The following is a 70,925-nucleotide window of genomic DNA, read 5'->3' as shown; positions in this document are numbered from 1 at the left end:
CTGCTTCAAGGGACAGTCACCCACCCACCTCAGTTTGCTAGTAACCTTCAAGAGATGTTGTGCTCCATCAGACCCACTTTCCACAGTCATCCCAGACTGCTGGATTGGGCATCTCACAATTTTGCATGCACTTGCATACATACAAGGCAGTGGTGAGGACACCAGCCTGGGAGGTTGGATGTTTCTTCCAGCGTTTCACCATTTACCAGATTTGGAATATGTTTCTAAAACCCTTTCCAGTTTTCCAGGAGAGTAGTTTCAGACTTGCAAATGTTTGGTGTTGTGAGTTGGATTTTCTCCAGCTTATTCTCTAGGATCTATTCTGCTGTAAAATGCCCTCTCCCAAGAGACAGAAAGAAAACAATCTGATGACTGAAGGAGCTCAGGGATGAGCTTTCAAACCCGTCACTGTGGCTGAGCCACCTTTCAGGACATGGGCAGTCTGTCCCTCTGGAGGCAAACACAGGACACTCCTGCAGGCTGCAGCTGGCCATCTGTATTTCTCAGGGAGGTTGTCAGCAGGGTGACAAGGAGGAGATCTGGATTCACCTTGATTTGCTGCCTGAGAAATACCAACCTGTGTTCCCTGGAGAGCTACAAAAATCTTCCAGGGTGCAAGATACCCAGGGAAGATGGGGAGAGCAGACGAGAGCACTGTATGCCCTTATGCTGAACCTGTTCTTCTTTGCATAAGAAGAATTAAAGATTCATTGAGTTATAAGAGGAAGATCAAAGTTTAGTATAATTTTTAGTTTAGTGGTGAGACCATCTACCTGATCTGGAGTTTCAGTCTTCCTCCAGAAGCTGATTGTGAATTCCAGCCAGGAGGACACAATTCCTGTTCCTGAAAGACCAATTCCAACTGCTGAACTAAAGACTCCTCTGCACTTGCTCTCTTTTCTCTCAGAAGGTTTACTCTTTTTTTTTCACCTTCTCAGCTGCACATCCTTAGCACAAACTGAGCTCATGAACTCAAGCATGTGGTTGTTCCAAGTCCAACAAGAGCTGAACCATCTGTAAGCCTGGCAGGATACAGCAAGATTCAGACCCACTGAGGAGGTGGAAGTTCCAAGCACAGGTGCAAGGTGTTGTACATTTGAAGTTCTTGCAGACTGAAGGTAGGTACTTCCTGAGTTAGGTGCTTCCATGATTGGACTGGTAAAATACTTTTAAGAAGCTGAAATCAAGATTACTTTGAGTAAAGGCACTGTACCCTTAGATCCAGTACCCTCATCCATCCCAGTGTGTTGCTTTGTTTTGCTGTCTTTTGTCCTAATTGATGGAAGTTATGGATAACATTACATTCTGATCCTCTGAAGTACTTCATTCACTGCCTTTATCACATCATGAGATATTTCTCATTTCCAAAATTAGCTATCTGGAACTTTGTGTATTCAACAGCTAGTAAAACATAATACATATAGTTTTTATATTAAAATGTTCACATTTCTTGTTAAAAGCACATTCAAATCTGTTAATGCATATAATATTATTTTCATTCATAAAATATAAAATGTAATGACACTGATTATTTTTGCTTAATGGAGGGGAAAATTTAGAAATGGTTAGGTTTATTGTATTAGCAGCCATCATTCCCCACAAATATTGTGCACTTCTTTATTACCTATGCCAGGGTTTCCAACAGGACTTGTTTTAAGAGCACAAAGCTCCATTTACTCACATTTGATGGACCCCATGGGTGCATGAGGTCCTGCACAGCAGCAAAAGCATTTTATTACATAGAACAAGGAGAGGAGCTGGCTCTTTTCTGACTGTCTGTAAGGCAGAGTTGCAATAGGCCACAGGCACTTGAGCTGCTGTAGCAATGCATAAATTTCTGTCCATACAGTCAGAATCATCCCCTTGTTCCAGCACAGTGTCCATTAGACATCCTGCTGAAGGAGAAGCTTGCACACCATCCAGACAGACACTGCAGCTGCCTGGGATTTGTTGGGTGTATCGATCCCTGTGAACTGCTGCTATTTGCATTTTGCCACATCCACTTGCTGCACAGGGAAGCTGGCTCTCCCTCTGTTGGACAAGTACCTTTGAGTGTTTACAAGAGAGCAGCTTACAAACCCCAGAGCTGCCTTCAGGGCACTGCTTGGAGAAATACCAAAAGGTGTGGAGAGGATCAGTGAGAACCCAATGCCTTCATATTCCCAAAATAGGTACTGTTCACCAAACTCAGAATAAATCAGCCTGTATTTTCTGAGAAAAAAAAAAAAAATTATAGCAACTGAACCTTGCTTCCCACTTTTGCCCTGCTGGGACTTTTGCCCTTGCCTTCTCCCACAGCAGGGTCACACCCTGAAGTTAATGCATCAAAGATTAGATAAATTCTGTGAGAACAGAACAACCTCAGACAAAGACTAAAGCTGGTGCTGAAGATGCCTGGTCCAAGCATCCATGGCTGCTCCTGTTCCCAGGAAACTGTTCTGAACTCTATTGGGAGCAGCAGCTGATACCTGGCCCCGGCAGCCAAAGTGGTAGAAGAAACACCAAAGGAGCTCCAAGCTGTTTGGGAGCTCCCTGCTCCCAGAGCAGGTCTTCAGCTGGATGTAGAGTAGGTTTAGAGAGAAACAAAACCGTCCTGAAGAAACGGCAGGATATGAGCATCACCACCTGTCAAACATCAGCTTTGAAGGATGTCTTGCTTAGAAACAGTAAATTAAAATGAAGCTTGCCCTTAACCAGCTGCATTTGGGTCACAGCAAGAGCAAGTTCAGTTCCCCTTTCCTAATTCTCTGCTTCTCAGTATGTGTTTACAAATGGCTTGAGGAGAAACAGGTTGGCCCTAGATTTGTCTTGTTCAATTTGTCTCCTTAGATAACTAATGCTTTTCCAGTGTGACTGCTGCAATAACTCTGCACTATCTATACAAATAAGCATCTGCTTTTTAAATTGAGCTAGGGCCTTCCACACAAGATACAAATAGTTAAGTAATAGTTAAGCGTGGATATTCTCAGTTCAGTCAGAAAGAAAAAGAGAAGGACTTCTACCAAGCTAAGCCTGGGAAAAAGTCCGGGAGGGATGTAAACCATCTATTATCTTGTTTTGCATTCATATTGTTTATAGATATGTTCTACCACACTGACCTAAGTCCAGTGTACCAATCAGCTGATATGTTTTTACTCTAAGACCAATGGAATTAATGTTCATGATGTTCTCTATAAAAGAGAGAGTTCCTTTTGAATAAACACTCATTCTTTGCCTTCTGAAGACAGAGCCTCTTCATTCCCATCCCTGCCTCAACAGCAACAGTTAAGTATTATTTTTTTAACATGTATTGGGGGTGTATTAAAAGAAAGAGATCCCTTGCCTTCTGAGTACAAGGTGTACACTTCACCAAGCTGCTCAGCAAAATGTGTGTGCATAAAACCAAACCCATGGCAGGTTCTCCAGCTGAAAATCACCCATCTCTGTCCCAAGCTCTCAGAAATTCCCAGCAGGACTCAGCTCTCAAGCCTTCATGACTTCCTTCAGAAGAGTTAAGAGGGAGGCTGGAAAGTCAGAGTATTAAATTCAGTCCGTTTAAGCAGACCCCTTGTCTCAAATCAGCAAAATTTCCATACCCAACCACGAGGCTGAATCTTTCCATTCCATGAAAGGAAAAATTGCTGCAGGGAATTGATGTGCATGGACAGCTGGTTTCACCAGGATGAAAGACACACATTAAAAATGCTTTTGAAATGCATTTGGGCTTCCCTCCGGGAGTTTGCTAAACCTGCAGTCAGGTACCAAAAAGAATTTGTCCCCTTAAGGCAAAAACAAGATTAAAATTAGTAAGAAATAATAGCCAAAGCCACAGGTGGGACAGATGGCGTTGAATGGACATCTGTTGGAATAACATTGAGTTTCCATGATAGATTTTTACCCTGCATCCCCCAAAATTAAATGTGCTCCTCTGCTAATCAAGTAGCTTGAAGAGGAAGATGTGTGGATTGGAAACCCAAAGCTAAGGATGGCAGGAATTGGCTTTACACCTCCATCAGCAATAGGAAACACAGAGTGAGTGGGGTGTAAAAGCTGGAGAGGGCATATGGAGGTGGGGCAGATGGTTTGGCTCTGTGATGCTCTGCTCTGGTTTATTGGTGCCCAGGAGAGGAGTCACTGCTGCTCTGAGGAGCTGTAAGATCTGTGCAGAGGGAAGGTGCTTTGTTACTCTCAGGCAAACAGATGAAGAGGTTTGACTGCCACCTCTGGAGTAAGGGCAGTTTGGGGTGTTGCACAGAGGAGACAGAGAGCTGGAGACAAAAGGTCAAGGAGAAGCAGTCCAGTGGCATGGATCAGTCAGAAAACCTCCTGTACCTCTGAGACACCCAGGGAATTAATAACCAGACTAACTGTGACAACTGTTTTTGCAAAAGCCCTGCAAAGCTGAAAGAGTAACTGAAAGAAAAACATACATTTCTATAAAAATGAAGCTTTAAATAAGCACCAAACCAAAGCAGGCAAGATGACTTTCTGAGATTAAAAATGTTTGATTAAAACACAGTGAAATTGTCTCAAAAATATGTAGCCATGTATGATGTCTTCAATATAAACCCAATTAAAAGCATGACAATAGGTTTTATTTAGAAACGTCCTGACCTTTCTCGTATGACTCTTGTCCTGCCTTCTCGTTACTTGTCATTCTCAGTCACTGTATCTTGCTTAAATGAAAAGTGTAAGCTCTTGAGGGCACAGGGCTGCATATCTGGGTTTTCTCATCCACTGTGTACAACAATGCATGCAGCAGAGATGTCCTTAAAACTGTTAAACAGAACACGAAACATTTCATCTCCAATTTTGCAACTTTACTGAATTTCCTCACAAGAAAACAAAAATACTCTCTAATGTGGATATCAGTAAGAAGCTATTTGGTCACATTAGGAACACTTAGGGTAAATAATGATCACAGAAAAGCAGTGCTCTCCTTGGTAATGATGTTTAGTGAATCGCAGAGCAGCTCCTGGGGAAGGGCAGTGGAATCCCATTGCTTGGGATTTTGAGAGCAAGGTTGGGCAAAGCCAGAGACTGCACTGCAGGGCTCGGTGCCCCGCTGGCAGGAAGATGAATGAGAAGCCCTAAGAGTCTTCTCTATTTGTTCTTCTATGATCCTTATAAGAGAGATTGATGCTGACAGCATCCAGGTGGTGTGTCCGTGACTCAGCTGTCACGTCACTGCTTACGGCTTAAAGCCAGTGAGTCAAGGAATGAAAAACAGGTGGAAGGAGGAGGAGAGCCCTCCCGAAGTGCTCACCTCCAGCCATCTCTTCCTGAGTAAGCAGGGCCAATTGCAGACCACAGGGACACAGGAGAAGGAGAGGCAATGACAGAAGGAGCGGCTGGCCACCTTCCTCCAAGGGCAGCAGGGTTGTAAGCCCTTCTCCACACCTCATGTGGTGTGGAATAAAAGCCTGGTGTGAGTTAATGGACTTCTGCAAGCCAGAAGTGTCCATCCTGTGTGGTAGGTCTGAAGCCTACTGACTCTTGTAACTGTGCTCTGCAGACAAAGCTGTAGATGCAGTGAATATTAAATCCATCTGGTTTAGTTCCCGCTAGACAGAAAAGGTAACATCACCGATGTCTGGCCACGTATTGTCATCAATACGAAGTTTACTGTTATGGATCTGATCCCACATGACTCCCAAAATTCTGTTCTGAGAATGAATTCCTCACCATTGAGGTCCTCAATGGTGACCTCAAATAGTGACAACAGACACTGATTTCTCTGCAAATCCAAGAATTCCTAGAATACAGAAACAGGCTACCTTGAAAGCCGGCTCCTAGGTTCAGGTAGCTTCTGAGACACTACTGTCTCTCTGGGTAGGTTCACAAAAGCAGTCTGCCACATCTGAGATCTAAACCTGATTTTTAATTTTTTTCCCCACTGTCTTGATTGCAAGGTCAGCTTCTTGTAATTCCAAGTAGCAGAAGGTCAATGGCATCTCCAGAAGGTGGGTACTCAACCACTTTCTCTGCCTTTGGGTATGATCAATGTTTAACTCATGGAAATCTCTCCAGGGATAGAAACATCGAAACCTCCTCAAGAAATCTGTTGTAATTCTTCATAATCTCTACCATAAACAAACAAACAAAAAAAAAAAATCATAAGGGACTGGCCTTAATTTCTCTGCTGCAGTTTAAGCCTCCAATTCCTTGTCTTATCCACCATGGGCAGAGAAAGCAGGTGATTCCTTCCCTTTCTGTGACAGCCTTTCACACACTTGACACAGTTGCCACTCTGCTTCCCTGGTCAGTCCACACTCCAGATGCTCAATCTATTCCACATTTCTTCATCACTTATTTTTCCCTAGAGTTCTGTTCATTCCCACTGCTCCCCCTGGACTTTCTCTGATGGTTCACATATTTTCTGATCTAAATGGCATTCTGGTCTAATCATGCAATTCATGATTTGCCACTATTTGGACTTCTCAGCCTCTCCTGCCAGCCTGCCAGCTGTCACCGTGTGCTTGTAAGTTTAATGAGTGTTCCCTATCCCATCATCAGTGCCTTTACTAGTGATCTAAGTAGTACCAGACCCAGATGCATGTGCTGGCTGTCACTTATCCCTATATCATGTGAGTGTGGCATAGTTTGGTAGCTGCCAGGAAGCTTGTAATGCATTGGCACCCTTTTGTGCAGAGTGCTAGGCAAAATCAGAAATGAAAGATGGATCCTGTCCCAAGAAATTAACAATCTAATTTTTTTTTTTTTACCCCAAAAGGATATGCCAACTCCTTCCTTATCACACTTTGCATATAGGGAAATGAGACCATTCATTCTGCACACCTGTTTCATCACAAAAATGAGATGACCACTTCTTTCTGTAAGTCCCAAAAAGGTAGTTATTACCAGCATTATCAAGAGCCACATCTAAGGCTTGGTTTTAACTGCATTAAGCCTTGCTTAAGTCTAAAAGACTTCGTCTGCATCCCTCTTGCTGTCTGCTCACTCACTGCCTGCTCCACCTCAGATGCGAGTCAGGCAGCTCTTGGGTTTTCAAACCTGACTGCTCCCAGTCTGAGTGACACATCTTATGGTGACACAACTGCTGCAGGGTCTGCAGGAATTGTCTGAAAGCCAAGAGCTCTGTCCAAAGGAAGGAAAAATGGCAAGGACATAGTTATGTGAAATGAATGAGTAAAATGCATCAACTCCAAGGCTGCAAGGCAAAGTAACTGAGAACGTGGCATTTTGCACCGCTTCTGTTGTGCAGAGTAGACCAACTTTTAGAAGTGCTAAATCATGGCACTGGTTGTGGCAAGCAATGGGACTTCGTCTTATTTGATGGAGTTTTGATCTGCACAGGCCATTACCAAGGTAAAGTATTCCAGCCAGAAAGTCTGACCGTGTGTTTGCAAAGCACCTGTGACAGCAATAGGGGGCTCTGCTGTTGCTTGTGGAGCTGAAGAGTTAGTAACAACTCCTGTTGTTTATACGTGCAAAACATTTGGAATTAAGCACAGATCTGTGCTCTATTTAAGTGTACTTTTAATTACTTTTGATTAGGATAAAGAGGGCAATTTTCTTTTACAAATTCTCAGGATATTCAGAACATCTAGAAATTAAAGCAATTCTTTGCATCCCAGGTTATTTAGTGTCAACTTCAACATTTCTGAAAAGAAGAGAGAGAGAAAAGGAAAAGAGAAAAGAGAAAAGAGAAAAGAGAAAAGAGAAAAGAGAAAAAAGAGAAAAGAGAAAGAGGAAGAGGAAGAGGAAGAGGAAGAGGAAGAGGAAGAGAAGAGAAGAGAAGAGAAGAGAAGAGAAGAGAAGAGAAGAGAAGAGAAGAGAAGAGAAGAGAAGAGAAGAGAAGAGATGGGTTTATCCTCTTTATCATGGGATCACAGCAAGGATATCATCTTTTATCATGGAAGAGCCTCACTACAGCCAGGGATGTAGCCCAGACAGGCTGGTTTTGCAGCCCTGAGGCTCCATACAGGATCTTTCACCACCACACTGCCAAGCAGATCCATGCTGATGGAATTGGGAAGCAGGCATGGATGCTAGTGATTTACTGGGAGTGTAGGAGGCTGCTTGTTTTAATATATGGCACATATGGCATGAATGTGTTAATGGAATTTATACTGTAAAAAAATTATGTCCACACAAAGTATGGAATTACTTGGGTAGGATTTATGCAACAGGCATAAAATCCAATGGAAACATTCTAACCTTTCTGAGGCTTATTAAGTTTCCTTTTTATTTATGGAAATGTCTTAATATATGCAAGGTGAATGCCAGAAAAAAATACTATAGATTTAGTCAAAACCCAGCTCTTGTTATTTATAAACTTTCACAGCTCTATTCTGCTCTTGTTTACATCAGGAGTAAAATTATTTTAAGTCACTAGGCCCAATCCCAAATCATCTGCATGACTCTCTTGAATGGGCACCAGCACTGTGGTGGTATCAGTTGACCCCAAAGTGATGCTAAGAATGAGCAAGAGAATGTGAAGCTAAAAATGTAATTAAGGACATTAAAAAATCTGCAATTTTCCTGCTTACCCTTGTTGTATATGTTACATTAAATATACATCAAAGTAACACTCTTCCATCCTTGCCTGCCTGCAAGGAGGAAGATGCAGAGCTCCCTGAGGCCTCCCTGAGCCCCCAAGGTCAAGGATGGTTTTTACTCCTTGGTGGTGAGGAGGATATTTATCCAGGTTACTAAAAAAGAGATGACATTGTCTCTCCATCAGGGGGTAAGGCCCATATCACAGCTTCAACCAAAACTGTGACAATGCCTTTCGAAAATTACCTTCCCACAAGTGTCATGAAAATCAGAGAGGCACAAATCAGTGCTCTGGTGAGAGGAGACAGAACGTCCCCTAGGGTGACACCATCTCTGGCAGGACAGGCCAACCAAGGAAGCCACTTTCAGCCACCAGGAGTGTCACACACAGGGTGGTGTTTGCAGTGCAGAGGGAGGAGGTGGATGGAGGGAGAAAAACGTACAAATACACTGGAAAACAGGCTTCTGTTCTTCATCAGTCTCCACATCTTACTCAATGCGTCTAAATCCCACACAGATTTCATCCTGTACTTTTCCACAGCTGTAGCACTGAAGCCTCTTCATTTCTTACAGACACTAATGAATGCAACCTCAAAACACCCCCTGAGGTCAGCTGGGGTGACTAACTGGAGGTGACAATAAATGAGCTCCAGCAAACCTTGCTCTGGTGGTTTCCAGCACCACCTCAATCTGCTTCAACTTCTCCCCAGAGTCACTGCTGCATGGCTGGCAGAGAAGAGCTGGGGCTGGCTGAACTGCCCCTGGCTTCCCAGCCTGCATCCCAAAACCAGGCAAAACAGCACCAACCAAGGCTTGGAAAAGAGCTTGTACATCATCCCAAATCCCAGTGTGTAATGCTAATGCAGGAAGAAATCAAATGGCACCAGGCAGAGAGTCTCTGGCCTTTGGAGACCTTGCCCCTGGAAATGAGTTTGAAGTGAAGCACTGTGTCTTTTCCTCTGATTTTTAAAAGCCAAGGATTTTTAAATCTTCCTGATGAGGAATTGTCCTAGTTCCATGAGTCAGGGAGAGTTCAGGATGGGGACAGACAGCAAGCAGGGGAATTGGAGTTCTAGAGCCCAGATTTTGCCACTCTGGATGATGATGAGCTAAATGCTGTGCATCCTGCTGGAGAACCAGCCCTGGAGAAGGCTGGTTCAGGCTTTGTCAGCGGTTCTGCCTCACACTGAGGTCTGTCACCTACACCAAATCTAACCCCTGTCTCTCATTTAACACTTTAAACACTGCACTCCACACAGCTCCCTACAAGAGCAACCCAGCAAGGTCCATCCCTCACCCTGGGAACATGAAGTGCCCCAGGACACACTCCCCAGGCTGTGCCCAGCATCCCAGTGGCATGGGCAGGAACAGGGAAAACCTGGTCAGTAAAGGTGTCTCCCATCACCCTCAGCACTCAGAGGCTCTGCTGGGTGCTGGCAGAAGCCCTCAGGAAGGGAGCCACTGTCTGTCTCTCTGTGATGTTCATGTGACTGAGGTTTTTCAGGCTTATCACTTCACCCAGTCTGGGCCTGTAAATGAGGGTGATACCACCTGGAGAGCATCCCTGCTGTCAAACTTGGAGCTTCCACTCCAAAGCATGGAGTTTCTTCTAGGCAAAACATCCATAGCAACTTCTATAATGTGGATTAATTATCTGCATTTCTCTAAATTTATTCCCAAGAATACCTATATTCTCTGAGCTGAAAATTTGCATTGATACCTGTAAGCGAGATAAGGCAGAAGCATATATTTATGACGCATAAATATAAACATATAATTATCATGTTTGTACCAACTCCAGGCTGAAAAACTTCCTTCAAAAGAGCTAATGTTTAGTAAAATTATAATCCAGTGAAAACCTTAATCTTATCATGTTCAGACATCTTAACTAAACATCACAGTCTGTATTACTTAGAACAGGGTAAGGTTAATTTCTATATCACTCTGTATCTCAGAGAAATCTGAAAACAATGTTCATATTTCATTTATTCTTCACTCCACTGAAACTCCCTTTCAAATCAAATCAACGTTAGCTGAAAATAGTGCTTTGCCACAAAAAAAGCACATTCAGATTTGTTCTGCTTCCACCATTTCAGTTATACTTTTCACAATTATTTTGAATGACGCCCTGCAAATCCTACCTTGTCCTACAAAACCGCATCAGCGTCTCCCATCTCTCTGAACTTATCTGTTCTCCCTTTGCCATTATCCCATCAAACTCTGCAACATGGTCATCTCTGCCTCTTCTATAATGCACACTGACCCAGAATAAACAGAGGGAAAATATCAGCAAATGTGATTCTTTTAACCGGGATCTTACATGAACTCTCTAAATGGTGTCTGATGCAGTGCATATGCAGGTCTGACTTTGAAAGTGTCATTTACGGGAAATCCCTGGAGAATTCTCATCCTCTGAATCTGCCAGCACTGGCAGAATCTCACTACAAACACATTTAAACAAATGGGGGGGCATGATGGCTTTTAAAATTCCCTTTCAGGACTTCTGCAAAAGCTGTGTTTGCCTGCTCAACAGATATAAAAATGGAAAAGGAGAGGGGGGAAATGTAATATGTGATTTGTCTGCTTTACCAAGCAGTTTTAATTGTTTGTGGGTTGCAGCTGACATGGTGGTACAGCCCCACATGGGGATGGAAGGGGCTTTTTGCTGCAGATGCAGCATTGCTGAGCCTGCAGAGCCACCACGAAATCCCACCTCAATTCCTCTCCCCATTAACAGCAAAATATGTAGAACAAATGTTCTGGAAGGATATAGTGGGCTTTTTTTGTTGATCTGACAGAGCAGTTGTGGATAATACGATGTAAAATTGAAGTTCAGCTGTTACAAGGGTGTGAGATCAGGTCCTCACATCAAGTCCATCTTGTCCCCACTGCTCTGCTCCCAGACCCATTTGATGTCTTGCTCGCTTGCTGACACCCAGGTGGAGTGTGGAGACCTCTTGGCTGGTTTCAATACCATCCTTGTTATTCATCACACAGACTTTGAGACTTTAGGCAGTGTTTGACAGGACACAAAGCCAAGGCAGGCACTGCCTCAGTTAAGACAGGGACCATGACACTTCATTGGCCACTTTAGTTCTACAAGGTTAGGCTCAGCCCCACAGACAGGCAGACACAAGACAGAGCTGGGACAAAACTGACAGGAGGATCCTGAGGAGGAAAGGTCCAAAAGTTTTATGGTCCAAATCCCCCCATGTTTTTGCCTCCTGGTTGTCAGTGAGGGGACTGAGGGGCAAGGAGCACACAAAACACTGCTGCAGGTGAGAGGGAGCTGGGCACAGGTAAACACAATCCACCAGCAGTGCTTGCAAGATGCCACAGAGAGACAGAATCCTGCTGTGGAGCCAGCACTGGAGAAGCTCTCCTGGACTCGAACACTGTTTTAAGCAAGTAAAATCCCTGTTTGGCTGCTCAGGAGAGCGTGACGTGTCCGAAGGCTGGCAGCAGCACCGGCCGCACGTCACAGCCCCTGCACGGAGCCGCTCCAGGCTCCCTTTGAGCGACAGCTCTGCAGTGAGAGCTGAGCTGCACAACCCGTCCTCAACACAGATACAAAAACAGAAACAAAGCACTTCAAATTTGTCATTGTCTTTTCTTCATCTCTGCCTTGCACTTTGCTTTAGCACAGCAATATCTCCAGGGTCTCCTGATAAACCTCCCTGGGAAGCTGAGCCTCCTGTACCATGGCCGTTCCCACCCCATGTCCCCACTGCAGGGATCCTGGCCCCAAATCCTCCTCTCTTCTCCATAGTGCCTGTAAGAGTTGTGAGCCTTAAATGAATGCTGATTTAAATGTTTTAATTACCCTTAGGGATTTCCTGCTTCTAGTTTTATTAATTCATAACAATTTGGGTCTCTTTGCATATTAGCATCAGCGCTGCCTTACACAGTGGCCATCGGAGGTTGAACTTGTCACAGATGCATCCCAGTGGCATACCAGTAATCCTTTTCCAAGTTAATTGGCCCGGGCGTGCTGCACACACCATTGCATAAAGCTCTGGGTTTACCTCTCTGGCAGGGTCAGCCAGAAGCTGGCTTTGCTCCCGGGCTGACGTCCCCACTCATGGGCCCCCCCGAGCCCATGTCAGACACCCCATCACACTGTCACCAAGCCAGCCAGCACAGCAGGCAGCCTGCAGGGCTGGGTATCAGCATGAGTGCACACAACTAAAAATAGTCCAGAAACAGTGAAACCAGGGTGTCCACCTGGATACCAAGGAAGCGACCTTCCTCCTTCCAGGGATCACATGCAACCAGTGTCTCTGCAGAGTGACAGAGAAAAGGAGGATAATTCAGAGCACCCACAACACTGCTGTGCTCTGGGGGAACATCTTTCTCAGTCACTTGTAGAGAGACTCTGACACCAAGCCTTTAAATCAGGTGCTTAGCATCACACAGCATGAATATTCTGTATGGTTTTATTTCCTGTATCCACCACTTTGTTATGCAGTAAATAATTTTACTATGTAGTTCATACTAAAGAAAAAACGTTTTATACAAAAATAGAGCCAGAACACATCTTTACACATCTCAGTCTATTCTGCATGAGAAATTTGGCTGGCTGAACCTCCACTTCCAGCTGCAGAGACCCCAGCCTTGCTGCTGGGTCTCCTGGGGTTTAACCAGAGGAATTGCATCCCAGCTGGGGTGGGCTGACAGGGTTGTCACTCCCCAGTGAGACTCCCCTGGTGTTACACATGCTGAATACTGTACTTTGACATCACACCTCCACTTCCTCAGCATCTCCAAACCCATATAGTGCCAGGCAAGCTGATTTAAGCTTTTAAGTGTCTGACTGAAATGGTTTTCTCCTCCCTCTCTGGAGGAGGCAGCTTTGCTCTCCATATAAAGGCACAAAGTGGTATATTTGAAACACACTAAAGCACATCTAGAGGTGAACTGCATATTATCCTATAAATTGGGAATTAAAGATTCTTAAATTCTAACCCAATAGCAAAAAGACAGCAAATCCATGAAGAGATGCATCCTCTTTTCTGTTTCTGAATACATTATGCTTGCTTAAACCCCAGGCAGTGCCTGGTAATCACCCCAGTTGTGTTTCCAGTGGTATCAGCATGTCAGTGCTCATGCAAACACACAGAGCTGGGCTCCCCAAAGCTCCAGGTGTCTGCACAAGGACTGACCAACTCCCCTGCCACTTGGCCAAGCAGCAGCATGGCCTGATGAGTTTGCCACAGCCAAGAAGGGAAGGAAAGAGCTGCACTACAGCCCTGGATAGGGCTGCACTGCATCCCTTCCATTCCAAACCCACGAGACCTCGGGTGAATCCCCTGGTCCCCGTCCATGCCGTGAGACCCAGCGCAGGAGCCGAGAGCTGTAAGGGCTGTTTCAGTCACTCCGTGCTCGTGATGCTCAGCCATGGGGATCCTGAGTGGCACAGGTTAATGGGCTGCCCACATTTCCCAATCCTCATGAGCAAACACTGCCAGGAATGATTACTAGCCCCTGACAAAGGTCGTGCTCTATCAGGTCTCTACGCTCATTGCATCAGGATGTGTTTTCCTTACACTTGCATGTAGCTGCTGAAGCTCCATTATTTTCATGCATTTTATTTCTGACACAGCTTTTTTGCTGGTAACACCCAGGGGCTGGTGAGGAGAGGGAGAGGGAGAGGGAGAGGGAGAGGGAGAGGGAGAGGGAGAGGGAGAGGGAGAGGGAGAGGGAGAGGGAGAGGGAGAGGGAGAGGAGAGGAGAGGAGAGGAGAGGAGAGGAGAGGAGAGGAGAGGAGCACTGGGAATGGGAATTAATGAGTGTACTGAGTGGTTTCAGTTCACAACAGGCAATTAATACAATCAGGAGGAAAAACAATCCTTCAAAATGGAAAGCAAAGTTGAAGGAATGAGTGCTTTTAAGTTACAGCCTGTAAAGCCCAGTGCTGGGGTGCCAGCATATCCCAGGGACCAGGACAGCTCCTCTCATACTCATGCAGCCCCATCTAACCTGCTGCTGACCTCACCCTTCCCATGATCATTTTTCTAAGGATCTCAATTTTGTCCCTTATCACTTTCCTCTCAAGTTTCTTCCCTGTCCTTTCATGCTATTCTCCCCTCCCCTGGCTGCAGGATGTGATGTTTTCCCTCTCTGCCTGCTCTCCAGCAGCAGCAGAGCTGTTTGTGTGGAGTGCTGGTGACATATTGTGGCTGGGCTGGTTAATCACACATATTCCCAAAAGCTATCAAAGCTGGTTGGATTGGAGCTCTGAGCTAACACAAAATACTCATACTGCCCCCCAAAATCTACACAAGCCAGGGGGGTGCTCTGGGCTCAGCCCTTCTGCCTGCTGTGGTTTAGGGTTGAACTCTGAAGGGTTTTACACCACTAATCTATAATTACATACATGCATGGAGTGTTATTTAACATACAATCTTGACTTCAAAAATATTGTGATTTAAGCTTGAACTTGATGATATTTGCATATAAATATAGACCCTGGCTTTGTGTTTAAACTGTGTATCAGTGAACAGAGTGGTGGGGCCAGCCTCTTAGTGCTCTCTTAGGCACTACAAGTAAGATAATTGTTTAACTGGCATCATTACACTGATTTAAGGCAAGAGGAATTCCTGCATGCTAAAGCATATGCAGAAATTGCAAGCTACTTATTCATTAATTGTTATAAATTGTTCAAGTCTGCATTTATAAATTTTACAAACCCAGAGCCTAAATATACCTCACATCAGCAGGTGGAGGGCGGTGACAGCACCTGCAAGTGCTTCCAGCAGATCATATTCAGGCTACAGAATAGCTGCACAGTGGTATCCAGAAAATATTCAAGTCCTTCCTTGTGCCCCCATGCCAAACGACGTTTCAGAACTGAGACACCAAGTAATTTAAATACTGTCAGTTTATGCAGCATCTCAGTTATCCTTTAGTAGTATAGTTACTCTTTTCTCAGAAGAGAGTGGTGTCTAATCACGTCAGGATTTTCTTAAGTAATTCTGCCTCTGGGTATAGAATATTTTTTTATACAGCAGCAGTGGATCTATATGGCTTTAAGAGGCAGATTCTTCTAACACTCAGGGCCTGGCTTAGAGGAGGCTCCTGAACTGATTCTGTCAAGAAGTGTTTGCATTTTCTTCAGGGCAAGTTAGAAAAGGGAAAAAACCTAAATGCGTTTTGACATTTGTATTTGGAGTGTTATCTGTCAAATATGCCAGGACCAGATCACAAATTTCCTCAAGATTGTCGTGGCTCTCCCACCTATCAATAACAATCTGGAGCTCACACAGGATGCAGGCAGAAAGGCACCCTGATAGAGTGCATTGACAGATTTCACATTAGGATGGAGGAGGAACAGGGAGCAGCCAACAGCATCTTAACAACTGCACATGGGTCCTCTCAGTAAGTGAGGTCTGACAGGGCAGCTTGCAAAAACCAGAGAGGAAACAGAAACCAGAAAGCTGCCCAGGGCCAGGGCTGCACTACCTGGAGCTGATCAGTGGCTGATCACCACATGAGTCCCCATCCCTTCTCATCCCTTATGTTTTCTGATGCTCTGGGCAAAATTACTCTGTCGGAAGGCTTGACCTTTCACTTCCTATTTATATGTTATTTTGGAGCAACTCTGCCAGTCCCCTCTACTCTGAAAGCAGCTAGGGGCATAGGGACTATGCAGAGAAAGTCAAGCAATGCCACCAGGGCTGAGGGATGCTGAGGAGCAGAGAGGCCCCAGGATGGGCATCCCCACCTCCTTCAGAGCCACAGTTCTGGGAAGGGCTGCAGCATTGGCCTGGGTACCTGCTCCAGCAGGACAAACAGCACTTATTCAGGACATCCAAGAACAGCCTTGCATGTGCCTGTTCAACACCAGTGGCAGCAGAGGACAGAGGCTGCTTAGATTTTACACTACTTCACCTCTTTAGTCCTGCAGGTTGGTTATTGCTTTTGCTTCTACAGCTGACATTACACAAAAGCCCCAATGGCCATGGGGACATGACCATTTAGGACAATTTTTGGTACTCCAGCACATCAAGTCAGACCTTTTCAAGGTGATCTGCCAGCTCTGCCCCTCCATCACACAGCACATGGCTGTTTCCAAAGCACCCTGTTCTAATATTCTGGTTTAATACCATACAGAGAAGAGATCAGCAGGTCCCATTATCATATGAAATTATAATTCACTCTGTGCTGGTTGCACTCCTAGGTTTAATGTATTGGCACTGCTTGCTAAACTGAAGCACCACATGTTGTATTAGCTGCCCTGATTGGTGGATGAGGAATGCACAAACTGGTGGCACATCGTCCTCCAACATGAGAGCAAAAATGCCAGTGAAATGTAGTGCTGTGTAGAGAGATGTGAGCTGTTCCCAGGTGTATTAATAGTCAGGCTGAACTGGGGGGGAAAGGTACTGGTCTGTTTGCTGCTTAATATTCTTGAAATCCTGTGTGGTAAAGTGGTGCTGGTCTGTTTGACCACAGGTGATGTTATCCTTAGCAAGGGCATGCTTGTCCCAAAGTTTTTCAAGGATCATCAATACCCTGAGTCCTGCTACAGGTGCTGTCAACTATTTTATTATGGATGTTTAATCACTGGTGGTGAATTACCCCTGGTCTTCTCCAAACACCAGCACGTACCTGTAGCAGAATCTGATTTTCATCCCAGACAGTGAGCTCCCAGGTAGCTTTGATTTCCATAAGGTTGTCCCTGCATCAAGAACACCTTTCAGTCACATCCAGACAGACAGGCACAGGCTTCAGCAGGAGTTTCCTTCTCTCATAGTGAATTCTTCTCCAGAGCCAGGGCAGAGCCCACAGGATATATTTGGCAGTGGGCTGCATTTTTCCAGGGTTTGAGATGTTGCTTGCAATGCAACATTGCAGGAGGCACCACAACCCCCTGTGCCATGTGACATGGAGCCTTTTGCATCTTCCTTCTCTCAAGGTTTCTGGGGAAGAAGCTCTACAAAGCACAATTCTTAAAAGTAATTGATGCTGAGCACCAGCTTTTCCTTTCCTCCCGTTTTCATTCCAACCTGGTCCCGGTTGCTCCTGTCCCCACAGCTTCTAACTGCACACAAACACTAAGTTTTGTAATTCCTCCTCTCCAGTGGGCAGATATATTAATCACTGACACTGTGAACAGGAATCACTGGCCATCACAAGACTGATGGAGTCCACAGAGGCCAGGTGGGACAGCGGGTGGCATGCAGAATGACTCTTAATATAGCTGCCATCTATTTCACAGCATTTGTAGATTAGAATATGCTACATACCTGAATAATTTACTAAATTTAAGGGAGTTTCAATACCCATGTTTTAGCTTTAATTCCGCTATCCTATCAAAACCTAATGTCTTCTGAATCCTGTATCGCTGCTGACATAAACAGTTCCCATTTCTCCATTCAAAAGAGGAAAAAATAATACATCAGTAATAGGGAATATAAAAGGTAGATTTATTTTTTAGCATGATCAGGATTTCAGAGCCAGGATTTAGAAATGGATGCAAGTTCTCTGGCATGGCCCTATCACCTGTGCTGCTGGGGAAACATCATTGCACAGCAGAATAGAAACATAGAAACACTTCCTTATTTTATTTATTTTGGAATCAAAGGGGTTTACAGCACATTAACCCCTGGGAATAAAATGTACATGGCAGAAAGGGCAGTTTAGCAGGAGCAGCTCTGGAGAGGAGCAGGGACACTCACTGAAGCAATAAAGCCAGACTGCCTTGGGCAGGAGCAGCCCAAGCTCTGGAACTCAGCCCTAGAATTAAACTCAGTGCTCCTGCTCCACAAAGCTCTCAGCTCATCCCCCAGCCAGCCCTGCACCTCCCAGGACTGCCCCAACATCAGCCCAGCACTGGCCTCCCAGCTCACCCAAACACACCTGGGAGATGTGTGCTGGCCTCCAGAGAGATGTGTCAGGGATGGGGAGTGCACAACAGCCTAAAAGAAAAATCAGGGCCAGGGCTGCACGTTTTAGGACTCCTCACTGTCACTGAACCCAAATACCATCTTCTCCCAGCTGCAGCAGTGGCTCCATGCCCAAGATCCCAGGAGCACGACTGATCCTATAACTTCAGGAACTTCTTTCCACAGATCATCAGCCAGGCTGAAAACAGTGCTGACCACCATGAATGCTCCACATGTCCTTCTGTCCACCTGCAAATAAAGACAGTGCAAGTTCCATTTCAATATGAAATAATGCAAATAAGACAACTCCAGAAGACCTCAGCAAGATCAGCCCAGGACATGCCATAACTACCTCTAGTGCCTTACTAATGGGTCAGAAAAATATTTAAATCATGTGTTAGATTTCTCACTACCTACTTGCAAAGCAGATCAGTGGGAAACCTGGGGTCTGCAGCCCATCAGGGAGATACCAAAAAGCCAAAAAGCACAGAGCTTTTTCCTGATAATGAAGAGCAGGAAGAGACACCATAGGGGATGTCACCACTGAGCTGAGCTGGGGACTCACAGAGCTACTTCAGCATCTGCTTGAAAATACATTAAAGCCCTTCCTCTTGATGGACACATTTGCAGTATAAATAGTTGTGTCCTCTTTATTTCACTCTGAGGTTTAATTAATATATAAATCAAACACTTATAAAATTCACAAATGCTTGGGAAGATGTAAAATTTAATTAGTTTGCCCACACAACTCCATATGTCAACTGTTAGCTCAATTACTCTTTGCCATGAAATACTGACTGCACTTTCCCATATTACTAATTTCCCTCTATCTCAAGTCATGCTTAATCAACACCCTGAACTCAACACACACACATTTGTGCTAAATTAAATATTCAGCACAAGGAGCAAGAGCCTCTTTAATGAAACCACAGCTGGATTTTGCTCAGAAATGAGATCCTTGTGCAATATTAGGGCAGAGGATATCTGGGGTAATCCCTGGGGTGTGGGGCAGGTTATCACCTGCTCTGGGATGTGCTACCAGACGAGCTTGCAGGACATGCACTACCCTGCTCATGTTCTTCCATGGAGCACTGGAGGAAACACATCCCTGTCTGTGTTTCCTTGGGATGGAGCAGATGCTGGTGGGGCAGGGCCTGGAGGAGGTGAGGGAGGCTGGGAATGAAGCCCACGGCAGGGATGGGCAAGGAGGGGCTGGCAGTGGGTGCACTGTGATCAGCTCAGGTGTGTGGTGTCACAGTGCAGGTGTACAGCAGCTAAAGATGGGGCCAAACCACCACTGTACCCATTAAATATGCATTAAAAGCACACTCAGGTCAGCCCCCAGTCTGGCAGTGACAGCCAGTGCAAATGAGCACTGACGCTGCATTTATTCCTATTTCAATATCCTCAAGAGACAACAAAATGTCAAAATTATCATCTGGAAAGAGTCCAACAAATTCTCCATCCTCCTGAAGCCCCTCCCTCTCCCCCTCCCCATGCCCAGGATGAGGGCTCTGATAGCCCCTTGGCTATCTGTGCCACGCCGTGCCAGTGTGCCCGCAGCTCTCTCCTGGCCAGCCATGCCACAGGGTGACGTGGGAGTGACCTTGGCTGGCTCATCCACAGCGCCCAGCACACCCAGCTGCTCCCAGCACACAGCCAGGCAGTGGCCTCCCACGGGCTCCCAGATGACCCATCCCACAGAGGACGGATCCTGCCTGCCTGTGGGGAGCAGGGGGACACGGCCATAACGGTGTCACCGTGGCCAGTGGGACTGTTCAGTGAGGAGGAGGATGCTGGTGGCTGGAAATGCTGTGGCAGAGGGTGCAGCAGCCAAGTGGAAATTAAAAAAGCTGCAGGGGGATGCACTAAACCATTTTGCTGCTTTGAGGAGAACTCCCTTGGAATAAAGATGCTTATAACTCCACAAAATTACTGTAAATTAAGCTCTTATTTTTCCCATTTGTGCTACTTGCTGGTATATAATTTTCCCATTTGTGCTGTGAATACAGATCATTCATTTTCCCTAAAACTATTTTCTTGCTGATTTTGCTTCCAGGAGTTGGTGTGGGAGCACAGCCTGGACATGAGCACTGCACATGAGCTGCCAGCACTGCCTGCCCCTGGCAGGGGCTTCTGCTCAGAAACACTTGCACCAGGCTTTGACAGTCCTGGAAATATTCCTTCCACTGTCCTTCCTGAGGAAAGGGTCTACATGTCACTGGCCCCTGGTTTGCTCCCAGGGTTTGTGTTTTGTTTGTCCCTATAAGGAAGGAGCTGTAAGACTTGCTACCAGACCTGAGATGATGCTGGGAAGCTCTAAGTCTTGGATCAAGATTTACCATCCATAGCTCAAATCTCCCCTAAGCCCATTAATTAAGAGCCCCATTTCCCTGTGACCATCTCAAAAAAAAATTGTAATTTTGATGGTAAAAACACTTTGAGGGTAGAGTTGGGGATTTTTATAGCTATCTTATATAAGCAGAGCTGGAACCCATTATACTGGAACCCATATTATACAAAATTATTTTATTCCTCAAACTTTTTTCTTCAGGCAATCAGCTTGTTTCTTTAATTCAAATTAGATCTTCATATTCAAGTCTCATTCTAGTTAATCATATTTTTCAATTAAATTCAATTGTCTGTGATCTCCCTAACTTCCAATGCTTCCCTGCATCTCTAATGCAGGCAAATTTTGCATTTGTTCCTTTTACTTTCCTTTTTTTTTCCTTTTCTCAAGCTGGTAACATTTTGCTTAACAAAACCAATTTCCAGCAATGGGATCAGAGCAGAGCCATGTTTTGGTCTGATCATGTTTGCATTGCCCATAACACAAGTGGCTACTAAAACAACACTGCTGGGAGAGAAAACATGTTTTTTACAGGCCACCTGCCTCTGCTTGATGTCAGGATGCTCGTGCTCCCCATGGTCAGGGAGGAAACTCAGAGTCACAGGGCAGCAAGCCTGGGACAGGCTCCTGCATCAGCAGGTGGAGGTGGAAAACCTTGTGGTTAGAGATCCAGGAACATCCCCCTGCTTTTTTAAATATCCCTTCAAAACACAGCCTTTATGCATTTACACCTTCCAAAGGGAGAAAAGGAAGTGTTCCGTGGAAAGCATGGTGTTAAACATGGGTTACAAGTACCTGGGAGAGCTCAGAGCAAGCCAGGCTGTTGATTTCGTGTCTGATATTCAGTGCATTACAGCTCAGCACTCCGGACACACGAGCACAGCTCACTGCCCCCATACTGGACCCAAACCCATCCCTCCTGCAAGCCATGCACCAACTCTGAAGTCCCACGAGGCTTCTGCAGTCAGACAGTACCTCCTGGACAGGATGGGGACACCTGGGCAAAACCAGGGCTATTCAACAGACAGGGAAAGCAGCTGACAAAAAGAAGGAGAATTTTTAGGACAGTTTCTGCATATCTGTGAAGCACCCAGGGAGCAGAAGAACCACCTTGGTGGTGAAGCTGACACTCATCAAGCAAACTGTTGGCAGACAACTGTGGGCAGACTTCAGACAACACTTGCTAAAGAGGTCATAGAAGAGAAACTCACAGAATGGTTTGGGTTGGATGGGACTTTAAAGATCATATTGTTCCAAATCCCCTTGCCATGGGCAGGGACACCTTCCACTAGACCAGGTGGCTCAGAGCCCCATCCAGCCTGCCTTGAACACTTCCAGTGATGGAGCACCTACAGCTTCTCCAGGCAATCTGTTCCAGTGCCTCAACACCCTCACAGTAAAGAATTTCTTCCTAATACCTAATCCAAACCTACCCCATTTCAGGATAAAGACAAGAACACAGCAGCAGCCCAAGGATAAACCTCTGCACATGGAGGTGGATGTGTATTATCAGCTACATCTTTACCTGGCCAGTTCTCTGACACAAGAGGGCAAAAGGCACTCCTGTCCTGCCCAGTAGCACGAGACCTGGCATTTGCAGGGAAAATGCTCTTGTGGGATTTATTCAGTTATTGCTTTAGGGGTGTTTGCTGCTTTCATGCTATAGCAAAGTCTGGCTGTTTCACCATCAGTGTCATCATGATGCTTTCAGTGCTTCTGGAAAGGTTACAGGAACCAGAGGACCAGAGATCAGGTGAGAAATTCAGTTTCCACTGCCTTTTTTAAATACTAATAAAATACTAATAAATGCTGGTTATGGTCAAAAAGCCAGAAACAGCCCCCAAGTGTATTTTGAAGACAGAAAGAGAGCAGGCAAAGAAAAAAAGGCCCCCAGTTTTATTATTTTCTATAATCAGACTATAATTGGAGAGCAGACGCTGTCTGTAGCACACTGCCATTGGGGACTCTGGTTTTCTAATAAGAAATCCATGAGGGAATTAGATGCTGTTTCAGTGGTGTTCTGGCTGATTTAAGGGATGCACCTGGAGCCAGAATTCATGCCTTCAGTTGCTGTACTTCACCAAAAGCAAAAAATGTAGGTGCCACTTGTAAATCCCTGCAAAAATTGGGTCTGCGGTGGCAACAGTGAGAGTCCCTTAATTATAGCAGTGCTTTTGGGAGCCGTGACAATTGGGAGTTTCCGGTGTTCTGGAAATCAAAGTGGTTTCTATTCTCTTCTTTAATTAATCCAGGCTTTTATCTGCGAAACTGGAGATATATTAAGGTTCTGCTCTAGGCAAAGGGCAGTGATGCTTGTGCAGTCCTGGCAGGGTGAAGCCACTGGACCCCCAGGACCTGAGTGACACTGCAGCTTCCCTGGCCTCCAGTTCTTGATATTTTGAGGGATGAAGGGGAAAGACCGGAGGGTGACATGCTTCGAGCAGGACCCACCACAGCATGCACATAACAGGAGAGACCTGCTGCACAGGGGTGTGCAGCTGTGTACCCATGGCAGGGGACACACTGCCTGCCTGCAGGAATTCAGCAGATAACAGACACCAGCATTTATCACATCCCCACATGGGAAAGGGTGAGTCAAGCTGCACAAAAATCGCAAGATTGGTATAAAATCATGATTTTTTTTTTTTTTCTGTTCAAAGGAAATTATTGTTATAGGTCCTTTTATACCACCATGGGAAGGGTTGATTTTGGGAGGTTTTCTAGGGCTGGGAAATCACACTGAAAGTTCATGCGACTCCTAGAAGATGACAACAGCAGTATGGGATTTGTGGTAAAACCATGAATGCCTCCATGAATGTGAGCTGTACATACATGGATGGCAGAGAGGGGTTTCCAGCTGTAAGTAAAGCCTCCAGTTGACAGGATGACCTCAGTGCTCAAAACAGGAGCACTGTCACCCACCAGAGCAGAAGGTAGCACAATGCAATTAACCCATACAGCTAATTAATCAAATCTGACAATGTTATCAAGGAACTGCCTGGAAATTATTCGACATGTCAAAGTCTATTTTTAGATCAAATAAATCCAGACCCATCCTGGACAAACTGTGCTCCAGTTTGGAGCATCTCCACACTTCATCATTTCCCTGCAGAGAATTCTCCTGCAAGTACCCAAACCACGGGCTCGGCCCTAGAGCCGTGCCCCAGAGCAGCTTTGTGTTGGATTGAACAGTTCTCCCAGAGAGAAACTGAATTTCTACATCCACCTTCCTGGACTTTTGGTCCGTTTTCTCCTTTTTCCTACTAGGTGGCGCCTGCATGACAGGCGGAGACGAGCCCCAGCGGGGAGCATCTCTACCAGGTTTCCCCCGTGAAGGGCCGATAAATCGCACTTTTCCCCGAAAAGCCAGGCGGTTGAGAAAGAGAGAACCTGCCGGGAGCTGATTAGCAGCAGGAAGCTCTTTTCTGGTAGCGCCATGTTAACTGTGCTTCCCCAGGGGCGCTGCCAGACCCCCAGGAGGGAGGGGGATAACGGGGGGCATCCCGAAGCTGCATCCAGCATAGCCCAGGTGTGCACAAGCCCTGTATGGACACTTCCAGCCCAGACATCCTGCTGAGCACCCTGGCATGCACGGTTCTGGCATGGAGGATGCCGGGGCTGAAGCGTGTGGCACATTCAGCCGCAGCTCACCTGAAAAGCCTTGTCAAAAAACCAGGCATTTCATTCTGGATCACCAGCAGGAGACATGCAACCGATGGCATGACTGGGGTGGCTACAGACCAGACTCAGCCACCATTGCCCCTACACAGCTTTCAGGGGGGAGAAGGGCTTTGGGGGTGCAGCCCACCCCTCCCTACTCTGGGAGGGACACAGCAGCGCTTTGTCATGCCTGAAAACTGCCCCCAGGCTGCTTCTCTCTGCCTGCTCCCTCCTGGCAGTTCCATGAGCTGTCAGGTGTCAGCATCACTCCCAGTCCTTCTGGGTAATCCCAGAGAGGTCGAGTGACAGCATGAGCTACCACTTCTTCACCCAGCAAAGACACTGTGTGCCCAGCTCTTACTTCACAGAGCCATCACAGCTGCCCACATCCCACCTTTGCAGTCCCCAGATCATTCCCCTACACGAGCTCTCTGTTTCCCAACTTGCCAAACTAACTCACTGGCAATAATTAACCATGTTATCTCCACACTCCACCTCCATTGTACATGTACATTGCACATGTCCCAGCCTCTCAGCTCCTTTCTGAGCTTGGCATTTTTGGCAGCCCCAGGCCATGTGCCAGTCCAGAGCAGAGAGAACCCTGTTGTGCTGATAACCCAATTTCCCAACCCGAACGGTACCACTGAGCCTCAAGAAAGCAGATTCCAGCCCAAACCACAGCTTTGGGACGGCCAGAGGAGGAGCTACGTGTACTGACTGCCAAATAGGTTTGGTTTTCCAGTGGTAAGTTTGCCATTCACTGGCCCTGGATTTCAGGGGGAAGCTGAGGCATTCCCTGGCTATGACATTGTGAGTGGCAGGTGAGGTGGTGTCCCCAAACTCTGCTTTTGTCACAGCATCTGCTCAGGTGCAGCCACTGCTGCCCAGCACTTCTGCATCCCCAGTGGCCTCCGGGTGCACAGCAGCCCTCGGGCTGGCACAAGATGAACCCAAGGGAGCTGGCAAGGGAGAAGGGGCACAGGGAGGCTCAGGGACCACTGCCTTTGTGTCTCACTGCAGTAAAGCCCAGGCATACCCTGGGTTCCCCCCTTATTGATTGGGTGTGGGGCAGGAGCTGAGCTGGCCTGGTGCACCCCTCCACACTGTCACCTTAGATGGCTCCAGCCCCCCCAAAACAGTGGGGGGTGGGGACTCCCCACGGCTGCCTGGTTGGGCAGCCAGGAGCTGTCGAGGTTCACTGCTCACCAGTGCCATGCTGTGCCAGCACACGGGCACTGGAGGAGCCTGGCAGCCCCAGCCCTGAGCACATCCAAGGCAATTCCCTGTCCCCACGGAGGGGAAGGACAGGGAGGAGGGGGTGCAGGTGGCATCACGGCTAAGGGGACAGCAGGACACAGCCAGCTGGGCACAGGGACACAGATGGTGCTGCCAGAGAGCTGCAGCTCTGACCAGCAAGTGATGGGCCAGGAAAAGAGGATTGCTGAGAGAAGAACAGCCCAGATGAAACAGAGAAAAGCCCTTGCTCAGGACCAGCAAGGAAAAATGGGAAAAAAACCCCAGAAATACACCCAGAAACACTGGCCAAGTTCAGCACAATCCTGGCACATTGGGTCTCTCTGAGTAGAAGAAAAATTAAGCAAATTTGCAAGCCCACATCAGATCTCTCATCAGAAATATGGTTCCCAAGGGAATCTTTTGAGCAACCAATAGAGCCAGTCAAGGTCTGGGAGCTGGGGAAGCCTTAGCTTCCTACTGAAAAAATGGAGCTGCAGGATTCAAACTGTCCAGCAAACAGGTGACCTGGACAGGGCTAGCCACAGGTTTGAGAAGAGGAAAACAGGTATAAAATTGGTATTCATTCTTCTCTGTGACATAAGGGTGGGAAAGCAGAGGGTGTTTCAGTGAAAAGTTTGCTAATTTACGAAAAAGGAAGTGCAATCTAAAAAAGGAGAAATAGATTTCAATGCTTCCAGAAGGTTGGCCATTAGCCACGGAACTGGGTAGTGACTTACCCCACACTGCCCTGGCAGCAGCCTTGCCCCATGCAGGAAAACAGGAACAGGGAGAGACCCACACAGTGCAGAGACCTGAGAGAGCAAAGAGGAATCTGTAAGATGAATTGCAATGACCAAGGCAAACATGGCAATGACTATGGATTATATAAATAAATTTAAAAGCAAAATTTATCCTTTACATAATGTGGGAGAGCAGTTGACAAGATACAGCAGGTGCAGGAGAGTTCAATGATTTCTGTCCTTCAGTCTCCACAAAGAGCTGATTGTGGCATATAAATTATCACCATGATAGGCATGAGGAGGCAGGGGCCACTACAGGCAAGAAGGGGCTAAGGAGTAATCTCATTCTTCCAGATGCATTTAGTTACAGATGGCCTTTGCAGAGGGGTGATGAAGTAGAGCTATCCCCATGATCCTCCCTCTCCTAACCATGTCAATAGGTTTTCACACCTCTCCAGTATAGTCCAATAGCCAGGGAACTCACAGCATCTCAAAGTTTGCAGCTTGAGCATCCCAGGCCTCTGGAGCTCTCTCTTATCCAGCATCCAGCCACTGGGAGTCACCAACGGGAACCTTCCCCAGCAATCCCACATCTTTGCTGGAGTCTCCCATATCTGCAGTTTTCTGTATCTCCCGCACCATGGATGTGAGAGGTGGCGAGTACCCTTGCAAGCTGGGCCAGTCCTGGCTAGCATCTGGGCCTGTTTGCAGGCAGCACAGAGACTGGAGAGGGGGGATATCTGCACAGGACAGCAGTGAGAATGGACTGAGATAGTTAAAATCACAGCCTGCCCGGGAGAGAGGAAAAAAATGGGGCTTGTTTCATCCCAGGAAGACACATCCCATGTGCAAGGAGGACACAGAGGGGATGGCAGTTGGCAAAGATTAGGAAAACCCTCCTGACTTGCAGGGGTGGTGAAGCACTTCAGGCTGGGTTCAGAGGGGCTGCACATCCCTCTGCCCGGGCTTCAAACACACACTGCAACCGCCTACGCACGGCTGGGGACGGATGAGACAAATCCCTTCAGATCCCTTCCCTCCGTGCTCCTCTCCTTTACTGAGTGAGCAAACCAAAGCTCCAAAGGGATTTGTTTTCAAGTTCCTGTGCGTTTGCCCCAGTGCTTTTGCCTGGAGACTCTCCCTTTGGTGCCAGCTCCCGGCAGCTTTGGGAGTGCGCTGCCTCCGGTCCACCGGAGCCGTGTGGCAGTGTTGGGGTGTTTGCAGCAGGACAGCTCTTTGGGTGAAGAACCATTATCTGCTCCACGCCTCCCGGCACAGCTTTTCAGAACAAGTGCGTGGCCCCTGATAGCAGGGGCAGAGGCGCAACAAGCCGCACCCGCCCAGTAAAATGAGACATCGGCTGGCTCCGAAATGCGCTTACAAATAGAGAATTAAGGTCTGCCTTCGACTCCTGTCTGTAATAGACACCGCGGCCCGGCTGCCCGGCAGCGATGCCCTCCTGCCCGCGTGTTTAACCTGGGCACGGCATTGACGCCCGGGCAGCCCCGCGGGGACGGGGCTGGGGGTCCCTCACCCTGAGCCGGGCGGTGCCGGGCTGGGCGCCGAGCCGGGCCGTGCCGAGCCGGGCTGGGCCAGGCTGTGCCGAGCCGAGCGGAGCGGAGCGGAGCCTGCGGCCCCGGCGGGCACATGGGCAGGAGGGCGGAGCCCGCGGCCTGACATCACGGCTCCGCTCCGCGCTCCCGGACGGCGCCGCTCGCCCTCCCGCCGCCGCGCAGAGGTGAGGAGCGCGGGGGGACGGGCGCGGCGGGGATCGGCACCGCCAGCACGGCGAGGAACCGCGAGCGGGGCTCGAACCGCCCGCGCCGGGCGAGCAGGGCGGGGGAGGCTCGGCTCCGCTCGGCTCGGCGCGGCGCGGCCGGGGCTGCCCTGCCCGGGGGGAACGTCCCGGGTCAGCGGGGGCTCCGTGCGCTGCGTGCCGGGCCCCCGTTCCGCGCACCCCCGGCCCGGGATCCCCGCGGCGGGGCTGGGGAGCGGGGCTGCTCCCTGCCCGCGGCCCGCTCCGCCCCGGGCTCGGGCGGGGGTCCCAGGGCGCTTTCGGACACCTCGGTGCGAGGGTTGATACCGGGGCTGGGGCCGGGTCCCGGGCGGAGATTTCTGCGGGGGCCGGAGTGTCTCGGTCCGGGCGGTCACTGGGGAGAGCTCGGTGGGATGCTCGTCCCCGGCAGGTCCGCCGGGCTGCGGTGGAAGCGCTTTCCTTCCCGTGGCTGCGGGACACATCCGTGCGGGTGCGGGAAAATCCCTGGCACCATCCGGGCACAAACCGGGTCCCGTGTTCAGAGTGATGCAGTGCTCGTGAGCCCAGCGGGAACGGATGGATGGATGGATGGATGGATGGATGGATGGATGGATGGATGGATGGATGGATGGATGCACGGATGCACGTTCACGCTGTGCTCCTCAGGGAGCAGCACTTGGCGCTTAGGTTTCACTTTTCATTCTCAGCTCGCTAAATGCTTTGAGGAGATGAGTGGCTTTTTCGAGCCACGGAGAAATCAGCACAGAGATATAAAAAAAACTTGGGGAAAATCTTGGCCAGGGCCCAGGATCCCTCAGAGGCGAGCAGGGAGCAGCTGTGGGGTTTCTGAACCAGTATAGGGATTGTAAAAGCTACAAAGGCTGGATGCTTTTTGAGGTGGACTTCAGTATTTGATCCATATAAGAGTAACAAGGGATGAAAGCTGTGAAGGAATTGTAGAGGTGACTTTGTAGTAGGCACATCCCACAGGTGATGGAAGCTGGGGTGGGACTGTCCCTGTCCCGTGGCCCTGTCCAGGGTGTGACATCTACCCGTGACAGATGGACACCAGGGAGCTTGGGGGAGTGTTTGTGTTCGTAATGCCTGAGCTGCACAGAGGGCAGAGGGATGTAGAAAAACCCCTGATCATTTCAGTCAGAGTAGTCTAAACAAAACTAACACATAGAGAATTGCCTGCTGTGGCAAGAAACAAAAACTGAGAGACAGCAGGAGAGGAAGGCTGTCGCCTACAGCATCAATACTCCTGTGGGCTGAGGAGATGCAGGACTAATAAGATTTAAATACTGCATCAAGCTTTCGTTTTCTTCTAAAATCACATTTGCTATGAAACAAATGTACAGTAATATAAGATGCCACAGTCACTGCACATATTTGATTTCCTCTGTGATGGTAAAGGAGAAAATGTTGATGACTCAACAAGTCTGTGTTTAACAAAACCACATCAAACCCAGGAAAACATGCTCTTTGACAGTGTAATGATTTTTTTTTTTGTGGTTTATTCTGCTCTTTATTTTTGTTTTGGGGTTGTTTTGCTTTTTATTGTTAAGAACTATGCTTTGACTATGACCTTGTAACATCACACCCATAAATAGAAGCAGGTTTAGATTCAGGGGAAACACATTTTTTCCGATGATGGAAGAAGTAGGCCAGCCATGCCAGCTCTCTTGAGAGGTGGGAAAGGCAGTGGCAGCTGTGATAAGAAATGTCACACACCAGGAATTAAAATGCACCAATTTGTTATCTATAAGTTTACTATCACTGATTAGAGTTAGCTTTTTGTCAACGTCATAATGGAAGAAAATGCTGTTTTCAAATTTGAATTTATGTTTCTTCATAGGACATTTCCTATGCAGACCTACAGTGGATTAAGCAGCTTTCCATCTTCATCTAAATTTAAGTGAACTGTCACTTAACTGAAAGTAAAAAGCTTCTGAAATCATGTCAGTGATGTGGGAGCTTCCAACCTATTTCCAAAGGCCTTTACATACTCTGGGGCCTAAACACTGTGAAATTTTTCCTGGGGTTTAAGGTACTGAGACAAAAATTCCTCCCATCCTTTTTCCAGGTTCTCAGATTTTCAGTGAGTCTCTCTAAAGCCTTGTTTGTGGCAACACATGCATTTTCTTTAGTATGAATACACCACTGTAGTCTTTGGAAAAAATGTCCTAAGAGCTCTCCATGGGGTGTAGGCTTCAAGAATCAGGCTCTGTCAATAACATGTCCACCACTGAAGGAGCCTGATACCAACTGCTGATCATGTGCAAGCACTAATAGAGCTACAGAGTGGTTTGGATTGGAAGGGACCTTAAAGATCATCTTGTTCCAACTCCCACCATGGTCAGGGGCACCTTCCACTAGACCACGTTTGCTCTAAACCTGGTCCAAACTAATCCTGAGCACCTCCAGGGATGGGTCATCCACAGCTTCTCTGGGCAATCTGTGCCAGTGCCTCACCACTCTCATAGTGAAGAATTTCTTCCTTATATCTGACATAAACCTGCCCTCTGCCACTGTAAGAACATTCCCCATTGTCCTACCACTACAGCCCTTGTAAAAAATCCCTCTCCAGCTCTCTTCAGGTACTGGAAGTTGCTCTAAGGTCTTCTGGTGTCTTCTGTTCTCCATGCTGAACAACCCCAACTCTGTCAGCCTGTCTTAATAGGAGAGAGGCTCCCACCTTCTGAGCATCTCTGTGACCCTTCTTTGGACTCACTCCAGCAGGTCCACATCCTTCTTATGTTTGGGTTAGATACAGGACAGAACCTGTGCCAGTGCAGCTTGGCACCGTGGTGAAATACGTGGTGTTTTTACTTGTCCAGCACACATGGGCCTGGCTAAGGATTGGGGTCCTGGGGGGAGGCATATTGTTCACACTGCATGTATTTGTCTCTGCAAGACCCCTGCCAGTGCAGGGGAAAGCAAGCTGGATCTGCTGTGCAGCATGCTGGACTGAAGGCAAACGCTGTGAGAGGAAGGGGAAGGCAGGGCAGTGAGTTGATTTCCAGCAAAGATCATCTCTCTCTTACCCATTTGGGTCTCCAAAGATAACTACCTGGTCAGCCAGTTGTGTTTGCCTCTCTCCTAGGAGCTGCTGGGAATATCAGAAGAGGCAGTACACGGCCCTACATTGGCTGCCTTTCACCACTGTGCATTTTCAGGGCTGGCTCAGAGCTACCTCTGTACTGTGTATCATGCCTGTGCTCCGTGGAGGTGGAAAAACAGATCAGCAGGAGATGGGCTGGCCCTCTGCCACAGGCTGTGTCTTCCTTCCACCCCACACTGCCTCCCAGGCCATCTTCTCCCCGTGTGGTCCTGTGCATCTTCTGAGTGACAGGGTGAAGCAAAATCAGAAAGGCAAGAGAGTGCTGATCTTGGAGACCCTTCTAAGAGGCGCTGCGGCACGGAAATAGCCAATACAAATATTTCTGTGCACGCTCAGCGCAATTCCTCCATGCCTTTCCTGGAAAGAAACAAAGAGATTTTAAAGAGAGAGCTGGAGCCTGCCAGCTCCCTGTGGTGACTGCTGAAGTCAGGTCCTGCCTGACCTCCATAGGCCCGCAGAAGGGTGGAAACCCCAGCTCATTTTAGGCAGGAACACCTCCACCCATCGTGTCTGGCTGCAGGGAATTACTAGATCTACCTGAGAAGCTTCCACCTTTGGGTTGCTTTCTTGCTCTTCTCACACTTGGAGAGGGGAAGGCTTAGAAATGGGTGAGTCACTGAGTTGTTAACTTGGTAAGAGCAGCAAGAGAATGAAGACCCCAAATGAAAGCAAGAGAAGCCATACAAGACTTAAGTACAGCGGCCTGAAGTTGTTATAAACCACGCTTTTATGTCACCTAAGAACTGTGAGATGCTAAGAGGAGAAAATAACCTTCTCATTCAGAGTCACATCAGCCAGAAAAGCTCCTGTGTGCTGTGTCAGCATCAGCACTGCTCTAGCAAACTCGTCTTGCTTCAAGTCTGTGCCTTCCACGGTCTTACAGTGGAACCTCAGTATTTCCCAGACTTTCAGATTCCCATTTCATGATGTTTTATTACAGAGTAGGCCTTTCTCAGGCTTCTCATTACTCTATCAACACATTGGGCACAGGCAGCAAGATGTTTTTGCAGAAGAGCAGAGGAAGTTCTTCAGGCAAGGACTTTGCTGCAGAGAAGTGGCACTGCAAATGGAGGCAAATTTGGGGGAGAAAAGTTTGAAGATATCTATGGCAGAACCTGTTGGTAACTGCTTTGAAATGCATTGTTTTGATAAAAACAGGCCAAAGGTTAGTTTTCCAGTTGTTTATCATAGACAGGTAGTTTTCCTGCTCAGCATTAAAATGGAGGTTTTATCCTTGGAGAGAGAAACTGTCCCTGCAAAGTGATCACAAGCTGGTGTAGTTCTGTAGGAGAACTGTCACCAAAATGTCTGAGCTTGTGTGGGAAAGAGAGGTTATTTTGTCCTTGTGGTAAATTCTGGTAGCCCTTTCTCCTCTACTCTCCCCTGTTCTGAAGGCTATTTTTGAATTTTGGTCCTGGTGAAGAACATCTTGTGGTCAGGGACATGGACATGCCTTAGGCTTCACTGCTGGCTTTCAAAAATAACATTCTAAAAATTTTTAAAGTGTATAAACCAGAGGGTGTATGGAGTTGGGAGCGTCAGTGCCTGTCAGCCCGTGTTTTCATTAGTGTGTGATGGAGTAGGGAGGCAGATATTGGACTTGCAGGTGACACTGAGCTAGGAGGGACTGGAAACATTTTAGAGAAGAGACTAAGAATTGAATATTGTGACAAGCTGGAGAGCTGGTTTAGAAAAACAGGGCACATGTTCTGTCCTGTGTGGTAGGACTGACTGACCGGCTGGACACCAGGTGAGCGACCAGCCAGCCAGAGGTCACAGGGAGCCAGAGGACAGGGACACTGTGCCCCATGAGTTAACGGGGACACATAGTTGTGCAAAAGCAAACAGTCTTCTTGGGATGAAGAAAGAAAAGTTGTGCACTGGGGAAGCAGCATCTCTGCTCCAGGTGGTGCCTTTTAGGGGCTCAGTTGGAAAATGCAGTTCTGTGCATCCTTCAAGAAAAACGAGAGCAAGGAACAGAGGCTGAGTTGTTGGACATTCGGTAAATAACAGTTCTGATGAAAGAGTTGGGTTTCACTTGTGCAGGAAAAAACAAAGGGAGATATGAAATCTGTTCTCAAAATACAGAATGTGTCTGTCTGCAGAGAAGGCAAATCATTTGCCGTGTCCTTTGGGGGTAAAAGAGGAAGGGATAAGGTTAACTGGATTGAGAGATAAAGAGGAGAGAAAGCAGGGCTCTGCGGGAGCTTATGGCAGTGGTTTTAGCAGATAAACACCTGATAATGCGGTAATCAGATAAAGAACTGCCCTGGGGCAGGAGGAGGGATGAGGACGTGTGAATGCAAAGTGCATCAGAGTGGAGAACAATTTCAGGGGGATGTGTGGCAAATCCTGAAGCCCCACAGCAGGTGTGGGGTCACAGCAGTCCCTGGAACCCACAGCAGGTGTGGGGTCACAGCAGTCCCTGGAGCCCACAGCAGGTCTGTCCCCACTGCTCTGCAGTGCCATCCTCAGCACGCAGTGATGCCGGCTCGGGGCAGGACGAGCTCCCCTGCCGCAGGTCCCTGTCCCACCTCCCCACCCCAGCAGCGGGGGCATGGGGTGCACAGCCCCCCGATCCCTGTCCCCTGTGCCCGTGGGTGGATGGGCTGAAGGACAGCAGTGGGGACAGCCCAGCTCCCAGCATTTCCTCATTCTCATGTCCTGGCTGGCAGCCCAGCTGGGTTTGCAATATGCCTTTTCTGGAAGGGGGATTTGCATCCTTTGCCAGTTCCTGGTTTGCACCATTCGGGAGATAACTCTGCTTTGGAAGGAGAAAGAAGAAAAAGGGGCAAGCAAAAAGGCAGCAGGCTCGGTTGCCCTGACTCTCTCTCTCGGGCAGAACCGGGGAAGTCATTTCCAGTCAGCCTGGGCAGGACTGCAAGCTCTCCAGAAATGTACACCAGAGCTGAGATTAAAGCAGCTTTGGATAAGCTCTTTTACTTAAATCTGTTCCAGTTCCAGCAGGTTCAGGTTCATGGTGCTTGCTGTGCTCCTGGGTGGGATGCTGTGTGTCTGGGAAAGAGACTTAAACATTTGATTTTCCCTGGAAATAAAATGGTGGTAGCAAAAAAAAAAAAAGAGTATTTCTGCTCACAGCCAGACCTGAGTGGAATGCTTCAGGTGCTGAATGCTCCTCTCCAGCTGGGGCTTTTGGAGGGTTAACACAGCAAGAGATGCTCTGCAAACAGAGGCTGGAGGGCTTTGGCTTCGTGGTTCAAAGGTCTCTCTCCATGCAGACTGGAAGTCCCCTGGGGGCAGAGATCACCCCTGTCCCTGGAGTGTGTGTGTCTGTGGGACCCTGCTCGTGCCAGCCATGGCTGGCAGGGCCCAAAGGGACCTTCCAGTGCAGAAATCATGACACTCCTCTGCAGTGACCTGACCAAAGGCTCTGCTGCATCCTTTAATTCCTCATGAGCCTTGCTGGTCTTTCAACCCATGTGCTCATTAAGGAATGTGTGTAATAATCATGTGCTTTATCTCGAGTAGCACCCAAGCAGAAGCTGAAGCACAGAGCAGGCTCTTTGATGACCAGCACGGGTTGAATCCACAGCTTATGGAGGCTCAGTTGTGGTCAGTCTAAACAAACTCTGACTTTGGGGGAAGACACAAGTGGTGGTGCAGACTGAGTATGTGAGGCTGAGCTCAAAGATGAGTTTCTGTGCAAACAGGAACCAGTTTGGTTTCACTGGACAGGACATTTGTTGGAGCTCTCTATGAGATTGCTGCCATATTCTTCAGCACAGTTTGATATGTTTAAAACACTGCCTTTTTATTAAAGTTATGGTAAAACTAACTTGTCTTTTATCTGATAAATCTGAATACCAGGGCATTGATATGAATCTTGATTTATTTTTTTTTTTGTCCAGAACTGAAGCAAAGCCTTGCCACTGCAGGTCCATCCTTCTTCAGGGTATACAACTCAAAACACCTCTGGACTGCAAATTACAGGAACCAGCTAGGCTATCCTCCTGCACCAGAGGATGTGAAAGGGGCCCCAAAAGATGGTCTCATTGTTAAAGACCTGGTGAAAGATATCTGGGTCATCCCAGACAAACTTGCTGGAGTCCCACCATTGTTAGTATCTCCTTCCCCCATGTCTGTTGAAAGAGGATAACAAGTGTGCCTGTTCCCCAGTAGCTACAGGGGATGATCTGCTCAGCAGATTGACTCTGCTGTGAGCCCAGAGACACCTGAGTGGGCTCCTGCAGCCCAGCTCCATCCACAATGGCTGTCCTGCTGCAAAACCTGAGTGAAGTCTCTCAGTGTGGGCAGAGAAGCAGAAAAACCTTGTTTGCCTGGCACTGAGCCTAAGCTAACAGCCTCTGCCAAGCCTCAGGTGCAAAATATGTAGAATTATCCCTGGTTTTCTTCTGTGAGAACCCCTCCTTCCCTCTGCCTGGGCAACAGAGATTTAATGGCTTTGTTTCATGCAGTTGCTGTCTGCCTGATCCCACTCCTTGGGGCAGAAGTTGCCTTCTGGACAGTTTTTGTAGAGTGCCCAGCAGAGGGGAGCTCCCCATCTTGCTCACTGCCCATCGGTGCTCTTGCCCTGCAATTAACAGCAGTAGTGGCAACACAGTCACTGAACTGCACATAGGAACAAGTGTGCTACAGTGGGCACAGCAGCGATGTAAAGGTGTCATTAGCAGCTGAGCTGAAGGGCAGCTGTACATTGCATTCAGTATTTTAGTTAGGGAACTGCTGCCCAGTTACAGTTGGAGCTTGTTTATTCCCATTGGGCTGTGATTAAATCATCTGGTAGCTTCCTTGGTAAGAAACTGGCCTCCTTGAATTGCACATGCTATAACTCAGCAGGGATGCAGTTTGCTTGACAAGGAAGATCAATAAATGGGGTTTATCTAAGTCTGGAGATGCTAAAGATGTCTAAGCACCATGATATTCACTCATGACCCCCTCTGCAGTATCCTGGCCATGGTGCTTTGCACTGACTCTGGACGGGTTGACCTTGCTGTGGTGAATTAGCTTTGGGAGGGAGAGTTTCAAGCAGGTGACATTGTCCATAGTGCAGAAGCAGCAGCTTGGACATGGTAAGTCAGGAGTGGTGGTGGGAGGGGGGGTCTGCATGCTCCCCAGAGATACAGAAGTGAAGAAAAGCTGTTGCCTAATCAGACAGTCCATTGCCAGGCATCTGTTAGGCAGAGACCACAGTGTTTGTCTCAGTGAAATGTGTTTATGGTGAAAGAGGGATGTTCCCCTCCTTTCTCAGGAAGATTTCAGTGCATGGCAATGACAGCAATGCAACCCTGGCAGCAGCCAGCACCAGGGTCCATCCCACCATGGGCTGGCAGCGGGGATGTGTCCAGCTCCAAAGCCCCACCAGTCAGAGCATGACTGAAATAATCACACCAAAATTCACAGAAAAGATTTTGAGTCTTCTTATTCTGTAACTCTCCTGCTGACTTCAAAGGCTGTTTAATTCTGTCATCCCTTTTAATCAAAATAACTGGAGACAGCAAAGATGTTTATCTCCAAACATTGCCGACATCTCTCTACATGTTCAGTGGCAGCTGCAGGACAGAGGAGACACACTACAAGAAAAATTGCTTGCAGCAACATTTACATCCCAGTGGGACCACAGAGAGAACTTTTGAGGTGCCTTAAATCGATTATGAAATGAGTCTGTGGGTAACAATCACTTTGTCACCCTGAATGCTGATTTCTCCCCCTGTGGCTGAGAGCCAGAGATGTGTTTCTTTATTTTGGGTTAGTCTTTTGTGTGCACAGGTGGTGGAAAGGTGGGGGGTGGGTATGGGAGAGCAGGCTAATTATTCTGAACAATAATGTTGGTCCTAGAACAAATAGTTCTGGACATGAGTAAATTTAGATGAAGCAAGAAGGTTTCTAAAAAGCAAAGCAGTGAGTGTTGATGAAGCTTCTGATAAGAAGGGACCAGGAAAGAAGCCCCAACGTCTTTGCAGACAGAGATCTGAAAGCCATCCCTCTCACTTCTTTTGCAGTGCAATAAGCAGAATTGCAGTGTGCTGTTTGATCTGTATTTATACAGTGGACATGTGTTTTTAAGGAGAAGAACTCACCATGCACTGCTTTGGCACTTGTTTTCCCCTGCTAGCACTTCTTCCATGAGCACGTGTTTTGGTCTCTGGGACAAGGTGGTGCTTGGTGAGAGGCAAGGAGAGCAGACAGACCTCTGCCATAGAAACAGTATTGTCACTGAAACCATGATGGGTTTGTACCCAGGACAGTGAATTATAGTTTCAAAGTCCATCTGCTGAAGGTGTTTTGCAGGTTTTCAGTGAGGAGTAGGATTGAGATCCTGGCTGGTGTGTCAGAGATCTCCTCCAGTAACTTGGCTGTGCTTGATGTTTGTCTGACAGGGACCTCCAAGTTGGTGTTTTCATAGTAATGTGACCCTTTGATAATTTTTCTGAATAGTTTTAACAAATTTACAGCTCTTTAAAGTGTATATATGGTATGGGGAGTTTATGCCCACAGGCAGCTCTTGCTGCCTCTAGCGTCTGTAGAGAATTTTGGTGCTCAGGCACTTTGAATGGGGAGATCTTTTTGCAGATTCTTCACAAGAAAGATTGACTGTCTTAAATGATTTTGAGTAGATATTAGGAAGAAAATATTTAGTATACAGGTGGTGAGGCATGGGAACAGGTTGCAAAGAGGTCCTGTGGATGCCCTACCCCTGGAGGTGTTCAGGACCAGAATGGATGGGGCTTTGAGCAGCCTGGTCAAGTAGAAGGTGTCCCTGCCCATGGCAAGGGGTTGGAAGTACATGATCTTCAAGCCCCTTCCAGCCTGAACCATCCTGTGATTCTGTGATCACTACACACAAGTTCCATCTTGTCAATATTCACTCCCTTTCCCAGATCACTTACGAGCATGTTGAACAGCATAAATCCTCAGGGAAATCCCTTGGCAACCTATGCCCATTATGAAAATAATTTATTTCTTCTCACCCTTTGTTTCCCATTGGCAATTGTTCATGCAGAAGTGCCTTTCCCCTTTGCACCACTACTGTGCCAATCCTAGAAGAGCCTTGGGTGAAGGACATTTCCAAAACCCTATGAAAAACACACCTGTGCCAGCGACTAGGTCACCCCATCCAAATGGTCACTTTCACTGTGAAAAAACTTGACCAGGTATGAGGCAAGACTGCACTCCACCAAAGGCAATTTGTTTCCATCCCCAGTATATCACAAGTCTGTTAATTACAGTCTTTATTATAATCTCTAGCAGTGTGCCAGTACAAAAGCCAAATGTCCTGGTGTGCAAGTTCTATGGGCTGCCTTTGAGCCCTCTTAAAATCTCCCCCTCGGGAATTTGCCATTACTTTAGGGTGAATGTGCTGTTCCTTAAGTTGGAAGGCAGATTTGAGCCACTGACACAGCCTGTGAGCAGTCTGGCAGTTCCCTGCCCAAGTTTCTTCTGACCTCCAGGTTCAGCTGCTGTGCTGCCTGTGAATTCATTGATCTGCTTAAAACCTCTCCATGTCCTCAGTATGTAATCTATTACAGGGCAAAATTCATTAATGTTTGTAAAGCTCATCAAGACATTTCATGAGCAAATCCCATCATGTTTTAATATATTTTTTAAATGTCACGAGTAAGTTCTCATTACTCACTAAAGAGCTGAAGCAAATAGTGCTTGTCAGACTCAAATATTGGGTCAGGCAAGGGCTGCAACTCTCTTCATTTACCACTTTTAGGACACTTTCATTTCAATTTTACTTTCTGCCTTGATTCTGCTCCGGCAAATCAGAAGCACCCCTCCAGCTTTTCCAAATGTATTCTCAGGGATCTTCATGGACCCCTTCTTTAGGAGATGTCTGGTAGCTCCATGGGAATCTGAGAGTTTCTGGTCCTGATTGCTGTTAGTGTCGGGCTAGCTTTGCAGTGTGAGATGCCAGCATGGAGCACAGCAGAGGGTGGATGAGAGAGCATCCAGCAGGTGTTGGATCACACAACCCTGGGAAAGCACCGTAAAAGCCTTCACCTTCCAACCCAGAACGGCGTTTTGTGCCCCTCCAGTGGTGCCTGTACATTACTGCACATTTCCTGGTGGGTTTGGCAAAGAGCTCCTGGGCCACTGGGACCAAAACCATGTTCGACGGCCTGAGTGGCATTTTTCCCCGCGACCTCAGATGTGGTGTGGGTCTCTGTGAGAGCTCCACAGTGAATTTGCATTTCTCCTTGTTTTCCCTGCCAGGATGTCCAGAGGAGACATGGCCAAACCTCTGCTGGGCCACGGGAGCACGGAGGGTGACTGCAGCCCGCCGCCGCCGGCCGGCCGCACCGTGGGCGTGCTGGGCAGCGGGGACTTTGCGCGGTCCCTGGCCGTGCGCCTGGTGTGCTCCGGCTTCAGGGTGGTGGTCGGCAGCCGCAACCCGAAGCGGAAAGCCAGCCTCTTCCCTGCCGCAGCAGAGGTCACCTTCCAGGCCGAGGCCGTGAAGAAGGCGGATGTCATCTTTGTGGCGATTTTCAGGGAACATTACTCCACCCTCTGTGACCTGGCTGATGTGCTGGTGGGCAAGATCCTGGTGGATGTCAGCAACAACACAGAGATCAACCATCACAAGGAATCCAACGCGGAGTACTTGGCCTCCCTGTTCCCAGCCTGCACTGTGGTGAAGGCGTTTAATGTGGTTTCTGCGTGGACGCTGCAGTCGGGTGCCAGGGATGGAAATAAGCAGGTATTGTTTTCTTCCAGCAAGGGCTAAATCCCAGCTGTTTCAGCAGCTGAGGTCTGGCAGCATCAGCAAATGGCCTCAGGCTCCAGGAGAAGGAGTCCTGAGTGCTGGCTGTGGCATCCAGAGACCACCCCTTAGCTTCTGCATTTCTTTGTCCAGAAATGAAGTACCTTCACTCAGTTCACACTCTGTAGTCCTTTGGAGGATCTGCCTAAGTGAAAAGTGTTATTCACTTGTCTATTTATCTAAACAGAGCCGGTGAAACAAACCGGCAGTGCATGCATGAAAGGAAACCTGTCCAGGAGAGAGGTCTTTGGCAGCCATGGTAAATCCCTGTCAAAAAGCCTGCCAGGAATTGTGATGCTCAGTGGATAACAAAGGCTCCCTGTGACACGGAATCCCTCTGGATGCACTCAATCCCAGCAGCCTGATTTCTGTGCCCTATGTGTGTATTTCTGTTCGTTGCAGGTTCTGATCTGCTCAAATAACCAAGAAGCCAAGCGCACCATAGCAGAAATTGCTCAAGTCATGGGATTCACCCCTGTGGACATGGGCTGCATGTCATCAGCCTGTGAGATCGAGAACATTCCCCTGCGCCTCTTGCCAGCCTGGAAAATCCCCATCTTTTTGGCTCTGGGGCTTTTTCTTTGCTTCTTCACCTACAACCTGATCCGGCAGGTCATCCACCCTTACATCAGGGAGCAGAAGAACAAGCTGTACAAGATCCCCATCGAGGTGGTCAACACCACGCTGCCGTGCGTGTCCTACGTCATGCTGTCTCTCGTCTACCTGCCCGGGGTGCTGGCAGCCTGCTCCCAGCTCTACTACGGCACCAAGTACAGGCGCTTCCCAGATTGGCTGGACCAGTGGCTCCAGCACAGAAAGCAGATTGGTCTGCTCAGCTTCTTCTGCGCAGCCCTGCACGCCGTGTACAGCCTGTGCCTGCCCATGCGCCGCTCCCACCGGTACCTGTTAATCGAGACGGCCGTCAAGCAGGTAACGGGGGTGCTCCTCAGGGCAGCTCCTGCAGGAATCTTCTGAACTCGTGCAGGTCTTGGGTGGTGGGCCTAAAGTCTTGGTTTGTTCATTTCATTTTGCAAAGCAGGTGTGGGACAGTGGGAAAAAGCTCTCTAGGAGCACTTCCCCCACAGGTCAGCCGCGGGGCACAGACTGAGCACTCACCTGCCTGTGCTGAGGAGCTGCCATCTCCCTGGATCCACAGCTCCCTCTGCACTGACAGCCAGGGCTAGGAGCAACCCTCCCGTGCCACTGCTCCCCAGAAACACTGACAAGCCTTTGAAACCAGCCTTGCCTGGCACTGGTGTGTCTGAGACTAGGTCAGAGGCAGGAAAATTGCTAGGCGAGGGGAAATCCAATGGTAGGAGGAGCAGAGTTCCCTTCAGCTCCCAAAATCTTGGGACATCCCTGTTTGTTCCCACTGATGTTCATAATTGTGCCTGCTGGAGTAACTAAGTCATAACCCAGAGAAGGCTGTGTGTCCTCATCACCCTGTGCCTGCAGGAGTTTAACAAAATGGTGGTGAAGAACCAGTTATATAAGAACAAGGAAATGGAAAAGGATTTTATTGCTTTATGGACGCTCTCAGCAGTGTTTATGCAGTGTGAGATTGCTGCCTTCAGGCAGTTCAGCCAGCTCTGTAGTACCACGGGAGGATGGGATTTGCTCTTTCCTGCCCCTGGCTTCTCACTGCTCCACACTGCTCCCTCCTGGGACGGCACAGTCTTCCTGCAGCTGAGGGGCGAATGTGATCAAGGGATTACCCCACAACCCCTCTGCTTTCTGTGCTGGGGCATTTGGCTGAGTGATTTCAAATATTTGTCCCAAAAAGGAGGGAAGGGGCTGTGGGGGCAGAGGGGAGCAGGATGGCTGGTTTTGACAGCAGTGCCTGTCCAGAGCATCCATCAAACACCATTCCCAGCCTCTCAGCTCCAGCCTTGAGCAGGTTCTTCTCAAGTGCCACAGTTGCACATTAATCTCAGGCAAGCATCCTGTGTTCATTTCCCCTCTACCTCCTGTTTTCTAGCAACATCTTTGTTTAGTAAATTAAACCCATTTAATGGGCTAAAGAGGACAGTTCTAAATGTTCCTCTTTGCCATGCAGTATAAAACCCATCTTCCCTTCCATTAGCATGAACAATTTCCCCCCTAAATGCACTTAAAACAAAGGTTATTAGGAGACTACTGCATATTCAAGCATCTGTATTTGTTTTCATGGCTTGAAACTGAGTTCTTATTGTAATTATCTTTCCAAATGTGACTTTGGGGCTTGCTGCTGTGGTTATAGGCATGGGAGCTGAGAGCAGTTCTTCCCAGCAGGCTTCTAATCAGGTCTAGCTTTGGCCAAATGGCTCTGGGATAAGAGAGAGCATTTCCACATCTCCCAAACAGGCAGATAGTGCTGGAGGTGTGAATAGGACCCAGTGCTCATCCAGGAAACCTGCTTCCAAAACCAAAACAGATAAAACTCAGTTCCTCTGTCCCTAAGCGCCCCATTTTAACAAACCTTCATTGTCGTGCCAGGCTGTGGAGAAGAAGATGACAATCTGGGTAGAGGAGGAAGTCTGGAGGATGGAGATTTATATCTCTGTTGGAATAATTGCCCTGGGCTTGCTGTCGTTACTTGCCATCACTTCACTTCCATCCATCGCAAACTCTCTCAACTGGAGGGAATTCAGTTTCATTCAGGTAAAGTTGGTATTTGCTGATGCCAGAGAGTGATTCTGCAGAATCAGTCAGGCTCTCACACAGACAGGGCAGGGGTTGACCTGCTTTCCCAGCACATCCTGCTCTGGTAGGGCAGCTATGCGTTGGTGTCAGCAGCAAAACCTCCCCACGCACCCCAGAGCCACAGACCTCTCGTCCAGGAGGTGAGAGCCAGGGGCAGAGAGGGGCAGAGTGGCATGTCCTGGGGCCGTGCTGCTCTCACACAGGACTTGTCCTGTCTAAGGAAGGTGCTGTTCTCAGGAGAAGGGAAAAATGCAAGGTGTCAGTGAGCATCCACATGTGCATCAGCAGGGATCTTGCTGTGGACACAGCTGGCTACAGGACACAGATCTGCCCCTGCTGTTCAGGGAGAGTGAGCTGCTGAAAAGGAGAAGAGAGCCTGGGAGGTTTGGCAGAGCTTGCACACACCCAAGTGTTCAACAGACAGGTTCAAAAAGACTTAGAGTGGTCTGTAAACTGCCAGAGCCCACACAGCACAGAGAACTGGATATGACTTCAATGAAAAGGCCATCTGGTTCTAAAAAGTGCAGAAGACTTTGGTTTTTCTCCAGTGGTTTAGGAGCCTTCCTCCCACTTGCAGTGATGGCCAAGCTCTCAAGGGCCAAATTCCCATGGTGACCTGGGTCTACCCCCTGGGATTTTCACAGACACTGTATTCAGTGGCTGCAGCTTTTTCAGGAATGCATTTGGAGCCAGGCTTAGGGCTGATTAACAGAGATAGCAGAGAATGAGCCTTTCAAGTATCCCCTGCACATTAAAGTTGATTTTGAGGCCAGATTCCACTCACTGTGTCACAGTCATACCCCACAGCCCTAAAACCCCTTGTTATTTGTGCCTCCTACTCCAGGGCTGCTTAGCATGCACCAGGCTGTGTAACCCCTGTGGCACCCAATGTGTGTGAGCCCCCCAGGACCCCATTCTCCTGCAGCTCCCCTGTGGAGAACTCCCTTTGCACCAGGCTGGCACACACCTAACCCTTCCAAAGGGGAGGGCAGGGTTCAGGGATGCAGAGGTGAATATCTATCATCCAGCCTCTGTTAAGCTCTGCTGAAGTTCTTCAGTGGTATATAAATAATTCAATATTCATTAGAGCAGGAGTTTGAAGTCTGCTCCCCTGCTTCTCCCACGAGTGCCCCGATCACCAAACAAGCAATCCAGTTTGTCTTCTTTCCCCTCTTGCTGTGGGCTAGCCAGTAATTATTTACACTGAGCAGAAGAGCTGCACCAGGGGAGCTTGACCCCAAGAGATCATCCCTCAAGGAGAAGGAGACTGGCTTTAAACCTCTGCTTCAGACTGGACAATGGGAGCATATTAATTCTTACCACCATGTCTCAGGGGAGAACTGCATCTGCTGGGACACTGGATAAATCAGTCCTGACTTGCACATCTCATACCAGGAATCCCAAACGAAGGGAAGTATCTCCTTGCAGCCTGGAAGGAGGCTTTGAAACCCCCTGCCTTTCCCTTTGGCTCCCCAGGCAGCCTGGCAGCTGTCCTGGAGGGTGCTGGCGTTGTGTCATGTAACACAGACATTGCCGTGGCAGGTCGCGCGTGTAACGCGACTGTCCCATCTGCCCTTTGGGACCCTTCCCGAGCCTTTCTAAGGGTATGTCAGCACTGGGACCAGACAAATTTGTGATGGTCTGTTCCAAAATAGCTCTTGGCTGCCCCACAAGGGAACTGGCTGGCTTAGTTCATGGAAAGATACTCACACCTATTTCTGTCTGCATGGAATAAAGCGTGACAGTGTGACACGAGCTCCCAGCTGATCACATGCAGGAGGGGCACGGCTGGTAGTGTGCCTCATTGTGGAAATACCATGTAAAAAGAGCAGGTTACAGATCTCCTGCCATGTTAGCTTCCATATTACTTTTTTTTTTAATGAGGGATCTTTTAAATTATTTACTTCTCAATATGTCAGTGATGCCTTCCTTGAGGAAATTAAAAGTAGCTACAGCTACTGCTTCCAGGCTCGTGAGGTTACATTCACATAGCTCAGAGTGAGCCTCCCTGAATTAATGCACAGTGGCACAGTGTAAATACAAGGGGTGAAGCATAAGGCTGCTTTCTCAAATATTTGGGATTTCTAGCACTTCTACAGCATAAAAGAGGCGAAATGCAGAGTGCAGATGCCCCAGCCGGAAGCCTTCCAGAAAATGCAGCAATTTGTTCCCATCTCAGTTGAACTGGACAGTGTTTGAGAGATGCTGTACCAAAAGCCACATGTGAGGCAAATTCAGGAGTCACTTTAGTCCCCTCCTTACCCAGAGTTTCCCAAGTCTGACATTTTCCAGCAGCCAGTGTGTACACCTGTATTAGTGCCATATACTGCCACAGCATTAAAATACACATCTGTTGCCTGACAGGTCGAAAATCCCATTTGTATTGTTGCCAAAGTTATAGGGAAAAAGGTTAATTTTCACAGTAGCTCCTGTACATACTCAAATTTCAATTAAATGTAGTTAAATTGGATACACAGTTCCCCTGTGTGTCCAGTTTTAACATAAAATGTACAGGATTGAAACACTGGCTAAGAGGAATGATTTATATGTAATTCTACTTATAGGAGACATTTTTAATATTCCCCAGTGATTCACAAATCAACTCTAATTGCCTGAGAAGTTAAAATGTGTATGATTGCCTTTACCTTCCTGTCCTAAGAAGCCCTCCTGGAATTTGAAGGTTGAATTGACCTGGTTTCTTTCATAGTTCATGTAGCATAAGATGTAAAGAATCTGTAATCAGGCCTTTTCTAACCCTCCTGTCGAGGCAGTGCGAGGGGCCAGAGCTGCTTCCATTGAGCTTTAATTTCATAGTACTGATGGCTGCACAAGTCAGAAACTTATCTGGGTCAGGAAGGGGCTCTTTGCTTTCAGTGCTGCCCAAGCATTTCTAAGTGAGCCACATGTGACTGGATCACCTTTGCTGATGCATTACAGGGAGCCTGCAGGCACCAAGGAAATGGGGGAGGTAGAAGAGTTAATGCAGAATAGAAAATACACACAAAGCCTGCATCAGGAAGATACTGTCTTCCTACAACATCTTTCAGAGAGCTTTAACACCCTACAGGGCTGCTGGCCCCACACTCCCCATGTTGTGACAGTACAAAAAAAGCCTCTGCCACTGTTTAAAACAAATCCCAGAAAGATTTCATAGCCAGAAACTGCACGGAGAGGATCAATGAGAGCAGAAGAGTGGTATCAGGGCTAAGCACTTCGGGAAATCAGCCCCCTGGGGTGCTCAGTGTGCTCTGCATTGTGCTACACTGAGTGTTACTGAGCTGTAAACACCGAGCCAAGCTGCAATCAGCAGAACGTTTGGGTTTTATGCACTTACAGACCTGCCTGTATCCAGCTGTCTGGCCATGGCTCCTTCAGCCAGCATCAGCACTGGGACCCCCCTCTGCTCACCCCGCTCAGCTCCTCGTTTGTGCTGAAAGTGGATCAGCCCATTGCTGCTGCCAGAGGAGCTGCCAGCCCTGTCTCCAGCCACCAGCAGCTTAGCCATGTGTTTATTACCAGGTGTTTGTTGCCAGTTAGCCTTTTTGTTTCATCCCCACCATCCACACACAAAGGTGGGTCAGTCACGAGTGCCTGTGATGGTTTCTCACCTTTTGTCCTATTAATTTCCTCTCCACTCTCTCCCTGTACCAGCAGCTCTTTAAAGGAAACTAGAGAGGCACAGGGTAATTATCTCCAGCTCTGACCTCTCTGTCATGCACAGAGCCCTGCTCGGGCTGACTGAATGCACCCCCTGCCCAGGGCAGAAAGATTCTGCTCGTGGATTCACCCTGTCCCCTTTTCCCTGCCCTGCTTTGCCAGATGAGTCCTAATCTGGCACTTCAAACCTTTTGCCACCCTGGAGTTTTTTTGCCTGTTGGAGAGAATCTTAACCTGTAAATGATGAATGATCTGTGGGTCAGATCCTGCTGTTAGGTTCAACTGTGACCACGGCATATTTCAGCAAACTCCTCCTTAATTTTCCAAACGCAGCTATTCTTGACCCTGTTGGGTTTTGGGTTTGCTGCTTGTTACCACTTTGGTTTAGGACATGGACACAGCTTCTGGTAAGAAGGACATGAAAGAAAGGATGAGTGTGGGCTTGCACACAGGACCCACTTCCTGGCATGACCTTGAGTAATGCTCAGCTGTAACACAGAGAAGAGTTCTTCCCTGCCTTGGCAGGACTCGGTGACACCCACATGACTGCCTGATAGATACTGTAAAAGTGAAGTACCTAGATCTGGTAGCACATTTATAGCTCTCCTTCCCTCCCTTGCCCAGTCCCCTCAGCTGCTTAAAAGATTAGCTCTGAAGTTTAGAGGAGTCTTGGTCTGTTTTTTTGGTAACAACATGGTACATTTTAAAAAGATGTCTGGGTTTTTTAATTGTTTCTCAGCAATCGGAAATAGAAGGGGAATCTATGAATTGAGTACTTCTTTGGATGAAACTGGTTTTTTTTTAAAGATGATGAGTCCTTCCTCCAGTCTTTCCCTGCTGCTTTATTTCCCTGCCTCTTTCCTGGACATATTTTCAGGAAGGCTGTGTTTCTTGCTGATCCCTGCACCAAGACAGATATTTTGGCTTTTAAAGGCTTCCTTCCCTAAGTTAGGGACTAACTAAAGTTAGCAAAATTTTTCCTGTCTAGGCATCTTGAAATTTGGTTGTTATTTCAGGCTTAGACCAAGAATTCAAAGTAGGGCAGCAGAGCAAGATGCTACACTTGCACTTTTCTGTGAAAATGCAGCAGCAAAGGCCTGCACAAAGGGAAACACAGCGAGTGCCCAGTGCTGCTGAGTGCCAGCAGGCAGTGGGAGCTGGCAAGCTCAGGAGCCACCACCTCTGATGCTGGCAGGAAGCCCTCAGTGAGGGAGAGAGTTTAAAACCTATCTTTGAGAGCAACCCTCAGAGGGAGCTGGAAAAATTCAGGAGGAGATGTCTCTGTGGGTGCTTGGGAGCATGATCTCAGCTGAAAATGGGGGAAGTTCTTGCCTGTAGAACAGGGGCTGCATTCTTGCTGCCTCCCTGAGTGGATAAAGGGCTCTTCACACAGCCTTGGAACCAACACAGATCTCTGAGACAGAGGAGGAAACCCTTGAGGGCTGTTGCTCACCTCAGAACAGAACACTTCTGCCTGCACAATCTCATTTTCCAGTAGATGACACCAGTCACCTGAAGATGACACCTGAAGATGTCTTTGCTCTGGGTGGAGCTGTGGCTTCACCCACTTCCAGCAGTGCCAGCTGTGGTCCAGAGCCACATCACAGATGCTTCATCCTGCTGGTCAGAAGCCTCCCAGCCAGGGACTGGCAGGGCAGAGCTGGCAGCAGAGCTGGCAGCTGCAGCTCGGGAGGAGCCCTTGGGAGCTGCTTGTGCCCACCTGCCCAGCAGGGGCTGGGGGCTGCTGCTTCACAGGATGCAGGAGCCCTCCTCTCTGCTGAGTTGGCAGCACCTTCTGGGAAATTCCTGCTGAGCTTCTAATGTCACACTTAACCTCTGATTAGACAAAGAAAAACACAGTCTGGCACACTCCCCAGGAAAGGTTTCCAGCCATGTTTTATTGTGTCAAGGAAACGCAGGAATACCCATTGCTTCCTCTATGTCATGTACACCTAGAAAATAATGTCAAAAATACAGGAAGGCAGCCAGGCACGAGGTACTCTGCTAACTGGTGTGTGTTTCTTTTCCCTTTAGTCCTCCCTAGGATTTATTGCCTTGGTGATCAGCACTCTGCACACGCTCACGTACGGCTGGTCGAGGGCCTTTGATGAGAGCCAGTACAAATTCTACCTGCCCCCCACCTACACCCTCACACTGCTCGTCCCATGCACTGTGATCATAGCCAAAGTCATCTTCAGTTTGCCCTGCATCCAGCACAGACTTCTGCGAATCAGGAGGGGCTGGGAGAAGGGCAGATACGTCAAATTTGTTCTGCCCAGCACAACGGGAGAATTCTCAAGTGGGGAAACCTCCAGTAATGTCTAACAGCCCCAGCTTTGAGGATTTCAAAGCACTATCAGCATTTCTATAAAGGTGTTTCTTTTTCTTAAATATATGTATGTTTTGGTATAATGGTATTGTGGATTAAAAAAATAAAATTTGGTGACTTTAGAAAATGGATGACCATCAAACTAGGTTAGACAGTAGTAGTTAAATTATATTGCTGATTTGCTAGGACAATTATTGCCTTAAAAATGACTGTGAGAGCTGAGCTAGCAGCACTAATATACATGGGGAACTGATGGACTCTGTTATTCAGATCAGTCACTTGAGGTGCTGGCTGGCAGCTCCCCAAACCAGTACTTCTCAGTTGCTTTCCTAGCTGCTCTCATATATTTCAATGCCTTTATTTTTTAATACAAGGTTGCACGGATTTTCTGGGGTTTATGACAGCAAAGATACCCTGCCTCTTGAGTGTATGGATCAATCAAGGCAGTGAGGTTTAGAAAGATCAATTGCCTCTGGTTTTGTTCTCCTCAATGAACTCTGTGGACAAGACAGAACAGCTATATTCACGTTACTGTGACAGCAGATTTTACTAAAATCATCAAATCTGACAGCAAGCCTAGTATCCCTGTTCTCTCAAATACAGACAGCACTTCTGGTCCTGGAAGCAGTGCCTGATGCATGTTTATAAGCTGAGGAAATAAAGCACCTTTTCCAGGAGTAGAAAAGCATTTGAAAGAGAGACATCCCCAATACCAGACATCTGGTCTGCACTGCTGGCTCTGAGATGACAGCTACTGCTGCATGTTCTCTGTTACACTGAGCCAAAGTTTCAAGCAGTATTTGATTGAAATAGAGTGAGGATAATTATTGGAAAGGCCTGCTGCTTCACAAAATTACATGGAGAAAACCAAGGCCTGCCAGCTGGCCTTACATCAAATAATAGGGTGAAGCTTTTAGAAATGGCTGTCACCTGAACATTCCCATTTAAGCAAACAAAACAGCAGCTCTAAACCCACTGGTTTCACCAGCAATAGTAAGATCTGTAAACAGTTCTGCAAAGGGAACATCAAGTCTTGACCACAACATGAAAACATGTTGTACATTTTGGGCACAGTCCTTCATTGCCTTACACCTTAAAAAGTTCCTTGCTAGATCACAAAGCAGGTATGAAATGCTCTTCTGACTCCACACCCACTGTGGACAAGGCACAGGGCAAAGATTTCTGTCCTAATTTCATGTTTCACCTGTTGCTTTCTATGAAGTTCTTACTCTTTATCAGAATAATTCTTTAGGTTTTGGACATACAAATCAGCAAACAGTAAATGGACAGCCATTCACTAAAGCTCATTTAAAAGCAAGCAGATGGGATGACACACAAGAAGACTACCTCAGTAAGGTCAGGTACAAGGACATGCCTGGAATAGCCTCATTTTCCTACAGTTAAGGAAAAGACTCTCAGTGTTCAGTATTGCTTTGAGAAACAAGAGCTGTCAGCACCAAACGAGGTACAGCTTGTGGGACAAGGAAGTACTTGTTACTGGACTAGTTAATATAAAGGGCAGGGGGAATGATCAGCTCTGGGGCACATAAACCCTCCTACAAGCCAACATTGCACCCATAACCTGGAAGAGTTCTACACAGACAAGAGACTCATAAAAATTCCGTTTAGCCTCAAGTAACTACAGTGAGTAATATTCTCCAGCTATTGCTCATGTGGCCAGTGATGATATTGACTGTTAGTTCTTGCCTAACACCTACAGTAAAGTCTCCAAATGCTGCTTCTTGAGGGGAAAGCCTAGATTTCATAATAAGGTGATTTTTTGTTGTTGTTTTCAAGGGGTTTGGACAACATGGTGAAGGTACCATTCTTTACCACTGTCCCCCTCAGCAAGCTGAGTTTATTAGGTTTCTCCATCCACCTCCAGAACTTAGCCCAGATTGGCACCTGTCCAAATCACTCTCCAAATAGACTGATGACACAACACTATTTCTGGTTAGGTGATAGGTTAAGTTTCCACATGGATTTGAGACAGTTTCACCTGAATATAATTCCACCCACTCCAGTTTAACTCATCCTTGAGGGAAGACTGGATTCAGCAAGCCTGTTTTTTTAGTCATCTTTTCCATTTCATCATCAGGCAAAGACAACATAAAAGCACCAGTTTACACACTTTATAGTGTATTTCAATGCCTTTTTTTCCCATCTAGGTTTCTTTTCACATCTTTAGGTCAGGAAAGACTACTGTCTCGTGGCCAAAAATGATCAGGAGGCAGAGAAAGAGCATTACACAGGCTCACAGGCTCTGTCTTCAAGGGGAAAAGAATGGTTTATTTTGAGTCACTGCAAGGTTAAAGACCCACCTTTCTGCCCAGCAGAAGGTTTGCCCCCTCACTTTGTTTATAGGACTTCCTACAGACCCTTTCCCATGGCAAAGGGACAGTTTCCATGAGCAGAGGGGCAGTCAGTGAGTCAGCACGGTGCTTTTCAGAGGGACACAAGCCCAAAGGGACAGACAAGCCAGCTCAAAATCCCCACAGCCACTGCAGCTCTACAGCATCTGAAAAAAAAAGCTGGTCATGTGTCTCCAGGTAATGCCTGTGCCAGCAGAGTGGCCAGCCAGTCACCATCCCTTTTGAAAACCAAAACCAATCCTTATAAATGCAGAACAGCATTTCACATGATGCCCTCTGTATGCATCTGGTCCTTAAAACATGTGATGCAAACAGTTTGAGTCATTTCTTCTGATTCTGCAATGCTGAAAATGAAAGTAAGGAATTTTTCAGTTATATTTTCCCTAAGCATTTTTGATGTGCATAGGACATTCAGTGAGATTGGCTTAAAATATACCGTTTAACTGGTTTTGTACTTGAAGTTTTTTTCTCTCTGTATATATGTACACACACACACACATAAATATATGTATCTTATTGCAAAATATATAGCTTGAATGTAAAAATCTTTGTATTTTTATTTTCTGTACTGCCTACTATGTGCCTCTGGGATATATAAGAACCAAATGAAAAGCTGTAAGGCCAGTTTTAATCACTGGCCTCTGTAGTTCTATAAAGATATTCTGAACAGATCTACATAATTATATCTGAACTTGTGTGAGTCTTTTTTCCTGCCTCCCCCCAAACAAAACCATTACTTTAATGGCAGTAGTAGAGTAGTGTGTTTATCTAGAATTTAACCACTAAGAAATAAAAGCCACTACAGCCAGCAGCTTGTAGAATCTCATTATCAAGGTAATAAAATGATCATTGCTGTGACCCACGGTGCCAGGGCTCAATTACAGAGTTCCTATGTGTGTGAGAGGGCACAAGTGTGTGCAGACATATTTCATTACAGGGGGCTACTGATATTACACAGCACTTGTAGCACAGGATCAAACAAGCTTAATTCACTAAATAGAAATTGCTGTTGATACAGAGTTCAAGGAAGAAGGAGTTCCGGATGGGGTCTGCAAAGAAAGATGGAGTTTTAATACTATAAATTTGTTCTCTGCTTCTTAAGTCACTTTTTCATACAAGTGGCATGCCAGATCAACCAACTTCTGGATCTGCAGTGTTGCATTTTAATGAGCTAATTTGTAAGTTGATTTTAATGAGTTCATTTAAATTCCTGAGCTGAAGATTAACCTCTGCAGGTACAGTTCTCTCACTCCTTCAGTTTTATAATACAAGGCTTTAAACAGTGCAATTGGTTTCTTCCTCTTAAGGGATTTACTCACAAAGTGATATATCAAACTATAGTTAAATCTTTAGGGGAATGCACCTGCTTCAGCACCTCTCTGCAATGTATTTCCTCCAGTCTCTCCAAGATGACCAGCACAGCTACAATCAGCAGCAAAACCTGGTGTTATTCTTGAGCTCTGAATTTCACACACTGAGCTAGTGGGATTTGCAGACTGTGCATTGGGTTTGAGGAATGAGATTTGTCACACTAGGACAGTTTTCTTTTATCTATTTATTGTGCCTTAATAAGCAGCATCAGTTCTGCAGAATTTCTGCACAAGTTTTTTGTGTGAGTGTGTGAGAACCACGCACATGTTAAAGCTGAGCACAGAATACACAGATACCATCTATGATTAGGGACCGTTCTTGTTAGCAGAGCATGTACAGGACGTTCATAATCAAAAACTAAAAATAAGCATTGTCTGGGGCCAGTCAGGAGGATCACATATCACAAGCCATAGTATTACTGAAACCTTTCAAAGACTTAAAGTGGTACAAGTGCATCCTCCTAGAAAGATAATCTGCTTTGGATTTAGAAACCTCAACACTGGAGGATGCACTACAGCTGCTGTTCAGCTGGTTAGTTATTCCTACCTGTTTCCCATATCTGATCTGCAATTACCTACTTCAGCTGCTGCATGCCAGCCTGCTGCCTTAAAGAGCTGTCTGCAGCCAGATGTCTGCTTTCAAGTAGCTGTCTTGTTCAGCACCCTAGAAAACAAAGTTGCTGTGCAAGATTCAAGTCTGTGTTCTGCAAAATCAGTTGTATTTGGTTTGGAAGGGCTGGGCCAGGTGAATAGTTGTGAAGAAATGGCCATGATGGTAACTGCTGGGATATAAAGCTGTCATGGCTAGATTGTTCTTTGACTCTAAAGCCAGCTGATGCCCTCCAACTGGATGGACATAATCACAGAAGGACAGAAAAACACCTTTAAGATCATCGAGTCCAGCTGTTATCCCAGCACTGCCAAGCCCACCACTCAACCCAAGAGCCACATCTACAAATCTTGTAAATCCCTCCAGGGTTGGTGACTCCATTTCCCAGGACAGCCTGTTCCAATGCTTCACAACCCTTCTGGAGAATAAATCTTTCCAAATATCCAATCTAAACCTCCTCTGGCACAATTTGAGGACATTTCCTCTTGTTCTGTCACTGGTAACTTGAAGGAAGAGACCAACACCCAAACACAAGCAGAGAGGCAAAGATGTGACTTCAAAGTAGTGTTGAAATCAGACCAACATCATGCCTTCCATTTTAAAAATCCTGGTTCACAGAAGAAAAGGGCTTCCCAAACTGTTCTTAAAGAATATGTTCCATTGGCTTTAGGTTAGAAAGCAGAATTAAACCTTCTCAGGTGTGGAATGAGAGCAGACAGCAGCAGTTCTTACAGTACTCACTGACATTCCTGGTACACAAAACTGGAAGTCACCTGCCAGAGAGCAGGAATGGACAGACAAAGGTAAATTCTTACATTAATCTGTCACACTGAGTCCTTTCATATATTCACTACCAGCTGAAACTCCCACTCTTCTGGCTAGCTGCTCCTGTTCAACTACAAAGGAATGGATCTATTGGTATCAGAGGGACAGGATGATAACAAACAGAAGTTACAATCCATATCTGATCAAAAATACCACATCTACAGGGACATAAAACACCTAAACACCCACATCTCCTCTCATCTGTCTGCCGTGTGTGCCAAGCTTCCAGACAAGGTCCTGGTCCCCAGCAAAGCAGAACTTGGTGCTGTGCAGAAGGGACAGAAGCAAGAATAACACCTCCCAGACAACCTGCACAGCACACTGGCTGCACCCATGCACACCACAGGCTTCCCCTGCACACAGCCCAAGACTGCAGAGCTGCAATTTCTCTTGCATCACCTCCAGAATGTGAGCAGTGTTTGAGGGTTCTAGTGGTAGTTTGGAATTGAGAAGCAGTTCCCATACACAGCAAGCTGTGGCAAACCCCTAATATGACACCAGTGTGATGAGGCTAGAAGAAAGGAACTAAACAAGCAGCCCAAAACAGGAGGAAGGAATATTTACATCATTCAGGCTCTAGCTGCCACTTTAACTTCCCTCTCTTCAACACCTCCCTGGCACCTGCAAGCTGCTGCAAGAAAAGTGATGGGAATCTGAGCAGAAAGCTCTGTCACACCTTGTCCCTGTGCAAAAATTCAAATATAGCCTTTTAAGCAGGCAGCATCTATGCATGCTCTAACCACTGACAGCATAAAGCTGTGCACAGCGCTTGGATTTGGGCTCTGAAATTCATATCCCACCTCAGCTCATCCCAGCTCAGGAAGCACAGCCTGGAGAATGCAGTTCCAGCCTCTCCTTAGCCCTTGCACTACAAGGAGGAAATAGTGGGAGCTTAGGGTCAGAAGCATGGAGGATGCATTTGTTGTGTGTTTAAGCCGTGTTGCTGAAGATGTTTTGCTCTGCTTTGCATGTGTGTCTGTTCCAGATGGTTTTCCTTGTGTTTAAAAGAAATAGGCATACTTAAAATCGACTTTACAAAACCTCAGCAAATTAACACACTGATCTTTTCCAGACAATTCTTCAGATGAATGTTCTGCAAATGCCTCCTCATAGCATGCAAAGATTTAGATACGCTGGGAACTGGCTCCGCAAAGGATGCTCTCTAACAAGAGGAATTTAAGCACTGAAACCAGTTCAATTTGCTGCTTTTTGATTTTAATATAAAAAGAAATATTTTCTGCAAGGAAAGACTCAGCTATCATCACCAGATCCCTAGCACAGACTTCAGAGGCTAGACCAGTTCACAGATAAGCACTTTTCATAAACATGACACATCTCTTGGCTTACAGAGGTTCCCGAGAAGGAAAGAACAGGCTGTGCTGACATCTGGTGGCTTTCTCTGCAGGCAAAGAGTTCATAGCAATGGGTCTTTGCTTTTCACTGCCTTTTTTTTTTGCCTTTTTTTTTTCTCTCCTGATGTAACTCCTTCATTTCCTTACAAGATTCAAACCATTATGATAAAAACATTTTTGTTTCCACTGACTGGGGGACAGTGCTGTCCTCCAGTGCAAGTCTTCATGCAAAGCAAGAAAAGAGGCTTTGTTCTGCACTATTGGTTACAGTCTAGGAAAAGTCTCCATATCAAAGCATATTTTTTCATGAACAAATTTTAAAAAGTGTACATTCAGTGCCACAGGAAACGCTGCTATTGCATATCAGATGAGGTGCAAACCTCACCATTAAGGCACTGCACATCAGCAGAAGTGGCAGCAAGAAGCAAAGGGAAGTGGTTGGGGAAACCTTCAAAGCTGTGTCCGTTTCTCTGACTCAACAGGAAATGGGGAGTAGAGAAAAGTCAATATCCTGATAAAATAGAAAGCAACAAAAGTTGTCTACTGGGCGTTTCTTGACTTATTGATCACTTGCAAATCTGTGCCAAGCAGTTCTATGGAAAGGAAGCAATGGAAAGGGGATCAGTTGCCAACCAAGAAGCCTGAGCTCGGTCCAAGCTGTTCAGTAAACAAAAGTGTGCATTTGCCTCAGGCATTTGTAATGCCTCCAGGCATCTGCCCACGCTGTATCTGGGATCCCATCAGACCAAGAATGAGCATCCCATGCTCTGGTTTTAGCTTCTTGATCTTTGGACACTCTGGATTTCTGTGGCTATTAACTTCCAAGGACAGGGCCCATGATGTCCCATCATGGCTCTGGGAACTCTTGGACTGCTACCTGCAGGCTCATTTTGAAATAAGTGATCTGTCAGAGGATGTTAAATACTGCCAGGGAGTGAAAGAGAAACACCACAGCTTACACTATATTTCTGGATCACCTTTAAGTCACAATGTTTATATCAGATAAAGCAGTTAACTGTAAAAGTGATGCTTATCAGATCTTTGAGTTGTCCTTTATGCCACTGGTCAACTCAGCTGTTGGTGTCAGCAGACTTTTCTTAACTCTTGCTTCTTCAAAAGGCAACATAACTACCTCTGGGCAGAAAAATAATTAAAACTGTTGGATGCAGAAAGCATAATGTGACAAAGCCAGAAAAAACAAGATGCTTATTGGAGTAGTTCATTAATTCAGTTCCAAAATTATGAAAAAGCACCATTTTTATACCTTTAGTTGTACAGAAAGCAGCACTGCTCTGGTATCTCTGCACCAAGAGTGTTGCACATGCAGATTTTGCTGTTTATTCAGTTACACTGTTACTTCTTCTATTTATGATAATTCCTTTCCAAATTTCCTTTCTTCTTCAGCTTTCACATCTTCTAATCAAAACTCCAGTCTCTCTGAAATGATTTTTTTCTCCAAGAAACAGCCAAGCCTGGCACACCATCCCAGGGTTCCAGTTTGACTGCCTTTCCCTGCTACAGTGTTATAACCCAGGATAAATTTTATTTTATTTCAGAAGTTACTCCTCTCTGGATATTGCTCTTTTGTTTAACAAAAAAAATGGTGAGTGGTTCCAAGAACATCACACTGTAACACAAATCCTTATTAACCCCACAATACCTTAGACCTCTGGCAAAGCAGAATGACTAACCCCACTACAGCTTAAGATTAAAAGCAGCTGTAAACCAATGCAGTTCATGATTTCTGCCAGGATAACAAACCACAGTACTAGCTCTGTGATTTCCTTCAACAGAAAGAGGATTTCAAAACAACATGGGCAAAGACATCTCAGTCTTTACTAATTCATTAGCCAGTGTTCAGAGACTTCATTCAGTACTCAACAATCCTGGAACCAAACATACTTTGATACAAGGCTGTACCATATCCCACCAAAAATATGCTGGAACAACGTCTTTCCTAACAAGTTTTCAGTTATTATCTGTGGTTTTGTGGGGTTTACTTGAAAGAAGCATTACTGAAAGTCATCAGAAAAAAATTATAAATAAAATAAATAATAAAAAAAAAAAAAACCACAGTAGAAAAACACTTCAGGAAGAAACCAGTTTACAAGTATGGCCATTGAGAGCATTACAAAAGGCTCCACTGTGCTGCTGGAGAAAGAAGCCAATGAAGTGCCATTGCCAGAGCAAACTGAGCCAAACAAAGCAGTAGTTTAACTCTTCCCTTGGAAAGATAAGTTAGTCTGGAGTGCCAATTACATCATTCTTGAACATTTGCAGTAGAACATTTAGTTTTTTTCCCTGATGCTGTAGAATTGCTCTTCCATGTACCACACTTGATGTGACACTGCAAGTTTGGAACTGTACAAGCCCAGAAAGGACAATTGTTAAAATGTGGTGACTCTTTCAAACACAAATGCTTTAGAGAAAAGGGATCACAAAACTAATCCAAATCTGTCTGGAAGGGCTGGAGACCAAATTCAGTCATGCTCAGTCTGAAAGCCTACATGTGCTGACATTTAGATGCCTTGGCAGGCCAGCCTGAGACACTGATGTCTCTGGTACAATATCTGTTCTTATAAAGTTACCTTTCTTATTGTAAATTTGGCTGAACAAAGATGAGATAGGCTGGAGTACAATGCATCACCTTGAACTGTCTGAGAAGATGAGCACCAATTCACATTAACCACATAAATGTGCAAACATGACAGACTGTAAGAAGGCTGAACGTGAGTCCATGTTTGGGGAGCAGGTACCAGCAACAGAGAGGCTGCCTGGACAGAAAGAGAAGGCAAGAGGTAAATTCTCCTCATAGATTCATCAGGGCATGCATAATGGCATCTACATCCCAGGAGAACATAGGTGACTTCAGTGACACAGGACTTCTGCTTTCAAGACAAAGATACAATAATTTAATCACAGTTGAGAAAGTGGTAGAGGTCTTTCTCTAGAGAATAAAACTCTGAAGCAAAGATGCTGGTGAGTAAAACAGCCTAAACCAGAGAGTTGTAAGGAAAGATGAAGAAAATGAGGGGGGAACAATACACAGAGAGTTCTTTGGCCCTACATCTAAAATAAAGGGAAATTTTACTTAGATAATTTAGAAACCACACATGTCAATAAAAACAATAATCAAAGCTCTAGGAAATGGTAGGGTTACTCCTCCAGAAAGTTTCATGGATATAGCATTGTCAGCTCTCACCCAGAGCTCAGCATAGATGTGTAGGTCTAAAGCAATTGCAGGTGAGGTCTCATTCAATTTAGCAGAGCCTGTGCCCAAAAAGCCTGCTAAGGCAGAGCCAGCATCATTCCTATTTCAGTGAAGGGAGGCTTAAAGGCACAGTGTCCCATGTTGGTACCCCCTAAAAAGTATCTCATAAGTGATGTCTACCTAAAAGTACTTTATTGGATGCATGCTTATTTTCTATTATTCTTAATTTGGTCTATGTAGTAGGAAAGCCCAGCATTACGAAGAACAAACACAGAGCAACAGAGCATTTGTCTCATGGAAAGCATAAAGGAATCAATTCCAGTCTTGAAGACATGTGGCTCACAGGCTGGGCCTCTCCTCACAAAAAATGCAATCATTCAGGTTTTATTCTTAAAACTGAAACCATGAGCTTTCACTCCACTTGGAAAAATGCCCAAGTCCTACTTAGGCACGCTGATGTCCTGGCAGAACTCGAGCTGCTACCCCTATGTGAAGGTGTCTCCATGAAGTAAAGCTAGAAACAGGCAAGCTGCTCTGTGGACACAAAAGCCTCCCAACAGACACTTGTCCCTTTCAGCATGCTAAAGAGGGCTGGAAGAGAGCATAATGGAAAGCATTCAGCACGGAAAAGCATGAAACACTGGCCAGTCTGCACTATTTAAACAAAAGAGACCAAACATAAAATGAGAGAAGTAAAGCTGTGGCTTGAAATAAAGAGATTCTCTTCTCAAGTACTTTAAAATACCCAGTGATTTGGTCATAAAATATTTAATTTTATTTGAAGGAGGTTTCACTTCATTTTCATTAGAAGTTGGTACTGTGATGGGATCACCCTGTGCATTCTATAATTTCCATATGCAGTTACTGTCTGCTGTGGGATCACACCAAGAACGTGTGTCACGGGGTCAGGGATGGCACTGCCCGAGGCTCAAGAGCCAAGCACAGCAAAAAGAAAAGGAAGAGAAAAGTCATTTATGTCCCCCAGTTTTTCTGCTCTCAGCCTTAGCATATTGACAGAAATTAATTTCTATAGGAAGGGAATTGCACTGTTTGCAAAGAAATCCTCTAGGATTTATTGATCTTTAAGAAAAATCTCATTAAGCAGAATAAGGAAAATTTACAACAGGTATGGGAAAACAAAACAATCTCTTGGGATCTTCACCAGGCCGAAACAGGATTAGCTCTGTAGTTTCTGTAATCTTCCTCACAGAAGAATGCTAATTCCGTCTCATTTGCTAGAACGAATAAAAAATTAAATATTTAGCACACCAGTGAATGAACTACCAACAGCCAGCTATTTAGAATCTTAGAAGACAATTAGCAACTTTATGGTCAAAGACAATTATAAATCACCACCCACTTTTTTTTCTTCCTCATCATATTTTTGAAAAAGGTTGCCAGTATGAAAGATGTCATTAAACCTCAATAAAAAACACCCCAAACAAACAAAACCACCAAGAAGATGAATGTATAGAAGTAAATATGTGCACAAGACCCCTCAAGATTTGTTTAACACAGTCTTCAGAATTGTTTGTAAAAGCATTCAGCAAATTAAGTGATGGCATTTCTAACACCTTCAAATGCTAGGAAAGTAATGAAGCATGATGCACTCTTTTTTTGTGCATTTTTCTGTTAGGAAAGGGAGAAAGAAACTACTTCTTCCCATTAAATTAGCCTGTAGGTATAATAATTTAATACTTAGAGGATCAGTAGAATATTTTACAGATCACTTTACATTCTCCCTCATGACCCATCAAAATATGTGTCTGAAGAAGTTAATTTTTTGCCCTGCTGATGATTAATTCATGAGGCTTCGACAATATGCAAAGTGAAAGACACAAATTGGCTTCTCCAGCAATACCTTCAAATACCTCTAATTATTCACAGGGGATATGGCAGAGCTAAAGGACCCACAAAGGTTCAGAACAGTCACAATTCTTTCAACCCAGTAGGTCAAGGACTTCCTCTTCTAAAACAATAAGTCAGCAACATTACTAATTCAGAACAGAGACAAATCTGATGGAATGCCTTCACAATTATTAAACATGACATTCTTTAAGGTGCTGAGCCAATAAATTCCACATTCGTTTTTTAAATTAAACCTCAAGTTAATGAAGTCTGCCTGTCTTGTAAAAAAAAAAAGACACAAAAAAGAGTAGAAGGGATTTTAGAATCTCAACTAGAAAACAGACAAGACTATTTGTAATGAATACTGAACACTCTATTAACATACACCCTGCTTTAAAAAAAATGCAAGCATTAACTTTGCTGACTGGATAATAACTGCAATAATAATCACTACTAGAGAGGCTTTCCTGAGGATACTTATCTAATGTCCTCATAATTTATAACTCTCTAGCCCAACCCTGTATAGTGCCAAGGGCAATCAACTGCAGCTTAGGAAAAATGTTCTGCATGTATCAGAATTTCCCAGATTTTCTAACAGTGACTCTGATTGTTTTGTTCTAATAAGTCTTGTACATACTAGATGTGGGAAAAATTTTGCATCACAATAGGAAATTTCAAATTTACTTACTGATTTATAGAAAACGTACAAAATTTATCATTTTGTACAAAATGAGGACCAGTGGTACATGATACATAATATCACTTCCTTGGCTTACTCTTTTCTACTTCTTGTTGAAGGAGAAAAGTAAAATCTTCAAGATTTTACTACAAAGACCCCACTCCTAACTTAGCTAATTTTCACGTCAAGATACACTGGAAGATATCCAAATCCAAAATGGCATAATGGCACATTACATTTTCCAAAGAATGGGTATTCCTCTTCTATCACAAATATCCTCTGCATCCCAATGACTAATAACTGCTGTTATTCAGAAAAAAAAAAAAAAAAAAAAAAAAGAAAAAAAAGCAGCTTTAAATAATCTTCTGCCCTAAATTAACCACCCCTCCCTTTGTACAGAGACACAGAACAGGCTGCTGCATTCCTATTTCCTTTCACTGTAACATTTAGTCTGATGTTTTGACACCTTTTTTGAGATCACATCCAACTGGTTCACTGCTGTAGCTACAAACCCAGTTTCAAAGGCAGATAATATATACAAATACTTATCCATACCTTTTTGAAAGAAGACAGCTTTGTTATTTCTAATTCAACATTTGGCACTGTCATCAGTCCCTCTCCTGAACTGCACTGCCTTTTGCCTTTTGTGTCTTACATAGATAAAATGGTTAAACAAATCTTCTGCTAACTAAATTACAAATCTGCAAGGCTTGAGTGCCAGTAATCCTCACTTTTTTCCCCCCCATCCAACAGACAGAAAGGCCTGGTGTAGTAAAAATTATGATTCATATTACAGGAACACTCAAAGACCTTTAGGAAAGGTATACTGGAACCTGTTGTAGTTCACACCAGAGAAAAACATTGAAGAGACATCCCAAGTCACTTAAGAAAAGTCACCAGAAAGTCATCCCAAGTCACCAGAAAACAAATGGCAGGAAACAGGAGAGCCAAGTAACCTATGAGAAAGAAATCCCATTCAGTAGCTGGGGAGCAATCAGTGAGCACCAGGAGCAGGAGGGAGCCTCCTCTGTGAAGCCCCTGCACTTAGAGCACAGGCAGTTAAAGCTTTCCAGCCAGGCAAATCAGATTCAAAGGAGCAAATGTCCATATCAAGGTGGAATGCAACCACATCCCCTAAGTACCCTGCTGCCACAAAGTCATTCAGCCACATTTATGAGAAGCCCAAAGGACATTCAGGGACCATCAATTTTATCATGGCAGACATTTCTTTACATTATTACCAAAAGACATGCCCTATATGTAGTCTCCTGTCAAAATGTGAGAAATCAGGTCAAGTTTCAACTCTTTGCTATGTTCAGCACATTCTCTAAATGATACTGCTCGAGCCTTCCTGAGGAATCTGGCTATCAGACACTGTATGCTGCACATTAAACAAATCTAATTCATTATTCCATGCTGGTTCCACTACTTACATTTCTAACCAAAACATCAGTTTAAATGTTACTGATAAGACTAAGCAGACACGGTACTAATAACCTATCTGTCAATCATTTAAAATTACTCTCAGCAGAATTATAAGCATACCTTCTAAAAATCACAATTTGCATTCTGAACATTTAGAGTGCAGATACCTGCTGCCCTCAGACCAATGATTTGAATAATGCTTCCCTGAATAATTATCAAGTCATGTAAAGAGCATCAGAAATAGCATTTACTTTTCAGCAGCCTGTCCAAACATAATCAGCCAGTTATCAGTTTAATGTTACCACAAGAAACAGCATCTTCACTCAATACAAATGTACTCCTACCTACTCCAGCTGCTTTCAGTGTGCTGTCTTCCTGCAAAATCAGTTTGTCATCATCTTCCAAACTCACTACAAGCTCACCAGTCTACAAATCAGAGAACCAGAAAACAAAGATAAGAAGTATTTACTGATTTCCTCTGCTCCAGTCTTGTGTGACAATGCAAAGATCTGCCTGCATCAAAGCATGCAAAAGGGGAAGAACACAGCTAATAATCTTACCTTAGATTTGTGTGCTTGGTGAATAATCTTCATTGTATCTGAAAGAAAAAAGAGTGTTTTCCTAAAATAAGGCTTAATAAGCACACAACACTGAAAGTTGTACTTGGGGAAAGACAAACAAACAAAGGGGGAAGCTTCAAAATCTTTTGTCATTAACAATTTTGTGTATTCAACCTGAAAGAGACTGCACAAAGACTGCAGGCACAGTCTTAAAGCAGTCAATGCAACATTAAGGTACCACATCCTATTGGGCTTCTGTCTGCTGGCTGAATTACAATAACCAACTAATGACCATCTCAATTGCCAGTCAAAACACATCAATTTAAATGCCACTTAGGGTGTTTTAACTTAATAGGTTTTACACATGCAATTGGGGCAGGACCAACAGCATTTATGCACTGTCAACTGCTACAGCTAAGTTGATAGGCAGCAAGTAATTAAGACACAGTAACCTGAGCACTTCAGATCATCCCTTGAAATTTTGCTTCTCATGAATACAACACCCACCACCCACAGCAGAAATTTCATTAAGCAAGTTCATTTTACATGAACATCTACAGCCTCTTCTCTTTAATGCTACACTCTCTTCAACAATTTTTATTTCACATTTGTGCAGTGTAGTGCTTTTAGAAATTAAAAAAAAAAATACTTGCCAGTTTCTTCTGGCAAGATGGGCAGGGCTTTGCTACCAGAAGGGAAACACAGGGGAAAATAACACAGTCACTAAAGCAACTGGATGAGTGCAAAGATGCATAGGGAACAGCTTAAAGCCATGCAACACTAAAAAAAAAATTGAACTCTGAAGACTCTGTGTTTGAACAAATTTGGAGTAACACATCAATCCCTTTCCAGCAAAGAAGAAAAACCAGTTCTGCTTGTCTGCTCATGTTCTGTTCTAGTTTAGTTTTGTGCACTGAGTGAACATTACATGTTGCAATAGTCTGGTAAGAGAAGGATGTAGCAAAGTTAACTATTGGCTAAACCAACTTTCAAATTACCAGAAGTAAGTGTTCAGATTCTAACAGAGATCACATTCCCTCTCAGAAGTTTGCTTCCATACCATTCTGGCCCATTCTGAACACTATTTAAAACATTACATAAGGTAAGAAGTACCCTGTATTCTCCCTGCAGAGGTCACTGAGAAGGCAGCCTTGGCATGTTGTAATAACTGTGGTATTAGAAGCAAGACAGACATTAAATTGCAATTTCCAGGCTCCATCTTGCATAGAAACATTACAAAAAGACTAAGCAATCTCAGAAAAAAAAAAAATTTTTGCTATCATGAAACCTTTCTACTGCAGCAAATAAACCCAGCCTGTGCCTGTTAGTTTTAAGCTCCTCTGTCTACTTTGGTACGTTCCCTTTTCTCTAGTCTTTGTCCAGTCATGTCCTGAAGCATTGTCTCAGCTCTGCTTGCTCAGAACTCCAACACTGGCACCCAGCAGTTTACCATGGGTTCATCTGAGCTATTAAATGGCTTCTTTAACTCTTTTACAGAGATGAAACTACAGTCTCTTCTCATAAGCTAAGTCCTCTGACTAGCCTTTGCTATTTCATCCCCACTTGCTCCCACTCAATCATACTACCAAGTTTTTATCTTGCCTTTTCTGATAATAGGTCTATCATGGCAATTGATAAGATACCACTTTGTAAGTGATTTTATGAACTACCTGCCACACTGCTCCACATTCATGGATGAAAGAAATAAAACTGAGAAGCAGCTTATGGAACAAGTTGGCACCCAGACTGCCAACATCAGTGGAAAGGTACTGTGATATGAAAAGGTGACAAGGTACTAAGATAAGACTGACTCAGAAGAGCTCTAGACCAAGAATCAGAATAATCCAAGTGAAGAGAAAATGGAAGTTGAAAGCTTTGAGATGTGAATTGGAACACCGATCCAAGACCAAAAATACGATGGCATTATATATGATGTTAAAACAAAGTGGTGCTGAATTCTGCAGGGAAGGAAGCTGAAACAGGCAAGTTGAGAGACAACGAGATCCAACCGAGATTTCTGGCACTGCCAAACAAAATAGGAGAAAAAGTCTGGCTTTTCCTGGCACTATTAATGCGGAAGTCTCACTGCCTTTTCCTCACAAAAACATAAGAAAGACACAGCAAAGCAGTGTAGAGATAGCAGAGATGCCAAAAACATGAACCTGGATGATTCACAGCCTGAGGGGAAGGTGAGAAACCTGCCTTTGATTTTCCTGTGTGAAAATTTTCCTGCAGTTAGCACCATCACAGTAAGAGTAGGCTCCCAGTAACTGGTCCAACAGGTTTTAAAGTTATGCTCAGTCCTACACAGCACAATCAGGCCCTCAGCCACCAGATATGCCTTGGGAAAAGCTAAACTGATCTCCAAGTGATGAAAGAACTAGCAGCTGGGATAGGCAGCACCAGGGATACAACTGAGAGCAGCAGTTCTAGACAGGAACCCCTCAAACAGTCAAAGCCACAGACGGGGTGAAGGGCACCTCCAAATTCAAACTTACACTTCCAGATGTTTCTCTGTTTCACCACCCTTCACTTTTTTTAAATAAGCAAATAAAGTTTATTACCCTTCACATGTATTAAGTAGATTTCTCACTCATTCTTTGAGTCACTATAGAGGAAGGAGTTTGTCAGCTCCAAGAACATGGGATGCAGAGGGTCACTTGCAGGAAAACTCCAAGGGAACTCTGAGAATTACCAAGTTTAGGAAAAGATATGTGACCGACACCCGAGTTTACAAACTCCAAGAAAGGAAGTAATTCAGTCTATTTAAAAGGTTTTCTCTGTCCTAAACAGATTAATTGGATATGTTCATGCCAATTTGCACTAAAAGGAAATATACATATAGCTTTGATAAAGCCAGCTTAAATTTCACATCATGATATTTCCTACCACCAGCTTGTATTTAAGAGCTTTCATATCCACTTGGAGCAAAGTGCCCCTGTTTCCCTTATATTGTGTAAACTATTTAAGTATATCACTCTTAAGCATTTTCTACTTTTTGCCTTCAGCTTCTGCCTCACCATCAGTAAATAGATACTGAAGTACGTAAGCACACAGAGAACTACAATTTCAAAGTGTTTTGAGATCACAAGGTGCTCATTAAGGTAAAGACAAGAGTTAGGCATTTTTAAAAAAGTAATAAAAAATTAATATCAAAACCCTTCAGTTCCCAATAGCAAATAATGTAAACCATGCAGCCTAATTCAAAGATTAAAACATATCTTCACAATAATGGCCAAGTTCTGCAGACAAGATCCCAGTGGCATAACTCCAGCTAGAAGAGCTGGACAGAGTTGCAAATGTAGGCAGGCACTGGCACCAACATTAGTATTTGCAGCAATTATCTTTTAAGTTGTATAAATGCTGGTGCAAAATATCATGTGGTCATTTGACAGTACTTAAAACAGGAAAAATAAAAACCACCTACCATACTTATAATTTTTAAAAGGAGGAGGAAGTCCTGATCTTGAAGATACATCTATTAAAATAAAAGCACAAAGTTAAAACAAACTTATTTTTTTAAATTATTTCCAATACTTCATTTTCCATTATTGTGCAATGTGTGCATCCCCTGGGCAGCCTTTACATCAAAATAAATCTGCAGCATAGGAGACTTGTTTCAGCATCAAATGCTAAAACACAGCCTTTGGCCCAGATTCTACAGTGACTCCATATGTGAATAACTTAATTTGAGCATGAAGTCTCTCTGAACAAAACACCCCATGAGGACAGTGAGTCAGTGCAATTCGGGTATGATCACGGGAGTCTGATCCTTCAGAAACCTGCCAGGAACATCCTTTTAATGGTTTGCCCAGCATCTCTCTTTACCTTACACAAACAGCTGACAACTGTCATCCAGAACTGAACCCTTAGGTAAACATGCCATGAAAAGGAAGCCAGACTGTAGAAAATTAACTCTTTAGCTGCTTGCAGGACACAGCCCATATGTAACTGCAGGAACACTGATACCTTCCCTGGTGCCAGTGCTCCCTGTGACTTAAGCAGGACCTCAGAAGGCCCAGCCACCTGTGGGGTGCCCAGCAGCAAGCTGGCTGAAGCCAGGATTTCTTCAGCAGTTTAACCATTTATCTTAAATGGCCTCTTCAAAACAGATTACTATAAAGGAAGGAACAGGGCTTTTGGATCCCTGTAGAACAAGGTTCTAAGTCTTGTTCAAAACATTGGCTTTATCTCAAATAACAGCGAGTTGCAATATTGCACACATCAAAAGCAAGTTTCGTAGCATTGGTTTTTATTTTCTTGGTCATAACAGCAGCTGTGCCATATGTTCTGAAAGTGCTTGCAGTTTTCCAACAGCATCCTAAGACCTTGCCATGCCTATCACTGTCTAGAAGTATGGAAATTACCAAACACAAGACACCCATTGTCCCAGGGCAATGTCCTAGGAGTTGCTCAAATACTACCATCTATAACAGCTCAAGACTTGTTTAAGCTGACTTCATGCAGAAAAAAAAAAAAAAAGAAAAGTTATTTTGTACCCTTTGAATGTCTCCATTGAAGTGTGTGGAAATACACCTGCAGGATTAAGGGTAACACCCAAATTATCAAATCACTGTGTGGGCTGGTCTGCAGTACTTAACCTTTAGATTCACTGTCACTTTCAACCAGGCTTATAAAAGAGAAAGCCCACAGATGAGTAAATCTGCACCACAAAGCTCAAGATGGAGACAGAAACTCAGAAACAAACATGCACAGTGACACCACACAGTATCAAAAACAAATTTCAAGATTCTCTTTTCTCACAAATAGCAAACAGATTTGTGTTCCCACATTCCACATATTTGTGTAGCTAGGATCAAACACTTTCTAAATTCTGTTAATTTATTCCTATAATTTTATGAGTATTCGCCTGATAGCACCCCTCAAGGAGCCTGAGGCACTGAGCCAAATGCAGCAATGCCCTTGTTTCTTTTAGCTTCTTTTAGCCCAATGGGGATTTGGGCAGGGGGAGCAGTCCATCCAAATTCAAGCATGGCACACCGACCACGGAAGCTCTTATTAACTCCAGACCTTTCATCTAAGGAAGGAAAGCACACAGGGGATGTAAACACAAATTCGGCATCTCTACCAAAGCCACAGAATTCCCATTCATTTGCTCCCCTCCACTTCCTTGTGGAGGGACAGCAACACTTGGGACTGAAGGAAGGAGACAGCCACGCCTTACCCCTGCGCACAAAAGCCATGAACTCCTTCACTGTCTGATCCAAGGGAACTCCGTGGTACACCACAGGGCGGAAATTGCGGTGCTCAAAGGAGCGGACGAGACGGACCGTGACAGTCGAGCTTTCTGCTGACATGAGAATGAATTCTGAATAACCTGGGAAACATTAAAGGGAGGAATTACTGCCTTTCCTCTGCGTACGAGCACAGCTGGAAAATGAGGTGCAGGCCAGGCAAAGCCTCGTGCAAAGAATAAAACATGGTGAGAAATCCAACAGCATTGTGCCTTTCAGGATTTCACTGCTATGATTCCGACTGGAGCGGTAACAGCGTCTCAAACAAACAGATACTGCACACCACAACTACAACTACACACCTGAGCTGTGCAACGGCACCCCAGACTCCCCATTAAACATGCAAAAGTGCTATGGATAAATGCAAGTGTGTTGTGTGGGCTTTAAGTGACTGAAGACTACCTGCTGGGCTCTAGAAGAATGTCCTTATACAAACAAACCCAAAGACTTTTTTAATATACTTGTGTTGGAGAGAGTTTAATACTCTGAAAAATGCCTAAGCTGTTACACAATGCTCATTTTCACCTCCCCAGGGAAAGTGAAAAACCACCCCCACATACACAGGCAAATCATTTTCCTGGTATACTACAGCATAATTAAGGGATTTAATTTATAATAGTTGGTCTCTAAACTATAATTTATAATAGTCGGCTCTGTGGGCTTATACTAGAGAGCAGAGCCTAAAATAGAGTGGCCTTGTCAACCCAAAACCCTCTTCAAACAAGCCCATGTATTGCTCCATCGGGTTTTTTCTCTCCACAGAAAATAAGCTCTTTTCTACCTTGACAAACATCTCTATTTTTGGCGCTGGCCATCCCTCAGTTTCCTGGCCACGTGCTGAAGTGCCACAGCTGCTGCAGCAAGGAGCAAGGACTGCAGCCCACGTGCTCCAACATCAGCACGACCTTTGCACCTCCCATCCCTGAGCAGGTATCTCAGAGTCCACCTCCAGTCCTGAGAGGGAACCTGTTACCTATTACCTATTCATCCCCTTATGTTCTTTATTGTGTGTCTTTTTTTTTCTCTTTTTTTTTTTTTTTTTTTTTTTTTTTTTTTTTTTTGCTGTGGGGTTATTTAAGTGTCCCACCACCATGGAGGTGCATCCCAGCCTTGGCTGTATTTGTCCCAGCCGTGGCCTGGCAAAGCAAACAACCAGTATTTTCATCAAGTACTATCTGCAGAACGGGGACAAACGGGGACCTTCCACAGCACAAGGCAACTTGCTTTTGCACCGCCTTGGCTAATAACCCCCCGAGTCCCAATTCCATTTTAAATGATTGTGCATCGCACACCGCACAAATAACACATGCCAATCAAAAAAAGCATACTTTGCACCTGAAAATAACTCGACTTATACTAAACAGGAAAGGTGGATGTTTTCTCGGTGCTATTCCGCATGGGCTGGTGACTTGGGAGCTGCAGTAAAGGGCACAGCATTCAACTCACTTGCTCCTAAGCAGCATGGAGAAACACTGTGGGGACACAGAACCGGGAGCTCGATCAGAAATCGCCAGTTTTCACATTTACTGCTCAAACCGATCGCACGGAGGGCTGGGACCATGTACTACCCCGCGCCTCCACGAGGACAAGAAGGCAGGCGGGAGGCGCTGGAGGCCCATTCCTCTGGGAGAGAGGGGTCTCCCCGGACCCGCAGCGACACCGGGACCGCCGCCCGCCCCAGCGCAGCCCCGGCCTCGCCCCGCCGCCCGCCCCACTGGGCCCGTTACCGCTCTCCGCCGGCACTTCCGGGTCCCGCCCCGCCCACCCGCTCCGCCAATCGCGTCCTTTCGGCGGCACCCCCGAGGCGTGGGATTGGCTGAGGGGGCTCTGTCCCGCCCGCGCCCCTCGCGCCGCCGTTGTCTCCTCACGCCCTGGTGAATGGGAGGCACCCGCGCCGCCTCCGCATTGGCTCCTTGCCCGCCCTGCGCCCGCCCTCGGCCCGCGCTGATTGGTGCCCGCGGGGCCCGCGGCGCTGCGATTGGCCGGCGGCCGGTCTGGCGAGGAGTGAGGCGGGCGCGCGGCGGGGGCGACGAGGCAGAAGCGGCGGGGCCGGGAGCGCGCGGGGTTTGTCGCAATGACCGAGGTGCGGGGGGCGCCGGGGCTGCGGGGAGCCGGGGGGAGCCGCGGGCCTCCGGGGGGAGCCGCGGGCCTCCGGGTACCTTCCCCTCACTCACCCCCTGCCGCCTTCCCCCCAGGCCGCGTTCCAGAAGGCTGCCGAGGAGGTGAAGCAGCTGAAGTCGCAGCCCACGGACCAGGAGATGCTGGACATCTACAGCCACTACAAACAGGCCACGGTGGGCGACGTGAACACGGGTAGGCACCGCTCCGGCTGCCGCCCGCGGCGGCGCTGGGGGCGCCTCGGGAGGCAGAGCCTCTCCCCCATGGCCCTTCCCTCAGTCCCGCGGCTCAGCGAAAGTGACTCTGTGCCGACTTGGCACGGATTTGTGTGCGGGAGGGCACAGGCTGACCCGATAAGGCTTTGTGCAACTCGAGGTTTTTAGATTAACCCGGCTGCCGCCGTCTGTTCCGTGCAGTGAGGGCCTGAGGATGCTCTCCGCAAATATCGGGATTGGGTTTTTTGGAGACCTCTGTTAGTAAGTAGCTGCTCAGGCTGAGGGGTGCTGCTTTAATGCAAACGCGTCTCGGTTGTGCAGACTTAAACAGCAAGGCAAGTGATACAAGGGTGGAATTGCTTGGAGGGGATGACACATTGAGTTTATTTAGACTGGATTGGCTGCTAAAAATAGTACTG

General features: G+C 46.1%; 2 protein-coding genes across 4 annotated transcripts; one reads left to right on the top strand and one right to left on the bottom strand.

Annotated features, from left to right (window-relative positions):
• Nucleotides 1-24,980: 24,980 nt before the first annotated feature.
• STEAP3 (STEAP3 metalloreductase) lies at nt 24,981-51,698 on the top strand. 2 transcript variants are annotated; one of them, XM_053982108.1, is made up of 5 exons: nt 24,981-25,140; nt 39,452-39,935; nt 40,401-40,928; nt 42,474-42,638; nt 48,372-51,698. In XM_053982108.1, the coding sequence occupies exons 2-5, from the start codon at nt 39,453-39,455 to the stop codon at nt 48,660-48,662; spliced, it is 1,467 nt and encodes a 488-aa protein (XP_053838083.1). In that variant the 5' UTR covers nt 24,981-25,140; nt 39,452; the 3' UTR covers nt 48,663-51,698. The 2 variants fall into 2 exon arrangements, with proteins under 2 accessions (XP_053838083.1, XP_053838084.1); XM_053982109.1 differs by lacking the exon at nt 24,981-25,140 and adding an exon at nt 28,046-28,110.
• Nucleotides 51,699-59,158: 7,460 nt separating this feature from the next.
• C7H2orf76 (chromosome 7 C2orf76 homolog) lies at nt 59,159-70,482 on the bottom strand. Of its 2 annotated transcripts, XM_053982111.1 has the most exons (8): nt 70,348-70,482; nt 69,620-69,645; nt 68,104-68,256; nt 66,346-66,396; nt 62,919-62,956; nt 62,703-62,784; nt 61,170-61,236; nt 59,456-59,641 (listed from the first exon to the last, which is right to left on the bottom strand). In XM_053982111.1, the coding sequence occupies exons 1-8, from the start codon at nt 70,440-70,442 to the stop codon at nt 59,635-59,637; spliced, it is 519 nt and encodes a 172-aa protein (XP_053838086.1). In that variant the 5' UTR covers nt 70,443-70,482; the 3' UTR covers nt 59,456-59,634. The 2 variants fall into 2 exon arrangements, with proteins under 2 accessions (XP_053838085.1, XP_053838086.1); XM_053982110.1 differs by lacking the exon at nt 61,170-61,236 and having other exon boundaries at nt 59,159-59,641.
• Between the last annotated feature and the right edge of the window lie 443 nt (nt 70,483-70,925).

Source organism: Vidua macroura, chromosome 7 (assembly GCF_024509145.1).
Source record: "Vidua macroura isolate BioBank_ID:100142 chromosome 7, ASM2450914v1, whole genome shotgun sequence".
Lineage (NCBI taxonomy): Eukaryota > Metazoa > Chordata > Aves > Passeriformes > Viduidae > Vidua > Vidua macroura.
Note: the sequence above shows the minus strand (reverse complement) of the source record. Positions and strands in the feature narration are given on the sequence as shown.

Excerpts from the sequence above, each read along its gene's own strand:
- STEAP3 (XM_053982108.1), top strand. The coding sequence starts at position 39,453 with ATGTCCAGAGGAGACATGGCCAAACCTCTGCTGGGCCACGGGAGCACG. Across the intron at positions 40,929-42,473 it reads TCGAGACGGCCGTCAAGCAG|GCTGTGGAGAAGAAGATGAC; the intron begins GTAACGGGGGTG and ends TTGTCGTGCCAG. Across the intron at positions 42,639-48,371 it reads GGGAATTCAGTTTCATTCAG|TCCTCCCTAGGATTTATTGC; the intron begins GTAAAGTTGGTA and ends TTTTCCCTTTAG.
- C7H2orf76 (XM_053982110.1), bottom strand. The coding sequence starts at position 70,442 with ATGTCCAGCATCTCCTGGTCCGTGGGCTGCGACTTCAGCTGCTTCACC. Across the intron at positions 66,397-68,103 it reads CATGGCTTTTGTGCGCAGGG|ATGTATCTTCAAGATCAGGA; the intron begins GTAAGGCGTGGC and ends TTATTTTAATAG. Across the intron at positions 62,785-62,918 it reads ACCAAGCACACAAATCTAAG|ACTGGTGAGCTTGTAGTGAG; the intron begins GTAAGATTATTA and ends TCTGATTTGTAG.